Raw genomic sequence first — 72089 nt, forward strand, 5'->3', positions numbered from 1 at the left:
TCTGATTGTTTGAGCGTTCGAACAGCCAAAGAAACACTAAAACAGTCAAGAGTCAAACTGCCTAACTGAAGTAAGCGCTGACCTCGATCACGGTGACATCAAACCAAACTTATTTTCAACAAATCATCAACATCCAAACCTCTGGTAATTCTTAATAACAACTTTTGTAGATGAATGTCAGAAATAAAGTCAGTCTGGTTAGTAATAAGTGAAGCTGATAATGCTGTTTGTGGAGATGTTTAATCAGATCTTCAGAGATTTAATGTCTTTTATCTTCAGTTGATTTCATCGAAGGTTGTGGTTGAAGTAAGTCGTAGTTCTTGTTGTTTCTCTGTCCTTCAGTGATTCTGCTCATTATCACCTAATTATCTCATTAACTCCAGCATGTTTCTGTGTTTCATTTAACAGCCTGTAGTGTGCACACTGAGCAGTGTTCAGTTCATCTGGGCTAACCCATGTGGGGCCTCCATGGAAACTGTGGACAAAAATGTCTGGGCCCCAGTTAGGCTGCCCAGGTGACACCCATCTGGGCCACACCATGCTATATTGGCTGGGAATCTAGCTTATATCAGGGACGTGCAGCCCATATAAGCTGTGAATACTCTGCACACCCAAACCATTTGAGAGAATTGCTAATTAATTAACACTATCTCTCTCATTAACCATTCCAGTCATAACCGACTCTTGGTGATTCTACGGCCATCTCTGTTCATTATTATTATTTATTTTTTTTTGGCAGTGTTTTTTCAGGGTAGGTTGCCAGGTCTTTCCCCAAACCTATCCATTACATGGCTTGGAACTAACACACCTATAGCCAAATTGGTATGTCCAATCCACCTAACCAGCATGTCTTTGCACTGTGTGGGGGACACTGGAGTACCAAGAGGAAACCCGCCCAATTAACAGTGACATGCAGAGGTGTTCTGAAATGAGGAGGTCTTCACTATTTTCTATGATTATTTTTAAATTTACTGTAGATTCATGTTCCAGTTACACTTAATGCTGAAAAATTTCCAGGTTAAACATGTTCTATTCATTAAAACCAAGAACATCTCTTCATTTGAGTCTCTTTTACTTTGACCATTGTCTGTTTCCAGTTGGCCAACCCCGACCACTGTCGTGGATCACATCTTCCGCACCCATAGTCTTTGAGTGGATGTGGTTTCCAACAGGGGTCAGTGGTTTGTGTGGCATTTTTGTAGAGAGTTAGTTCTCTTGACATTTAAGTACTTCCCTTAGTCTGTCCTTGGGTTTTCACTAAAGGCCAGATGAGCGGCCTTGAGTCAGTGCTTTGTTTCACCTGCAAGAATGCTGTCTTTTGGAGTCAGCACCTCTCCTGGTTTGCTAATAACTCTTCTTCAATTGTAGGGCTATCAACATTACAGTCTTATAACCATCTCTCTTGTTTCCTTCCCAGAAGATGTCATATGGTACTGTTACCTCTGTCATGTTGTTCATTAGATGCTGCTTTTAGGCTCGGGCTGCTGAGAAACTGAACCAAGGCCTGGGCTGATTTATGCCACTCTGTTCCTCTGGTTTGTGTCCAGTCAAGACCGAATCTGACCGGTCATGCTCATTTAAATAATTAGGCTTTAAATTATGAGTATAAACCTCAAATTGTGCTACATTACCTTTGCACAGGAATCCTTAAAACACACTGTGGCAACTTAGGACTGGTGTGCTTCACAGGAGTCACTCATTACCACTCATTCCTCCGGCCTCGCTCTGTTCTTATGGCACTCGGTCCCACCCTGATAGTCCTCTTATTGTTGTTGTTAGTGGCCATTTATTTATTATAATTCCTGTAAGGACTCTTATTTTTAAGCACATTTTCTCAAGGTGATGGGCACAGAAAAAACTCTATGGGGACAAAAAAAGCAAATGAAGCACATCTACAGCAGTAGACATTACTTCTACTACAGTAATTTAATGAGTTCATAGCATAAAAACTTTGCATAACTGGCCAGTGCATATTCAGTCAGACTCCTTTAGTAAGAGTGACTGAAATGACAGACTGCAGCAGAATTTAACCTAAAGAGTGGCCTGTCTTCAGCTTCAATTAGACAGCCAAGCAATTCCATATCATCATCTTCAACTCCTCGTGCAGATGTGTCCTGCCATTCTCAATTTTTTCTAGACAGTACACTGAAAAGATTTCCTGCAATGGACTGGCCATTGGTCCAGGGTGTTTCTCTGCCTATGAGACAAGACAAGCAGTTTGGAAAATGGATGAACAGACTTCTTATGCCAGAGCAAGAAGTCTTCATTGGAAACCCCATTCATTTCATCGAATGGAAGGCTGAAGGCAAATTTTACAGAAATTATGAGGACTCACATCCCCACTTGTGAAATACCCAGGCATTAGAAACATATTGTTAGTGATGTGCAATGAGAGATATAAATGAAGTGACAAGGGACAAATATGCACAGTTAGGGTCTTTGCCAAAGTGCAAAAAAAGTGGTTCTCCAGTGGTATGCAAATATCTATATACAGTGCCAAGAATCCAACAAGTAAACTGTTTTAAGCAGAGGTACTGGCCTGAGAATGCATGTCACCATTTCAGGCACTGCAGTAATTTCACACATGATGCTTGACTCAGGAATATATTCTGACCCCATATCAAAACTGACATGACCACTACCAGCTCTTCATTTTAGTAGCAAAAGAGGATCCTTTGCTATGCATCCAAGGTCATGGGTTCAAGTCTCAGTACCAGCCGGAAATGTAGGTGGGGGTGTGAATGAACAGTGCTCTCTTGCACTCTTATTATCCACAACTGAGGTGCCCTTGAGCAAGGCACCGAACTCCCAATCGCTCCCCTGTAGCCACGGTAAAAATGACTGTCCGCTGCTCCGGGTGTGTGTTTGTGTGTTCAATAATCACTGCTGTGTGTGTGCACTTTGATGGGTGAAATGCAGCGCACAAATTCGGAGTATGGGACACCATACTAGGCTACACGTTACTTTCACTTTCAATGGATTATTTGGTGTTTGCACCTGTTGGGAAGCTGTCAAAATGCTGTACTCTGGTGAAAGGGTTGCTCTAGGTGGGAGTGTTGAAATATTAACCCATGCCGACAAACCCATAGAAAAAGGCTCAGCTTCAGCAGGTCAGATTCAGCAGCACAACAAATCTCTGTGACATGAACAAGGTGGGGCTGCTAAATGCAAGATGTTAGCTGCTGGTGCCCTTGGTCCTGGGATGGAACTAGCCTAGCTAAGATCTCTTAATTGGGCTGGAGACAATTACTACACGATGAAGCCTACAAAATAAACAACTGCCTGTACAGGTTCTTGAGTTGGAAAATCACAAGGGATCATCTCGGATAGTTGCATCATTCTTCACTCTAATAATTAAAGATCCCCTCCAGACCTTGATGATTATCCTTGTAACACCCATTCAACACAGACGACATCTATAACAAGAACCTTTGAAAACAAATAAGGCCCATGAATGTACAATTGGCAGTCAGTGGAAACTGACTGATGGAAGTCTGGCAATTGGAGTTTTACAGATTGAAATGATTTCTAAGCTCCACAATACACTCACATGAGGAAAAAAGATCAAGGAACCCTTACTTTCACCTATAATTTGATAAAAGACCACAAGGACAAGGTGAGACTTAATAACAATTTATTGCTCCCAGGGGGAATTCTGCTGGCTACAGCAATAATTAAAAGGAGAAATGACATATAGTGGTGCCAGACATAAATGATGTCATTTCCAACCACATGTGATTTTTTTTTTTCTTTTCTTTGGAACAAGTACTAAGAAGCCTGTGAAACCTCTTCTTGTCAAGAGACTATTAATGTGCATATAATTCTCTAAGACATGTTTCCATGTCTAGGGCTGAGAGTGTCTAGGGCAGACAAAAATGGGGTAGTGTTGAGAAAGAAAGTGAACAAGGATGTTTCATCTTCCCTTCCCTATAACTGTACTCGAGCTCTGTAGTTTACATCACAGTGAGACCTTTGTGATATGTTCCAAAGATGCAATCATCAGTTCATGCTGTTGTTGAGGTAGTAAATTAAATGATCCAGCAAACAACCCAAGAGAATGGTTGCATTTTCATTAGAAGTATTCTATGGAAAAAAAAAAAAAAAAAAATGAGTATAATGTCAGTCACTGCAATCTCTTACCCAGTGAATAAGGATGACAGATGGAAAATGAAACATGTATGAATACACTCCACATTACAGGTGCTGGTCATATAATTAGAATATTGTGAAAAAGTTCATTTTTTTTATTGTAAATTATTTTTAGAAATGAAACTTTCATATATTCTAGATTCCCTACTGTTACGGTGTGATGCAGTAGAGACAAAGCGTAAGCAGAAATCCACAATGATGGGTAGTTTAATGACTAGACACAAAGCAGAAGCATACGCATACACACTATACAACAATCAGAAGAGACAAGGAGTGAAGGGAGTGAGTCCAATATAAAGGGAGTGCAAACGAGGAAGTCCAGGTGATGATGATCAGTGATGATGGGGAGATGACGAGGGAAGTGAGTGCAGGTGTGGAGAACAAGAGGATCCTGGGAAATGGAGTCCGGGAGACAAGGGATATGTAACACCTACATGTAAAGTAAAACATTTCAAAAGTTTTTTTTTTTTTTTTTTTTTTTTTTTTTAATTTTGATGATTAGAGCGTACAGCTCATGAAAGTCCAAAATCCAGTATCTCAAAATATTAGAATATTTCCTAAGATCAATCAAAAAATGGATTTTCAAAACAGAAAAGTTCAAGTTCTTTAAAGTATGTTCATTTGTGCACTCAATACTTGGTCGGCAGCACATATTACAGCAAATGACTTGCTCTAGCACAAATTACAGCATCAGTGAAGTGTGGCATGGAAGTGATCAGCCTGTGGCACTGCTGAGGCACTATTGAGCCTACAGATCATCTGTATATTGTTGGATCGACTGTTTCTCATCTTTCTCTTGAAAATATCCCATAGATTCAGGGGTCAGGCATGTTGGCTGGCCAATAAAACACAGTAATATCATGGTCAGCAAACCACTTGGAAGTGGTTTTTGCACTGTGGGCAGGTGCTAAAGTCCTGCTGGAAAAGGAAATCAGCATCTCCATAAAGCTTGTCAGCAGATGGAAGCATAAAGTGCTCCAAAATCTCCTGGAAGATGGCTGCATTGACTTTGCACTTGATAAAACACAATGGACCAACACCAGCAGACGTCACAGCCCCCCAAATCATTACTAACTTCAGAAACTTCCCACTAGACTCTGTGCCTCTCCAGTCTTCCTTCAGACTCTGGGACCATGATTTCAACATGAAATGCAAAATTTACTTTTATCTGAAAAGAGGACTTTCGACCACTGTTCACTGTCCAGTTCTTTTTCTCCTTAGCCCAGGTAAGATGCTTCTGACGTTGTTTCTGTTTCAGAAGTGGCTTGGTAGTCCTTTTCCTGAAGATGTCTGAGTGTGGTGGCTCTTGATGCACTGACTCCGGCTTCATTCGACTCATTGTGAAGCTCTCCCAAGTGTTTGAATCGGCTTTATTTGACAGTATTCTCAAGCTTGTGGTCATCCCTGTTGCTTGTGCACCTTTGCCTACCCGATTTCTTCCTTCTAGTCAACTTTGCATTTAATATACTTCGATACATCACTCTGTAAAGAGCCACCACATTCAGTAATGACCATCTGTGACTTACTCTCTTTGTGGAGGGTGTCAATGATTGTCTCCTGGACCATTGCCAAGTCAGCAGTCTTCCCCATTAGTGTGGTTTCAAAGAACAAGAGATACCCGAAATTTATACTGTAGGGATGGTCATTTAATGAAACTCAAATGTAAATATTCTAATATTTTGAGATATTGGAATTTGGACTTTCATGAGCTGTACGCTCTAATCATCAAAATTTATAAAAAAAAAAAAAAAAAAAAAAAAAAAAAAACCTTTTGAAATGTTTTACTTTACATGTAGGGAATCTAGAATATATGAAAGTTTCATTTTTAAAAATAATTTACAATAAAAAAAAATGAACTTTTTCACGATATTCTAATTATATGACCAGCACCTGTATGTTGTTATAGCTGAAATTGATGTGACTTCATGCAAGCAAATAAACTTTCGGTTTCTTCAGACAAGTAGCTTTATATGATGACTTTGAGCTGTACCATCTAGTTCTATTGATCTCTTAATCACATGTAATAATATTTGCTGATGTTACTAAACATTAGTAAGGTAGTGTTATTGAAAAAAAAAATCACGATTTGATTCATAAGCTTGCGATTCAATTTCAGTCTCAGTCTCGATTCAGTATCGATTCTTTTGGATATATACATGGAATTTTCTCAGGGAAAAATAATCTTTCTCAACTAATGTACATTATACTGGGAACCCTGTCAGCTGGTACATTATTATTAAAGGTTAATTAACCACTTATTTGTAAATAATTGCACAAAAGGCATTTTAATAATAATAACATAATAATAATAACTTTTTAGTTGTATGAGAATAAAAATATAATGAATATATAATATAGTGCATATATTTTACCTGCACAGTTTATTGAATGCCTTTTCTGAGGTAAAAAATTACTGCGGTTGAAATACTGATTGAGCAATTACATAAATCATGACACATTTCATTAAGTTTTACTTGTTCTTTCAACATACCCTCTGATGTTCATTCATGTTTATTTGGCGCTGTAACTAGTAGTCAAGAGGAAGAGATGATTGGTTCACGGGCAGGGTTAGTTCATCAAAAAATGAAATTTCTGTCATTAATTACCCTTATGTCGTTTCAAACCCATAAGACCTTTGTTCATCTTTGGAACACAAATTAAGATATTTTTGATGAAATCCGAGGGTTTCTGAACCACACACAGGCAGCAACGACATTGCACCTTTTAAGGCCCAGAAAGGTTGAAAGGACATCGTTAAAATAGTCCACATGACTACAGTGGTTCGACCTTAATGTTATGAAGCGACGAGAATACTTTTTGTGCGCAAAAATGAAAATAACGACATTGGACCAAGGTATTCGGTGGGCCAACAAACTCTGGCCGTTGGCCCTGTGGAGGCATGAAGCAAAACTTGATTCCACAAGTTTACTTATTACTACATTCAAAGATGCATTTTATTAGTGTTGCATTATTTTTACTTTACATACGCAGTCCACACCGTAACCGAGACCTGGGTCCTGTTCGTTTTTCAATGGTTTTGTATTTGACCATATATCTGTTACCTTGGTTGTTTTTTGTAAGTTAAAAACATCGGTGTGCAGCTTCAGGGTTTGTGTGATGCCTCAGAGAAATGCAAATCTACCGGAACCACCTGCAGGTTAATCAGATCTTATTAGAGCAGGAGCAATCACAAATTGTGTCAAATCCTGAGTGTGTTCTGATCCACAGATAATGATGGTCTAAAGATGTCCAAATCTCCAACCCCACACAACACTTGTTAGTTTTCAGCTAAATTCGATTGAAGTGCTAATACAAATCTCGTTTTTAATGTGCCTAAGGAAAATGGAAGTCACCACAAATCATTTGTAAACAGCAATTCCACGTAATATATGATATATATGGCAGGATGATTCAGCAGTTGATTACTGTACAATCACATGAGAATCTGAAAGCTGGAAGGATGAAGGTGTCTCAGTGTGGAGCGAAACCTCCCCATTCTTTCCAATTTCATGGACTGGAACTTCAGTTGAGCTGGAACAGATTGTATTGGAATGGGATGCAAGAGTCATACATGTCACACAAAAGGGTGTGAACCACCAAAACTTTCCGGAAAAGCACAATAGCATGAAAAGTACAATCTGTACTTGTTCCATCTGTCCATTGATGACACCACAAATCGCAGACATGTAATACGTACTTATGTATGTTCAATTCTATTCGAGCTTATTCTAGTTCCCCCTGCTTCTCTGACTCTTTCAAACTTGTTTTTGCTTGGCTGTCATGGTGACATATGTTTAGTTTGCATCTGTCCCAGCTCCGGGCGAGCCCTCATGCTGAGTCGCTCTTGCTCTGGATGCTGCGTTGCCATGGAGAGCAGCTTGCAATTACAATAGCACTACCGTAGTGAGCAGGTGACATCAAAACAGCGCTTTCGCCAACTGCCAAGGGCCTCATACACACTATGGCACACTACTAGGCAGAAATCGATGCGTACCACACTGTTTGGTCGTGTTCAAGATGCTGAGCTTCTGCAAAATAAAATGAAAGCTGGAATTATGGAGGTTTTTGTGTCAACTGTAGTTTTTTAAAGAAAGCTGTATTATTAGTGCTGTTGATTATTCATCACTGCTATTTAGTAGCTTGCTTGGAATGACATATTTTTGTAGGCCAAAACCCAGACAGTTTGCATTTTAGCTCCATCGGCACAAAGTCAGTGGGTTTTTTGAATGTTTTTTTGCCTGAAAGGTCAAGATATTTTCATGTTTTATTGTCATGAAAAAGGCGGTTGCTAACAAGTGGCTAAATGGGACTACAGATGTAAACATTAACAACAGTTTAATGTCAGAGTTTAAGAACAACTCCTACTAGGTCACGTGTTGACAGTTTGTAATTACGGTAATTACGACATGATGGAACAGCTTATTATCATTTCAGGGATTTGTTTTTAAATAAAGACTGAAAGAGGTAACTTAAAGCTGCAGTCCGTAAGTTTAGCCTTTTTGTCACCATCTCTGTTTGAAACCTGCAATTGCAGTTATTTGTGGAATGATAAGTTACTCCATCTGCTGTGAGAAAAGGCTATAAATGATCCGCCACCTGCAGCATCTTCACATGCCATAGCCTACTAGCTGGGATTCCTCCTTTCTGTTTAGAGACGTGACATAATGACACAAACGAACGGCTGCATGCTCGAATTTCCCGCGGAAATCCACCAGGATCGATTTATTATAAAACATTATTACAAGAGTACCGTTGTGAATTGGGCTAAGGTAAGGAGATAGTTTTGAACACTGGCTGATTATGTACTTGCTCAAAAATTTATTTTGGATCATTTTTAACCAAAAAAAGTTACGGACTTCTGCTTTAATGATGGTGATGTTGGTGTGACCATGGTGTAGTTCGTTCATAGCATACGTTTAACTTTTTACTTCTGCCGATTGTGTATATAGTCTTCAAAAACATTTGAGTTTAGTTTCTGCTATAACCCAAAAGCATATTAAAAATCCAGAAACACTTTACTTTAGGGTCTTTTAACTAGTTGCTTATTAGCATGCATATTACTAGAATTTTGGCTGTTTATTATTACTTATAAAGCACACATCAATGTCTTATTCTGCATGATCATATTCTACATCCTATAATCCTACCCAATACCTAAACTTAACAACTACCTTACTAACTATTAATAAGCAGTAAATTAGGAGTTTATTGAGGGAAAAGTCGTTTATATGTGTTCCCTATACTAAAGTGTTTCCAAAAATCCTTTTGGTTTGTTGTCGAGGGAACCGAGGTGATGCAAACTTGTTGGTTGGCCAACAAAAATACATCATTGCTGCAGCTCTCTATAGCTCGTACTCTAGCCTGGGGATTTGCTCAAATAATGCACTTTAATGTGGAATTCATCCTATGATTTATGGATATGAATTATGCTTGATGAAACCCGTTAAAATGGTTAAACACAAATAAATTATAACTCTAGTTAGCTTCATTTGTAATAAAATCCATACTTTAATATTTTTGATGCCCACCTGTAATATCCAAAAGATTGTGCAGTATATTCTGTTATTACAAGTATAAAAACAAATTTGAATCCCAAATCATATTGATAAATTAGAATAAATAGATTTATATATCTACAGTTTCACTTTAATTCACAACCAATAGTAAAGATATTGTACATTCCTAAAATGACTTGACTTCCCTTTTTCAAAACCATTTCTTGACTTGTCCTTGTTTTACAAGATGATAACTATATGATTTGTTGGTGAGAATATTTGGCACACCTAACACATTATTTGATACTTTCATATAATAACTTAAATGCACAGAAACTATTCAGACATTAATATAAAATTAAGAATTTTTGGACTATGCTGACAACCCCATATATAACCAAATACATTTGAGTACATAAAAATATATATATGGCACAATAATCATGAGAGAGTAAAAAACTGTCTAGAACACTAACTGAAAGTGTGCCACAAGAGACCAATACAACAATGCAACAGAGAGGAAAAAAAACTGTTATTCTCAAAATCACAATTTTCAATAATGTGTTGACTTTATCAGCTATAAATATCTAACTGTCACATGCATCCACACACACACGCACACACATGCAACTGAAGCATGGTGCGAGTCGAACAGCATCAAATAACTGAAATAATACAGCCTGGGATACAGTTATAAATGTAAAAGAAAACTGACATTTGCATGTGAAGTAAGAGTGAATCTCATGAAACCTGTCAAGAACATCTCTGGGTCATATTTCACCAACAACATAAAAAAAAAAAAATAATAATAATAATAATAATAATAAAAATGCATAGCCTATTTTTATGACAAATTAGATTCTGTGGAAAACAAAAAGTCAAGTATTTATGTATCTTGGTAATTTATGCAGATTTTAATAATAATAAAAAAGTATAATGGTAATGATGTTTGATGTAATACAGAAAAATGACTATTACAGCAATGGGAATATATATATTAAAAAAAACCTTAAAGGCCCTAAAAAGGCTTAGTTTTCTTTATGCAAAATATAGTTTCTTATTTTGAATTTATGGTGAAATGTGACCTGGACATCCGTTTCATACATGCAAAACAGCCTCAGTGCCTGGAGTGTCATTGATTCCTGTCATTATCCACTGATGTCCTTGTCATAGATTTTAAATTTAAAGGCTTTTGAATTGTAGTGTTGAAGAATCCCTGAACTCAGTCGTGTGTGCGTTGCGTGTCCATAGAGCAGAAGTCTCAGCAAACACAACAGCCTGCGTCACGCCATGGTGTATCCGTAACTCCCACAATGCAGTGCAACCAGCAAACGATCACGCAGGACATCCTTGCTGGGGTATTCTGGGAGTTTCAGCATGTTAATGCTGGGAGAACAGAGAGATGGGTAAGTGATGCTACACTGTGAGAGTCATACTGGTTTCATTACATGCACTTTTTTCTATTTGTTATTCTTTGTCACTCTCCAGCTCTTCATCATTATGTTATAAAGCAGCTCTGCGTTTACAGCTCAGAAATCTCAGAAGAGCCACATTGCCCTCTAGTGCTCCTATCTGAACAACACCATCCACGTGTCTCTCACCATGTACTTGAGGTAGGCAGTAGGTTTGATGTGTAGGGCACAGCGGCAATAGTAAACTTCTGCAGACCACTGCCGCCCATAAGGAAAGCAAATCCTCCGTGAGGGACTCTTGAACTGTTAGACAAAAGAAAAAAGGTATTATGTTGCTGTTTGTGCATGAAAAATCTCAGTAAAGCACAAAACAGTGTGTTCTTCTCTAAATCAGTGTCACTGTTTCTGAACTCCCTGAAACGCCTCCATTGCAGTCTTGAGTTTTCCTCTGGGAACGAACACGTCACAATATTCCTCATTTAAATAATCAATGCGCAGAATAAAGGGGCGGGGCCTGTTTGAGTTAGTTAGTAGTGTGTTGAAACTGGTGGTTATGGTAAGGGGCGGGACATTTCCCAAACATGCTCTAAGCACTTGACCAATCACAACACACTGCTCCAGCCAACCAATCAGAGCACATTGCTCTTTTCAGAAGGAGGGGCTACTGACAGTAGCGTTACTGACAGACTGGGAAGAGAGGAGCTGCAACAATGGAGAATATGAGGAAAATAATCAACATTCAAGCAGGAAAACCTGTTCTAGTAGAGCCCAAAAACAACATCAAGACTCTGTAAAAGGGCATAGTAGTTCCCCTTTTATATATATATATATATATATATATATATATATAAAAACACTATTTTAAATATATTACCAAAACATTTTGCATGGAATGGATTTTCCTCCATTACAAAACATGTAACTTTCCTTAAAATTGTGACACTAAAGAATTCTCCTTCTCTAATTTTTTTCTCCCCAATTTGTTTTCTCAGTCTTTTTTCTCAGTCTCTCCATTTTTTTTCTTTTAAGGGGGAAAATTTAGAGAGAGAGAGAGAGAAAACTTCTTAGAGCTCAGTACCATGAAGGAACTTATGATAGCTTGTTTCCGCCATGAAATAAAAAGTCGCAATTACCTTTTCTTATTTTTTATCTCACAATTCTGACTTTTTTCTCGCAATTTCGAGTTTATATTTCACAACTCTTTTTTCTCAGAATTGCGAGATATAAACACAATTGCGAGTTATAAAGTCAGAATTGCGACATATAATCTCACAATTGCGTGTTACAATGTTAATTTGTGAGGGAAAAAAGACTGATGTTTTTTTCTCAGAATTGTGAGTTTATATCTCACAATTCTGACTTTATAAGATGCAATTGTGATTATATCTCGCAATTCTGAGAAAAAAAAGGCAGTATTTCAACTTATAAATTCAGAATTGCGTGAGAAAAATTTGCAAATACCTTTTTTATTTTTTTATTTAGTGGCGGACACAAGCTTCCATAGGAGCTAATTCACTATTGTACCCTGTAAGTGTCACAAGCTTATACATGGTCAATAGTTACTTTCTGACAATAGTAATACAGCATTCCCATTTAAAGTGCCTGAATACAGCATGAGGAAATAACTACACGTACCTTCCTGTAACAAACTGTAAGAGAAGGACTCTTTCTTCTTGAGTGAGATTTTCAACCACTTCCCAAAACCACTGCAACAAAAACACATGTAAGTCTCTAATCAGAGTCTGGTTTCAACCAGACTGGGCTATAAAATGACTGAAACAACAAACCAGTAGATATTTGTGAACTGATACATTTCCATGTATTGTTTTTAATCACTGCATCATTGCAAAGAATGAGTGTTACAATAACCATAAGGCAATTTACCCTCTACTACTGTTGCTGTCTCTGACAAGCACTTGTGCTCTCACTATTAATAAATGTGTATATTGTGATATGTAAAAATTGTTACAATTATTTGCTTCCATCATCCACCCCTCTGAGGCAGAATGATTGTTTTGTATGTGCTGGTGCTGATGGGATACCTGTATGACAGGCTCCTGCAGGTCATAGCCACTAGTGTACTCTGTGTTCCTCTTCCAGTCCATCACATCAATTTCAGGCATGCCTGACAACAGCAGCTCCTACACAAACACAAACACACACAAACACAGAAACAAACAATCCCATCAAGCATCCACAGCAGCTAAACAGACACCCAGGTTCTGATTCAGGGGAACTGAATCATTCCTAACATGGCCTAGGACTTTTAAAGAAACAGCTCTCTCAAAGTATTAATAATGTGTCAATTTATGCTCATCATGTTATTTCAGATCTGTCATGACTGTCAAACCCGGTGCGGCACATTAAAAAGTGTTTGAATGTGTACAAATGAGATTTGTTACAGCAAATGGGTTTTTGATCGATTTGGTTGCGAGTACAGTGCGCTTGCAGAGAGACTCCGCCCACACACTCTTCTGATTGGCTGTGGCTTGTGATTGATTTGGTTGCGAGTGCAGTGTGCTTGCAGAGACTCCGCCCACACACTCTTCTGATTGGCTGTGATTTTTGCTTTAGTTGCGAGTGCAGTGCGCTTGCAGAGAGACTCAGCCCACACTCTTCTAATTGGCTGTGATTTGTAATTGATTTAGTTGCAAGTGTAGAGCGCTTGCAGAGACTCCGCCCGCACACACTTCTGATTGGCTGTGATTTTTGATTGATTTGGTTGCGAGTGCAGTGCGCTTGCAGAGACTCCGCCCACACACTCTTCTGATTGGCTGTGATTTGTAATTGATTTAGTTGCAAGTGTAGAGCACTTGCAGAGACTCCGCCCACACACACTTCTGATTGGCTGTTATTTTGGATTGATTTGGTTGCGAGTGCAGTGCGCTTGCAGAGACTCCGCCCACACACTCTTCTAATTGGCTGTGATTTTTGATTGATTTGGTTGCGAGTGCAGTGTGCTTGCAGAGACTCCGCCCACACACACTTCTGTTTGGCTGTGATTTTTGAGTGATTTTGGTTGCGAGTGCAGTGCGCTTGCAGAGACTCCGCCCACACACTCTTCTGATTGGCTGTGATTTTTGATTGATTTAGTTGCAAGTGTAGAGCACTTGCAGAGACTCCGCCCACACACACTTCTGATTGGCTGTTATTTTGGATTGATTTGGTTGCGAGTGCAGTGCGCTTGCAGAGACTCCGCCCACACACTCTTCTAATTGGCTGTGATTTTTGATTGATTTGGTTGCGAGTGCAGTGTGCTTGCAGAGACTCCGCCCACACACACTTCTGTTTGGCTGTGATTTTTGAGTGATTTTGGTTGCGAGTGCAGTGCGCTTGCAGAGACTCCGCCCACACACTCTTCTAATTGGCTGTGATTTTTGATTGATTTGGTTGCGAGTGCAGTGTGCTTGCAGAGACTCCGCCCACACACACTTCTGTTTGGCTGTGATTTTTGAGTGATTTTGGTTGCGAGTGCAGTGCGCTTGCAGAGACTCCGCCCACACACTCTTCTGATTGGCTGTGATTTTTGATTGATTTGGTTGTGAGTGCAGTGCTCTTGCAGAGAGACTCCACCCACACACTCTTCTGATTGGCTGTGATTTTTGATTTAGTTGCAAGTGCAGTGCACTTGCAGAGACTCCGCCCCCACGCTCTTCTGATTGGCTGTGATTTTGGATTGATTTCGTTGCGAGTACAGTACGCTTGCAGAGACTCCGCCCACAGGCTCTTCTGATTGGCTGTGATTTTGGATTGATTTCGTTGCGAGTGCAGTACGCTTGCAGAGACTCCGCCCACACGCTCTTCTGATTGGCTGTGATTTTGGATTGATTTCGTTGTGAGTGCAGTACGCTTGCAGAGACTCCGCCCACACGCTCTTCTGATTGGCTGTGATTTTGGATTGACTGTTTGCGAGTGCAGTGCGCTTACAGAGAGACTCCGCCCACACGCTCTTCTGATTGGCTGTGATTTTGGATTGATTGTTTGCGATTGCAGTGCACTTGCAGAGAGACTCCACCCACACACTCTTCTGATTGGCTGTAGATTGTAATTGATTTGGTTGCGAGTGCAGTGCACTTACAGAGACTCCGCCCACACGCTCTTCTGATTGGCTGTGATTTTGGATTGATTTAGTTGCGAGTGCAGTGCACTTACAGAGACTCCGCCCACACGCTCTTCTGATTGGCTTTGATTTTTGATTTGTTTGCGAGTACAGTGCGCTTGCAGAGACTCCACCCACACGCTCTTCTGATTGGCTGTGATTTTGGATTGATGATTTTGGATTGATTTGGTTGCGAGTGCAGTGCACTTGCAGAGACTCCGCCCACACACTCTTCTGATTGGCTGTGGCTTGTGATTGATATGGTTGCGAGTGCAGTGCACTTGCAGAGACTCCGCCCACACGCTCTTCTGATTGGCTGTGGCTTGTGATTGATATGGTTGCGAGTGCAGTGCACTTGCAGAGACTCCGCCCACACACTCTTCTAAATGGCTATGATTTTTGATTTGGTTGCGAGTGCAGTTTGATTACAGGGAGACTCCGCCCACAAGCCCTTCTCATTGCCTGTTATTTAAGATTGATGTTGTCACGTCTCATAGTTGTGTTGCATCTGGTGTGGACAGACGAATTGTTTGTTGATGGAATCACAGTGTAACTTGATTCCAGTTTACTTGTGTATTCAATGCAAGTGCTAATATTACGTTTACGTTGTGGATTAATCTTGTATATACAGGATGTATTTGAATGAACTAATTAACCTGCTCATTTCACTGGTGCTCAGCTCTTTCATCTTAATCCATACTTCATACTTTCATCTCATTCCATACTTTTGTTGTTGTTGTTGTTTCTTTTTTTTTATTTTTACAATTTAAATTTTTTTTCAGTGAGCACAGGAGAGAAAACCAGCAGAGAGAAACTCCAAATGAAAAATGCAACATGAAAATATAAAGAGATAGAAGCAGGAGTCTCATGCAGAGATGAGAGGAGGAATCTACTGACCAGCTCATATTCATCAAAGAGCTGGATGAGTGAGGGGAGGATGAAAGTGTGAAAGCCCTGCAGGAAGGCATTGATCTGCGGCTGAATCGCTCGGGTCATCCTGAGCTCCGTCACCAGCTGCACATACTCCGCCTGACAAACACAGAAACATGACAAATCAAACCATCATTCACTTCTTCACAATCATGCTTTGTACTCAGTAGTCTTGGGTGACTAAAATGAGGGCAAATGTCCCTAACAAAAAACTAACGTGTAAATGATTTAAACTGATTTGAAAAAGTACAATACATCTTTTTCAAAAGTACCTTTGATTTCATATGTAAAAGTTTTAATGAGGAAAATTATTTAAAACAAATGGTATGAATATTACCCTTTTAACTAGCCTGGTAACTGGCTCATCTTACCCCACTGTTCCCTACAGTTGATTCCAAAGGTTAATAAAAGAGAACAGAGGCACTTCTAATTGAAAACAATGACAGAACGCCTATATATATTACCTTGTTGTCTTGGGTGACCTGAATGGTAATTCCTCCTGGTTTGAGAGGGACCTCTTCCATGGTCCCGAACACATCCGTCTCCACGGAAAAGGTGAGCTCAAGGCCAAGGTCACTGATGTCATTGTCCAGGATCCACTGAAGATTTTTAGCATACTCTGGATCAATGGACGACACATCCTGATAGCTCACCGGGATGCCTGCAGAAGATCACACACAAATCACATTATAACACTTTATGCATGTGTCAGACACTCCTGTTTACATGCACGTTATTTTCCCACAGCAGCCTGGGTAATAAATATGCCAGCTGTCTTCCGCTCAGGATTTCTACAAACTGGAATACTGGCTTAATCAGATTGTGGCTTATTGGGTTAACACGTGAACATGAGGCATATGACAATTTCTGATTGGCATATGATTATTCTTGTGCTTGTAATCATGGTCAGTGACGATGAACAAGTATTGAGTTCACTTGATTAAAGCATATCAATTGTGCATCTATACAAGTTCTGATCTGTACATATATGCATGCAAATAGTATATCAAACAGATTAAAAGATGTGCAGATACAGAATTGCTCTGAGAGTGGAGTGTGTTACCCAGAATGTGCTTGTAAAAGGAGCGCGTGAAGTAGATGTTCACCAGCTGCCGATGATAGAGGGCCAGACCCAGGATTTGACCAGCAAACCGGAAGTAGTTCAGATGGTCTGGATTTACAGAGGAGTTGCTGTTGGGTTGAAATGTGGTACCTGTAAAATAAAAAAATAAAAAACACAACACAGTGCATCTGAGAAGAGAAGGGAATTGTATCTATTTCTGCACAAATCGCAGAGGAAATGATTTCCCACTAGCCAATATTTCTTTGCTGATTTGAAGTCATTCATTCATAGAGTCTAGAGTCACTGTGTGTGGCCGCATCTCTCAGCGGGTGGACGTTAATGGCCCCAGTGACTCCCAGCCGAGTTCACGGCCCTGCAGACCCTCAGACAACTTCAAGCTGCCCCTTGGCAGTGACCAATAAGCTTTTTCCCACACTGAAAGAAGCTCAGCTCAGATCTGATCCAATCTTTTCCCTCTGCAAGTGCAACATGGTAAAAGCAGACTCTTCCATGGCGATTGCTCAACTGAGTGGTATTTTTTGCACTTGTATTTTTTTTAACGTAAGAGCGGACACGCCGATTTGTGTCGAGGTCTTCCGGTCTCATCCGCTTCCAGTTATTTTATCTGTCATGCTGCTTGATATAATAACAAATTGAACAGTTTGAAAGATATATTATCAGAATCATAAACACACTGGTTTGTAGCGTAAATTATTTTACCATTAACAGCATTTTGTTATTCTTCCAGTTATTGAATAATAAAGGTTAATGAATCAGAAGTCTCTGCACATTCACAGAAATAAATCTCTTATTTTTGTACCATGTTTTACCATGCCTAATATCGATCTAGTTTACTGCAGTGTGTAACAAGTGTCTCATAGCAGCCGCCGAGCGAGGATTTTTTCCAGCGGCTGTAGACACGAAGACAACACCTCCCATGACTCCACGAAAAACAAGACGTCAAGCTACGCCTTTGTTTTGAATAAGCGACCTCTAGTGGCATAAAATTACATATTGTGCCTTTAACATATAATTCCACATCACACCCATTCATATGCCACTCCATGAACTGCATTCTTATTTTTTCTTTACACTTTTTTTGTCACTATATTTCCATATGAATTGATGAGTGTGACAGACAGAAGAGGGCGATAGTTCAGTTAGAACAGCTGATAGGTGCAACACCTGACCCGACCAATATCAAGTTGGCTGGTGGGATGCTGACATGGGGGACAAACATTCTAATTACACTGTATTTTAGAGATGTCATTTACCATCGGCAGACTGTGTAAACAGCGCATAGTCCGGGTTGATGATCTCATTGGACAGAATGTCAAACCACTCTCTGACCACTCCCTGACCCTGAGGAAACAGACAGAATAAAGTTATTCAAAACCCCAGTGATAAAACACTATAAAATCTTGTAAAATGTGCAATAATATGCAGCTACATAAATTGTTTTAAGCATCATCAGTAGACTCTTGACACAAAGCAAGCTTATGCTGCCTTCACTGATCATGTTCAGACTTGGCAGGTTTGGCTGGATTAAAATAAACTCTGTAGATGTGTATACAAACTGTGTATACATAAATAATATGCATATACAGTACAGTCCAAAAGTTTGGAACCACTAAGAAGTTTCGTCTGCTCACCAAGGCTACATTTATTTAATTAAAAATACAGTAAAAAACAGTAATATTGTGAAATATTATTACAATTTAAAATAACTGTTTTCTATTTAAATATATTTGACAAAGTAATTTATTCCTGTGATGGCAAAGCTGAATTTTCAGCATCATTACTCCAGTCTTCAGTGTCACATGATCCTTCAGAAATCATTCTAATATGCTGATCTGCTGCTCAAGAAACATTTAATGTGTACAATTGTACAAAATATTTGTGTACAATATTTTTTTTTCAGGATTATTTGATGAATAGAAAGTTCAAAAGAACAGTGTTTATCTGAAATCTAATCTTTTGTAACATTATAAATGTCTTTACTGCCACTTTTGATTGATTTAATGCATCCTTGCTGAATAAAAGTATTCATTTCTTTAATTTCTTTTCAAAAAATAAAAATAAAAATTCTTACTGACCCCAAACTTTTGAACGGTAGTGTATAATGCTACAGAAGCTTTGTATTTCAGATAAATGCTGTTCTTTTGAACTTTCTATTCATCAAGGAATCCTGAAAAAAAAAGTACACAACTGTTTTCAACATTGATAATAATCATAAATGTTTATTGAGCAGCAAATCAGCATATTAGAATGATTTCTGAAGGATCATGTGACACTGAAGACTGGAGTAATGATGCTGAAAATTCAGCTTTGCCATCACAGGAATAAATTACTTTGTCAAATATATTTAAATAGAAAACAGTTATTTTAAATTGTAATAATATTTCACAATATTACTGTTTTTTACTGTATTTTTAATTAAATAAATGTAGCCTTGGTGAGCAGACGAAACTTCTTTTAAAAACATTTAAAATCTTAGTGGTTCCAAACTTTTGGACTGTACTGTATATGCATATTATTATGCATAATAATATGCATTATGCATATATATATAATTTTTTTTTTTTTTTTTTTTAGTAAGAGGTGGAAAATCATTTGGCAAAAGAACTTTGGCACGGTTCTAGGTTTGGGAACTGAAAATCGATTCCAATTCTGAATCTTCCGGCAAAAAAGTCTTTGACATGACTTTTTAGTGGAGTAAAATCTAACAATACTATAATTGGGTCATAATGCCGGACTGAAAAGTCTTAATGTAAAGGCCTCAATCGATCTGATGTGCATGATCCAAATGAAATTTTGATGAGACTGAAAGGGCGGTGTAGACCTGGAATAATCCGTTCAATAGGAGAAAAATTAAGCATGCAAACACTTGACTCCGACTATCTTATCAAACACATACCTTTTTACATACATTTACAAACAGTTTACATCTTATGGTCAGTGGAGTAAAAAAAAGCTCTTATATGTCAGCTTTCTTTTTAGATGTGTCATTAAGGCAAAAATGGCAATTATGCTCTCAGTAGCTCCAGTGACATTATTGCAGTTTTGTTCATGTAATGCATATATAAATTAATATGTAAATCAGACTGTACAATATAGGTTCATATAAACAGAACTTTCTAAATCTGAAATTAATGTAAACATCGATTGTATTTTTGTTGTTGCCATTATGACACTTTTACCACTTGTGCCTAACTGTGGTAGAATCAGTGTAATGAATGAGCTCATTTGGCTTGTGGTGCTACTCTCTTTTGACAGGGCTAAATGTCTGGAAGTGCCAAAAGATTTGAGATGAAGAGATTCCTGGATGACATGTTCAAGCTTACCATTCCCTCTTCTCCGTGGAACCGCACGGCAATGCCTTGTTTGAGTTTCTCATTGGACGACTTGGATACGACCTCACAGCTGCTTCGGAATATTGAGTCTGAAAGAAGATGATAAAAAAATGAAGGAAGGAAGAAATGGAGGCTGAAATATGAAATAACCTTTGAACAGATAATGCAGAAATTTGTCTACCTCTGTGAACAAGAAGAATATCATTTTCATTAACCGGCCGGTGAACCATGTCTGAGTCTGGCTGTCCGGCCAGAAGATGTTCATAAAACCACTCGCACCTGTCTTTAAATGGCTAAGGAAGAGAGGTAAACAAAGACCCATTAAACATGAAGACAATCATTCAGTCCTGCTGCACTGCTCTTGTCTCACAGATGAATTCCAGAAACATATTTTACACAAAGATGCAAATGAAGACCTGAGTGCTTGACCAATGCAATGCAAGCAGGTCAAACTAGTGCTGCACGATATATATCGCTTTAGCATCAATATCAAGACGTGCGTACTATCCGTGATAGTCACATCACAGGATGTGCAATGTCAAGTATAGGGATCGTAGTTGACACGACAAGGCACTTCTTCGATTAAATGCAAAGTTTAACCATCATAGAGTGAAAGTTTATCATCTGCACGTGTTGTAGGTCCTGTCTGTAAACATTCAAGTGATTTTAAACCATTTAAGCGCAAGAAGACGTGAACAAGAATTTGATTTGAAATTTGCACGCCATTTTCTCTGCACAAACACACAGAACAGCCGAAACATAACGCAGACACTGAATTATTTTTCGTCTTTTTGTGCTTGAACGGACACATGCACGCAAAATTATGTCAAAATGTCCATCTCTACGAGTGTCCTTGTAAACAAAGCCGCTTATGGCTTATGTGAAAGAAAACAATTGAGAAAGAAAACAGATGTGTATCATTATATTTGATTCGTGCATTTGCTCTTAAAGTGACAGCAGCCTAATAAACCTGCTGCTGTCTGTGTCATTAATGTTAATCAAACAACAAAACACAAAGAGAAAATCACTTTTGTAGCTTTAACAAAGATTAATTATATTTAATTCATACAGTGAAGACTATGCAGATAGATTTGATATTCAATGTCTGTATCTGAATACTGTTAGACTTACCTGAAAAATAAAGCACTGTTTATTTCATGTGTATCTTTGTTCTACTGTGTTTATCTCTGCTTTTAATTTGTTTATTATTTTCTACACAGATTCACTCCCCCACAAAATCACACCAATCTTTCTAGAATGATTCAGTCTTTCCAAAGAGATATTCATCTGGTGGAACCGATTTCATAAATTGCAGAAAAATAAAATATTGCATTGTCTGTTTTTTTCCGTGATATTGTGCAGCCCTAGGTCAAACTAAATATTATATGAGCCATTTTCTTTTATTTTATGGAGTTTGCAATTTATGCAATCCTATTAGCATGTTAATAACAATTAATAACATAATTTGTGTGATTTTGTGAATTATATTAAGTGAAATTTTAATTTTAATTAACAAATAAATGAAAACTGTAGTAATGTAGTAAATGTGATAATTAATTGTCACTCACTTGATCCAAGTTAGTCTGTTCAATAATGTCACTTATTGGGTGATACAATTATTATTATTATTATTATTATTATTATTACTACTACTACTATAGGTGGAAAATCATCTGGCAACAGAGACGTGCAAATATTATATTTTTGACAATAAAGCTTAATTAAATCATTAAAATATTTTTACTACAATTGTACATTCAAGTGTATCCAGCAATTAAAATCATATTTCAGTGTCATAATTTGAACTGATAATAAGTTGAGAAGGTAAGAGATGGACAGCACCAGCATCATCATCTTAAGGAGAGGGATACAGATATTCGTTTTATTAATAGTAATTGAAAAATGTATTTTCATGTGATGTTTATCTTAAGTTAGATAATAGTTCATCAAATATACAGTATGTATACTTCCAATGCATTTAGATGAAATATTATGAAGACATAGTTATTCTTTGGAATAACATGAAATAAACAGAGTATCAAATCAAGTAAATAGGCTCATTTCTTCATGACTCCTAAAGTTTTCCAGGCCCTATGGGAGTCGAGGACCCTGCTAAAGTCCAGATCAGAGACATGATCTGATCAGGAACTCCAGGATCTGTTTCAGGACCCATCAAGCTTACCTGGCCTTTGATGATATGCATGAAGCGAGACATGAGTTCAGGACATTCCAGCAGGAAGTGGAAGTGGTTGAAGATGATTTTGGGATTCCTGGGAACAATGAAAGAGCAACTGTGAGAAAGTATAGGGCTACACATACATATGCATATGCACACCGCTAGCCATAAACTAAAGTTTAAAGGAATAGTTGACTGAAAATGAAAAACTCTGCCATATTTACTCATATATTTTAAAAAGTAATTTATTCCTGTGATCAAAGCTGAATTTTCAGCATCATTACTCCAGTCTTCAGTGTCACATGATCCTTCAGAAATCATTCTAATATGATGATTTTCAGCTCAAGGAACATTTCTGATTATTATCAATGTTGAAAACAGTTGTACTGCTTCACATTTTTGTGAAAACTGTGATAAATTGAACGTTCATTGTATGGAAAAGAGATGCATGTTCTTTTTTTTTTCTCATTAAACTATTCCTTTAATAAGCAATGCATCAGATTTATAAATGCATTAGATGCTCTTGACGTACCTTGTCACGAAACACTTGAGCACTTCATCATGTTTACAGACAAACTCGATGAATCGAGGCGAGGTCATGCTAGATATCAGAGAAGGAAAAGGAAAATGAAGGAAGAGCATGCAGGGTCTCAGACTTGGCAATGACAGTACATAAATTATGCATTAATTAAAGAGTGATTTAACAATCTAATAACATTATCATTAGATAAGCAGCCTGTGGTGTCGGGTGACGATTAAACCATATTATTAAACACTCATCTAACAACTCATAATGCAATAAGTATTACTAGTATTAAAGTAATAAAATGTTCATAATGTAATTTTCTCATAACGTAATGAAATTTTGAGTTTCTGAATATAATGATTTTTCACATTATGTAATAAGCTACTGTATGAGACATTTATTACATTATGAACACACTGTAGCAGCTTATAATGTAACCACAATTCAGTTGTTTACAATATAATAATAATAATAATCTATCAATATAATACATTTGATCACAAAACGTAATGACAGTTTTATATAAAACAAGCTATTACATTAAAAGAAAACTACATATTAGGCTATATTGTGAATGCAACATTTCGATTTTCTATTTTTTTTAATTTTTTATTTTATTTTGTGATTATGATGTGCTCCATTATTTTAAGTCAGTTTTAGGGCTGCACAACGATTAATCGCGATTAATCGTTTGCAAAATAAAAGTCTGTGTTACGTAATATATATGTGTGTTCTGTGTATATTAATTATGTATATATAAATACATGCACATACATGTATATATTTAAGAAAAAAATTACATTTATATATAAAATATTTATATTTATATGTAATATAAAAAATTTATAAATATGTATATTTATTTATACATGTATAAATTTAAGAAATATATACATGTATGTGCATGTATTTATATATACATAATTATTATACACAAAACACACATATATATTACGTAACACAGACTTTTATTTTGTAAACAATTAATCGCGATTAATTGTTGTGCAGCCCTAGTCAGTTTGACCTAGAAACACATTTTCAGTCAATAAAAAAATAAATAAATAAATAAATAGAATTATGGACATTATGGACACTTTTGAGATATAGTCACATAAATGGTTGTCATAAAAACTTGATTATATTCTACAAAAATGTATAATACATTTATAATTATAGTGATGTGATTCTCTATTAAGACTTACTAAATTTTTCTAAGTGACTAATGAACTAAAGACATTATTGGTAAACTTTATACTGATGATTTGGGTTATGAACATATAAGTAATGCACAGTAATAATAATAATAATGATGTACTATTTAAAAAAATATAGTGCATAATGTTTAAAAAATCTAATACAATAACAACAAATATGACAATGTTTATAATGTAATACATTTCTCAATTTAAAAATTGATTTTACATTATGAGCTCAAGATTTATTAAAAATTATTACATTAATATTGTAATATTTATTACATTATAAGTTGGTACACACTTGACCTTTACATATTCCACACTTTTGAAGCATTTAGGTCCACTTATACGGTTCACGTGTAAATGTGAGATGTTGACCGTTCTTTTAATCAAAGCAGCCTATAGTTTGTTCAAGATATACATTTTGTCAGTATGTGTGTTTCCTACTGGGTATTGAATGCATGAACTTGTCATTATCCCTTTTTAACTGTGTCCTGCAGTTGTATTTGAATAAACAGTCTGTGCGGACTGGGAAGAAACGTCTGAGTTTGAGGTCAGTCTTACCCATGTGGCATCTGACAGGAACAACACATGTAGAAGGCCTGGATCACGGCGCTCAGGCGATTGGCTATCATAGAGATGACATCCTGACCGTCGGCACAGCCCTCTGGCGTCTTCATCACTGACTTGGCGTCCAGCAACAGAGGGGCATTTTCGCTGGATACAGAGGGGTCGCCCTCCTGCTTTTTCAGGAAAAGTGACGCAATGTCATTTCCTGAGGAAGAGGTTGTTGCGTCTGTGCACTCCTTCTCCAGTTCAGTGGAGATGAGAACCAGCCATTCATCAAGAGAGTGCCATAAGAGCTCCAGAGGCTAAACAGCAACACAAGAGAACGTCACGTCAACACAGCTGTGCTTCACAAGACCAGAGCAGCTTTCTGAGAGGAATCATTCCATTCTACAGCAGACTGCATGTTCATCTATGATCTATACACTAGATCAGGTGATACATTATGTTGTTCTCAATGCATGTTTTTTCCTGTCAGCTTTTTTTTTTTTTTTTATCTATGCATTTTTATTTTATTTTTGGCATAGTAAAATAAAACCCGTAGCTGTAGTTTGCCTTTTTTCAAAATAATTTTGTCAGATAAATACCTTAACCAAGCTTAGTTGTTTTGTTCTTCCCTCATTTTTAGAATTTTTTTTATGTTTGGGGTCGGTAAGATTTTTAATGTTTTTAAAAGAATCGTCTGCTCACCAAGGGTGCATTTATTTAATTAAAAATACAGTAAAAACAGTAATATTGTGAAATATTATTACAATTTAAAATGACTGTTCTCTATTTGAAAATATTTGAAAATGTAATTTATTCTTGTCTTGGCAAAGCTGAATTTTCAGCATCATTACTCCAGTCTTCAGTGTCACATGATCCTTCAGAAATCATTCTAATATGATGATTTGATGATCAAGAAACATTTATTGTGTAAAATTGTACAAAATATTTGTGTACAATATTTTTTTTTCAGGATTATTTGATGAATAGAAAGTTCAAAAGAACAGTGTTTATCTGAAATCTAATCTTTTGTAACATTATAAATGTCTTTACTGCCACTTTTGATTAATTTAATGCATCCTTGCTGAATAAAAGTATTCATTTCTTTAATTTCTTTTCAAAAAAATAAAAATAAAAATTCGTACTGACCCCAAACTTTTGAACGGTAGTGTATAATGCTACAGAAGCTTTGTATTTCAGATAAATGCTGTTCTTTTGAACTTTCTATTCATCAAGGAATCCTGAAAAAAAAAGTACACAACTGTTTTCAACATTGAAAATAATAACAAATATTTCTTGAGGAACTAATCATCATATCAGAATGATTTCTGAAGGATCATGTGACACAGAAGACTGGAGTAATGATGCTGAAAATTCAGCTTTGCCAACACAAGAATAAATTACTTTGTAAATATATATTCAAATAGAAAACAGTTATTTTAAATTGTAATAATTTTTCACAATATTTCTGTTTTTACTGTATTTTTAATTAAATAAATTAAGCCTTGGTGAGCAGACAAAACTTTTAAAAACATTATTGATTTTGATTGATTATACATATTTTGATGGTTTAATCAAACTTACAGGGTCATTAAAAACAAATATTCCCTCCAAACATCACTTTTGGCCACTACTGTATATGATCTTTTATATAAAATGAAGTTACATTGTAAATATCTTATTTAGATATTTTAATATTATCTCTGATTGAAACCTCAAGATAGAGAAGGCAAGTTTGATTCATTACTGACAATAAATTATTTCAAAAATGTCCTGTCAAAGCACAGATTCAAAGGATCAGCAGTCAAAAATGTTCACTGAAGTCCCCAGTAAAATATGGGCCTTCCTTCAACTTTGCACATTTATCCATGGTGGAAATCATATTTAAACAGTTTTGAAAATAAAATTGTCTGAGGCCAATTTCAAACAGTGTTGAGTACTGGCAATAAATCCAAAATAAATGCAAAGAAATAATATTAACGTATCCTATTTATTCATGGAGTCTGTTAGGACTGATCATAAAACGAAGTGCTTAGAACTGTTTTATATTTAAAAATCTGTAAATTTGTGTGTACATTTATGTGTACTGTGACTGATTTGAAAAGTTAGTAATAAAATGAAAAGCAAAATAACACATTACATAGAACAAGCTGCAGGTCCATTACTTTGCATTTACACTCCAAGACTTAATGTACAGATCATTTTACACACAGTATCAGATTATTTCGTTCCATCCATTGCTATGGTTATCACTGTCAATTGTGCATTTAAATACAGTTGTCAATCCAGAAACTTTGCAATGTGTAGTTGGCAGCATGAAAAATATATTTTATATACAGAAAGCGAGAAAAGATTGCTGCCACTATAATCACTGTAGCTGTCAATCACAACGCGAGGTACACAAAGCTGCACTCTTGCGAAAACTCCCGTTATAATCACTGAAGCTGTCTCCGCTGTGCAGTGAATCACCTATTGACATCGTATTTATACTTTGTTGGTTATAATGAACGGATTAACGAGCGTACAGAACACAAACGGAACAAAACCTCACGTTTTAAAGTAGCGTTATCATCACATTAAATGATCAAATAAATCTTTGGTGGGACAAAGATTCATTTTGGGGTCTGGCAAAATATTTTCAACACAGGAAAAACCCTGCATGAATCATCATAATGTTAAACATGTAAAAATATATATATATATTTTTATGATGAATTTTTAGAGTTTAATATTGAAAGTAAAGTCTAGGTGTGGGACAATGTTAAAACAATTAAATAATACATAAAATACATTTGAAAAGTAAATAAATAAATAATGGAAGTCAAGAATGTTTTTAATGTCAGTTAGTTTTAATACAAATCAGATTATTATGATGCATTGTTATAAAAAAACACAATTAAATATTGTTCACTGAGTTAATTTAGTGAAAACATTCCTTGACTGTTTTTAATGTTATTTACTTGCATTAAACATTTTAACCCAGTCCTAATATCCATTAGTAGAAAAAAAAAAAAAAAATCCTAAAAAGTTTCTACATATTCATCATAATTTTCTGCATATCTGGGTTAGCGTTATCTTTTATGCTAGAAGAATCAAACACTTTGGTGAAACAGAACATCACTTTCTTTAAGCATCTGAACATTTATGATCAGGATTCAAGTAAGATCGGTTTGCAGTGGAATTCGCACTGACCTTGAACACCTGGCTACGGGGCGTCTTGTTTCCATTGTAGCACATGTCAGTCCCGTTGTTTGGGGAGGACGGTCCAAGGCAGAACACATGACAGAAGATCCGGATAATCCGGAGTAAACTCTTTGTTTGGACCTCAAAATTACTGGACAAACTGAATGGAAACAGAGTGAGAAACAGATTTGAGTAAAGGAAGTTCTAAATAAGAAGAGGAATTTCTTAAAAATTGTGGATCACGTAGACGGACCTCAGCAGTTTGTGTCCATTTGTGGTGGCCACCTCCGCCAAGCTGGTCAGGATCCTCTGGTAGTTGGAGTCACTCTGCTGTGAAACATGCTCTAGAACCTGCCTTAGCTTAGAAATAATATTCAACATGTAAAAAGACAGTTATGTACATAAACATATGAAGAAAGATAGATGAAGAAAATAGAGGTGTACCATGTTTTCTTTAATGTCATCATTCTGGGTCATCTGTATCAATGTCTGGAACAATCTGCCGTGGTGCTGGATGAGGATTTCACACGTTTCGCCATAACCACCCTGAAATTAGTTACAGACGAGCTTCAGGTCCAGCATATGAGCACCAGAGTTATTACCGTTAACTTTCTGTTCACTGAAATAAAACTAAATGAAAATTAAAAATGTTGCCTTGGCAATAAACTGAAATTTTAAGATTAAGGTGAAACAAAAGATTAAGATTAAGATTGAAAGTTTAAGATGAAACACTAAAACTATTAACTGGAAATTAAAACTAAAACTGAAATGAAACTAAATGAATCTTAAATAGCAATTTAAAAATAAACTAATAAAATGACTAAAGCACATGGTGAAAATACTAAACATTGAACTAAAATGAACATGAAAACTAAACATAAAAGCTAATTCAAAATATTGGATGAACTATTAAAAACATTTCTGTTAACTGAAATAAAGCTGAAATAAAATAACATATAAATATTAGCTGAAAAACAAACTAAATGAAAATAAAAAATGTTTTCTTGGCAATGAACTGAAATAAGTTTAAGATGAAAAACTAAAACTTAACTAGAAATAAAAACTAAAAATGAAATGGAACTAAATGACACTTAAATAGCAATATTTAAAAAAAAAATATTTAAATAATAAAGCACATAATGAAAATACTAAACATAAAACTACAATGAACATGAAAATTAAAAATAATTCAAAATATTTAATGAACTATTAAAAGGATTTCTGTAAACTGAAATAAAGCTGAAATAAAATAAAATAAAATATGAACATTGGTTGAAAAACTTAAACTAAACGAAAATTAGAAATGCTGCCTTGGCAATAAACAGAAATAAGTTTAAGTTAAATAAAAACAAAAACTAAACTAAAACTGAAATAACAAATAATTAAACCTAAATAGCAAAAAAAAAAAAAAACAATGACAAAAGCACGTAACAAAATAACTAGGGGTGTGACGAGATCTTGTGAGATTAAAATGTGAGATTTCTCAACGACGGGAAAAGCTGTCTCGTGATATCGCCACGATGGAGTGTGAGGGTGAAATTAGGATAGAATACGCCACCGCTACGATTACATTACGCCTCCACTGACGTTTTGCTTTTTACAGAAATAAAAAACATTTAATTCAGTTGGCAAACGGTTGCTTCAAACCCATCCAGCTCATCAAACACGAGTTGCAGAGTCAGACATAGTGCAGCAGGAATCAGAGTTCACTGATCATGTGACGACAGTAAGTGTCGAGATGACTGACGAGACCATGGCGGAGGATTCATTGTACAACAGAGCTTAGTGTCTGACAAATGTCTGATCGTGTAGAATGTGCCGGAGTGAAATCATACAGGAGAGAAACCAGTCAGTTGAGTTTGTGGAAAAACCATTTACAGTGCTTGAGTCTTTTATTGCGTATGATAATTAAAGGTGCCCTAGATTCAAAATTTGAATTTACCTCGGCATAGTTGAATAACAAGAGTTCAGTACATGGAAATGACATACATTGAGTTTCAAACTCCATTGCTTTCTCTTTCTTATGTAAATCTCATTTGTTTAAAAGACTTCCGGAAAACACGCGGATCTCAACATAACACCGACTGTTACGTAACAGTCGGGGTGTACGCCCCAATATTTACATATGCCAGCACATGTTCCCAACATTATGAAAGGCATTAGACAAGGGCAGCCAGTATTAACGTCTGGATGTGCACATCTGAATCATCAGACTAGGTAAGCAAGCAAGAACAATAGTGAAAAATGGCAGATGGAGCAATAATAACTGACATGATTCATGATAACATGATATTTTTAGTGATATTTGTAAATTGTCTTTCTAAATGTTTCCTTAGCATGTTGCTAATGTACTGTTAAATGTGGTTAAAGTTACCATCGTTTATTACTGTATTCACAGAGACAAGAGCCGTCGCTATTTTCATTTTTAAACACTTGCAGTCTGTATAATTCATAAACAACTTCATTCTTTATAAATCTCTCCAACAGTGTAGCATTAGCCGTTAGCCACGGAGCACAGCCTCAAATTCACTCAGAATCAAATATAAACATCAAGATAAATACTTTACTCACATAATTCGAAGCATGCATGATGAACATCTTGTAAAGATCCATTTGAGGGTTATATTAGCTGTGTGAACTTTGTAAATGTGCTGTAATATAATCGAGAGCTCGTGTGGCAGGGAGCACGCGAATTAAAGGGGCGGCGCGCTGAAAAAATCAGTGCATAGTTAATGATGCCCCAAAATAGGCAGTTAAAAAAATTAATTTAAAAAAATCTATGGGGTATTTTGAGCTGAAACTTCACAGACACATTCAGGAGACACCTTAGACTTATATTACATCTTGTGAAAAAGTATTCTTTGGCACCTTTAATACTCAGAAATGATGATTAGTTAAAACATTTCATATGCACCTGCAGACCTTTTCTAGTCATGTATTTCATCATTGAGGATTTCTTAAAAATACTGTGTAAAAATCTTTGTTCTCGTGAGCTACCGGTCTTGTCACAGCCCTATAAATGACTAAAAATTAAACTAAAATTAACATGAAAACTAAAGATATAAATATGAAAGCTAATTCAAAACATTAAATCAAACTAAATTAAGAAGTAAACTGCACTGCGTTCACCTGCACACACAGGTCCAGCGGCGTGACCCCGTTCTTGTCTGGCAGATATTTGGCTCCCCTGAACAGCAGTATCTGAGCCGTGTCCCTCTGACCGTGACTGCAACACAGTGACAAACGCTTATGAACTGCACAATATCAATATCTTCCTTCAATGTGAACAAGTTTAGATTGAAAATCCACTCATTTTTCTAGGATGTTTAACGTGTTGCACTTTGTTCTCTGCAAGTTAACAAAGAAGTGTATAATGAAAATGGCACATTTGATCAACAATGAAAAACAACAATTTTAATGACAAATTCTGTTCTGAAGTTATTCATGATGAATAAGTAGTAATGTATTTTAATGGAAACTTATATTTACAAGTTAGTTATGGGAGGCAAAACAGTTAGAATCATTTCAACACAACTTCTGCTCACGTATTTGAAGTCTGCTATTGGATCACTGAAGGTAAACGTCAATATTATGCAACTACACATTACTTTATAGAGAACTAACGACCTACTAGCCACTTTTACCAATGAATCAGAAATCGTTAATTTATAAGGTGATGTGCCGGGCAAGCCAGTGAATATGTGTGCAGGAGATAAGGAGGACACCGATGAGGATGAGGAGAAAGAAAGCAACGTTTTTCCTCAAGTTTTACTTGTATAACAGCTCACCGTCCCTCCACTGACTAACATATGAGCAAAAAAAATCCAATTTGGGTCACTTTTGCCCGCAGTCTGAACGTAATCTTTGTATGCCACCCTCAGTTCAGGACTCAAGACAACATCCTGGTTGCACACCAGTAATGATGGCCCTGCCATTCCTGAACCCAGACAGATGCGTATGGTTCATTTACGATACGCAAGTATCACAAAAGTGAGTATGAAATTACAAGAGTCAGAGCAGACTTTTTTCAACCCCGTGTTTAATTACTCTCTTTAATTATCTGTTGTGAGGCATGTTAGTGTTGATCACATCATCATCAGCCTCGAGTGGACTGATATCAGTGGCAAAATGTAATCAAAACAAGAGACGGATGCAGTGCTGTTGCTCAGCAACCAAAGATGAACACTCAGAATACCAACAGCGGCGCATCCTCATCAGGACACATTCTTATTAGCCTGTCATTACAGCAAAGAAAGCTCAATTCTCTAGTTATGCTCATTAAACTCACAAGAAAGCCCTGTGTTAAAAGGTTATATCCAGGAGAAATATCCGTTCAAACCCCTAATTATGTTTTTTGTGTAGTCAGAAAGCTGTCCCGATTCAGTCACTGAATGGAAGTTAATTTTCTTAAGGGGCCACATTCTAATTCTTGACCAAATGTGTCACTTTCCCGTATCAGGCCGAAGCGAAACAAACAGTAATCATGGTAAACAGTCTATCTTTACATTGGCAGCTGGTAGTTCTGTGAATATGATCACCTGCAGGCGAAATAGAGTGGAGTCGCTCCAGACACATTGGGCCTGTTGATGTCCGCTCCGCTGTCCAGGAGACACTGCACTGTCTGTGGGAAACATCACCAGAACATAACTTAATACGATTAGTAAAAAGGACTTTTAGTTCTAGTGTGCAACTGCTGTAGTCTGACAGTTTTCGTACAGTCTTGTGTCCATTCTGGCAGGCCACGTGTAAGGCTGTCTGGCCCATGGCGTCCTCCACGTCCACATTAGACACATGCTGCACCAGGTCATGAAGAAGCTCAGTCCTTCCATTCACTGCCAGCCAATGAATCTAATGACATCAGAGGATGAGATACAGAACACGATATTAGTAAATAATATTATAGGGTCATTCCATGTCAATTCAACCACAGTTTGCACATTTCACATTTACAATATTGCACATGTATTTCCATTTAAATTTCCTTTTTTTTATGTAACTTTTGTTTTATTAATGCCACATATTACCATTAATTGCTGCAGACACTGTTAAAATACCAATAATAACTAACTAACTAAATAAATAAATAAATAAATAAATAATAATAATAATAATAATAATAATAATAAGAGTAATAATAATACCAACAACAATAAAACCACTCAAAGGTTTGGATATACTTGCAGGAATTCATGTTTCTAATGGTCTAGGCCAGTGGTTTTCAACCATTTACTTTTTGTAAAAATAATAATTTTGTTAACATACGTAACAATGTCTAAATAAATATAATAATTCAATATATAATGAAATAAGACAAAATATTCACTATTATTATATGTGTATTCACTAGTTAAGCTGTTTATCTGCCAATTTCAGTCATTTAGTCATTTAGCAGACGCTTTTCTCCAAAGCGACTTACAAATGAGAATAGTAGAAGCAATCAAATCCACATGAGTACAACAGTATGTAAGTGCTGTGTGACGTCACATTTTCGTCAGTAAAGTGCTCGTAGCAAGGTTTTTTTTTTTTTTTTTTTTTTATATATATAAATACACATATAGATACACAATTTATCTGCTATACTTTTGCTGCACACAGTTACTGTAGGTTACAGCTGATTTAAACGTGGATAAACGGTTATCAGCAGGGTTGCTGAAAAGGACAAATGCAGATGTTTCTTCATCTACAAGTAAGGATAAATCTTCAGCAATGCCTGACATCACAAAGACTAAAAATAAGGCTAAACGAAGAAAATACAGAAGTGACTACCTACATCATGTGTGGGAGCGGAGAACAAGCAACTACCACTGAAGTGAAGCTTTACATTATTTAGCTTATTTTAGCTTTACATATTTTTTATTTATTTTTAATAATAGGATATTGGTGATAAAGATTTAGTAAACGCTCCAGTGCGTATTTGTGTTTGTGCTCTGTAAAGCGTCAAAGGTTTTTTATTTACAACATGCTTTTGCAATGTTGAGCAGTGTAGCCAATCACAGACATATCTGTTGAATTCTTGAACGCAATGGCCAATCAGAGGTGTTGAAGCTAGTCAGAATCCACTCACCACTCAAAACGGTTGAGTTCACGCAGCATTTTATTTCTACCATCTTTTTTTTTTTTTTTTAAGTCTGTTGCGGTGGGTGCAGTAAGAGTTGTTTGCTATTCGAATCAACAATGGAGTTTAAAAATATGACCGATGGACTGACGGTGAGGTTCAGGCTTTATTAAGCTTATATGCGGAGGACAAAATCCAGCAGGACCTGGACTACTGGACTATCTTCACGATACTTTAGACCACTATGGAAACGCAGCTATAGGTTTGGGGGGAAAAAGTTCCTGGGACAAATTGTTCCGGGTAATTTTGGTGGGAACTCGGCTATAGTGCCCATAGCAATGGACGGGACAAAAGTCTGATATATGTGCATTGAGGCTAAAGCACCAGATTTGACTCTGGAACCGGGCCTGTGCTCGTTAACCCATCTGCATTCTCTGTTCATTGCCAATTTATTCAATTTATTCTATTTTCAATCTATATATATATTACAATTATATAGTAAATATATTGTCATAAAGTGGTAGAGGGATAATAATAATAATTTTCTTGTTGTTATTAATGTTGTTTTTGTTATTTCTGTCTTAAATGTGCAGTTTTATCATCATACTCACAGCAGTGAGACCTTCATTATTGCAGATATTAACATCAGCATTGAACTCTAACAGTCTGCCCATACACTTCTTCTGTCTGTGAAGACAACATGAGAAAAAAGGTCATGGCACTCAGTATAAATTAATTTCTCAGTCTGAAGAAAATTACTGATCAGATATCCTTTTTTGCATGCATGCAATAAAGTCAAATGCTCAGGCTTGAATGGATAAAGACTAATGAATGTAAATTGTTCTGCTTCCAGCAGGTGGCAGTGCTGTGCCGAGTTTATAAAACCCTATGTTTACCCGTTTCTTGCAGCCAGATGCAGAGGTGTGCAGCCGGAGATATCCTGATAGTTTGGATTCGCTCCACGCTTTAACAGCAGGACAAGACACTCTACCGATCCACAACTGAAACAACAACAAATAAAAATCAGAAGAACATATTCAATTTGGGTCATAATGTATTTATATTATATATATATATATATATATATATATATATATATATATATATATATATATATATATATATATATATATATATATATATATATATAAAATGCTGTTTATTTAGGAAACACTAAGAAAACAGGAAACCCCTTAATGAAGAGTTTCAAAAATATATATTCAAATAGTGGTGGCAGAATAAAGTATACATTTAAAAAATGTGTTTTGTCAATTCTGTAATTTTGTGAGAATGTGAAAATAAATAAAATGATACAGCAACAACTTACTTGGCAGCAATGTGTAGAAGGCTTCTTTTAACACGTCCGAAGGCGTAGTTGACATCAAACTTTGAGTTTAAAAGCAATTCAGAAACTGACCTGTAAGCATAAATAAGGACATTTTAAATAGCAATGGCAATAATCATTCACAGTTGTTACATTCAGAAGTGTGGCCCAACAGATAAGAGTTTATAGAAGTTTAATTGTGTTCCAGGCTGTTGCATTCTCACCATAGTCAGGGAAAACTAACAATGTCGGACTAACAATGTGTTCCTCATGGGAAGAGTGACACTCACCTGTGCTGGTCAGCCATGACCATGGGCATGAGGGTGTACACAGCTGTTTCACTGTCTACAAGAACAAAAATACACATATTTCAAATATATTTTCTGTCAAACAAAGACTGTCCCAAAACAGTGCACTTGGAGACAGCTTTGGAAGATGGAATATCTTATGTTAAATGTAAAATACATAAGGGTAGTTTGCTGAACTACCTTTGATTTATGCTGGATTAAATAAGTTACTGCATTACAATAATGAGAGTATATTGAGAATCGACATCAAGAACAAAGAGAAAAGTACAATGTCCAGATGCATTACAGACCATTATGAGAGCCATTTAGGGCACATTTCATGTCCATTGATGATACTGATACTTTTATAACTTTCTCTCTCTCTCTCTCTCTCTCTCTCTCTCTCTCAAAAATATTTATCAATTAAGGGAAAGCATTTTATAAATTTCAAACAAATATTTTGTGCACCCCGTTTTGTTTCAGTTTGTTTGAAGCTGCCTTGATGTCCCTTAAATTGAGTGGGTCAAAATGATCTATATTCCTTTTATCTCAAACATCTAAATACTTATACAAATGTGTTGATGTTAAATTTAATTTAAGAAAATATTTTATTTTGTTCATGTCCACAAAAGTTCTGTCAACTATGTTACTGACCAAACAACGTCCTGCGATTAAAAAATAGTTTATAACAACACCATGATGCAATCAACATCATATAATGTTATTTTCTTCTGTAGTGGACATTATGAACAACAACATTACTGGAAGTCTCCCACTCTCTCTCTCTTTTTCTCTCTCTCTTTTAAAATATTTAATCTACAATACCAAATTGCCAAGGAATATATTAACGTGATAGTTCACCCAAAAATGAAAATTCTATCATTCATTTTCTTTCATCTTCAGAACACAAATGAAGAACTTTTAGATGAAATCTGAGAGCTTTCTGTCCCTCCATAGACAGCTTCGCAACTACCACTCTGACGCTTAAAGAAGTTCATAAATTGAATTGAGTGGTTTAGTCCAAATTTTCTGAAGAGACATGAACATTTTTTATGATGAACCGATTGAATTTAGGCTTTTATTCACAAATAAACATCGATCAACAAACATAAACAGAAGCTCAACCGAACCCGCTTGACGTGTGAGAACTAGTGTTGTCAAAAGTACCGATACCAAGTCAGTACTGAAATTTTAAAATGTGATGCTTTGAGTGCTGTTGAGCGGATTCGTAAACACCTCTGATTGGCCTTTGCGTTCACACACTCAACAGATATGTCTGTGATTGGCTTCAACAATCAGCGCTTCAAAAACATGTTGTAAATAGACATCAATGACGCTCTTCACCGAGCTCTGATCAGCGGTCCAATGATAGACAGACACCTGTTTTTTAAAAGCTCCCGTGCATTGATCATTGAAGCCAATCACAGACATATCTGTTGAGTGTGAACACAATGGCCAATCAGAGGTGTTTACAGATCAGCTCAACAGTGCTCAAAGCTTCACATTTTTAAAATTTCAGGAACGACTTGGTATCGGTACTTTTGACAACACTAGTGAGAACAAACCTCACTGGCTCTCGCGGACGCTCAAACATGCTGCGTAACACACGAGAACGAACCTCATTGGTTCCTGCACGTCAAACGAAGCTTGAGCCTCCGTTTACCACAACTGACGTGTGAGTTGATGAATGTTTATATGTGAGTAAAAGCTTAAATCTGTTTATCATATAAAGTGATCACGTCTCTTCAGAAAATTTGGACTAAACCGCTCAATTCATATGGATTAGTTTTACAATCTCTTTTTGAACTTTTTGAAGTGTCACAGTGGTAGTTGTAGCTGTCTATGGAGGAACAGAGAGCTCTCAGATTTCATAAAAAATATCTAAATTTGTGTTCTGAAGATGAACGAAGGTCTTACGGGTTTGAAAGAACATGAGGGAGAGTAATTAATGACAGAAATTTCATTTTTGGGTGAACTATGCCTTTAATTGATCGTCAAATATGTTGGGTACATTGTTAAAGGGATAGTTCACCCAGAAATGAAAATGTGATGTTTATCTGCTTACCCCCAGCGCATCCAAGATGAAGGTGAGTTTGTTTCTTCAGTAGAACACAAATGATGATTTTTAACTCCAACCGTTGCGGTCTGTCAGCCGTATAATGGGTGTCAATGGGAACTTCGTCTATAAGAGTAAAAAAACATGCACAGACAAATCCAAATGAAACCCTGCGTCTCGTGACGACACATTGATGTCCTAAGACACGAAACGATCGGTTTGTGTGAGAAACCGAACAGTATTTATATCATTTTTTACCTCTAAAACACCACTATGTCCAACTGCATTCAGCATCCGGTTAGTGAGGTCAAAAAACACGTTCTGATGATGGAAGTGATCGCTCGTGCATATACGTCAATGAGTGCGAGAGATCACTTCTGTTGTCAGAGCACGATCAGACCTCACTAACCGGATGCTGAAAGCAGTTGGACATAGTGATGTATTAGAGGTAAAAAATGATATAAATACTGTTCGGTTTCTCACACAAACCGATCGTTTCGTGTCTTAGGACATCAATGTGTCGTCACGAACCGCAGGGTTTAATTTGGATTTGTCTGTGCATGTTTTTTTTTACTCTTATAGACGAAGTTCCCATTGACACGCATTATACGACTGACGGACGGCAACGGTTGGAGTTAAAAATCATCATTTGTGTTCTACTGAAGAAACAAAGTCACCTCCATCTTGGATGCGCTGGGGGTAAACAGATAAACATCTTTTTTTTTTTTTTTGCTGAACTAACCCTTTAAGGTTTACAATATTTCTTTGATTATGAGTTCAAATTTATATTCAAATTTGAGGTTAACCTGATAAAGAAAATAACATTGGTTGTCCAGACAAGGCCTGACATTGAAATAATGCTAAGTCAAAGCCAAAATGGTGAAATTGTCAAATATGTTACCGCTCAACTAAGTAACCCTGTAGAGCAAATCTTGGATAACACTGTGTGACTGTCAGATGACAATATGTATATTATATTGTGAATATCTTGGAATAATTAGACTAGTTCTTCTCCAAACCTTTCACAGTATATTTTATTATTTCATTATTGTGAAATGTATATGTCCTGCCCGTAGAATAATCCAAATACACTTTTGTGTATTTGTAGTTATTGACCATATATGGACAAACCCGAGAGAATGTGTATGGCCGCAGACAGGAATCCTTCCCGGAAGGATGACTACAATGTATCCAGGGTCGCCTTGACAACTTCAGAAGTCTTCAGAAAAAGGAATGTTTGTAAATAGAATGTACTGTGTGACGTCTCACCTTCGGGGAGTTCCACGGTCCTCGCGCGGCGCAGGGAGCGCGTCAGTCGATTCAGCTGTACATTAAAATGCTCCATCGCCCGTTCCATCATATGAGATGACCAACACAGAATTCAGCTCATGGAACACTCACTCTCTCTCTCTCTCTCTCTCTCTCTCTCTCTCTCTCTCTCTCGCTCTCTCTGAAAAGCCAACGCCTCGGTCTCTTCCATCGGCTGTTGGCTGATGCGCTGTGTTCGAGACTCATTCCACCGCACAATATCCCTCCATCTCTCTATGATTCATTTTGGGACAATATTTCCTCATGGTGTCTTTCTTCCTGTTTTTATTCCAATGCATTATGGGAAGTGTAGTCTCGGGACAATGCACATGTAGACGTAAGGGTCATTGACTTGACGCCTTTCCATCAATTGGTCTTATTTTAAAATCTTTCTTTCTTACTTAAATGTTATAAAACATTTCATATTCACAACTTAAACTTTAACACTTTTTATGCAGCACATTACAATGTTGTGTTAGTCGGATTTCACGGAAAATCTGAAAAGAAGTTTAAAAATTTAAGATGGAGATGACCCAATAAAAACAATGTGCAAATGAGCAAATTTATCTTAATCCTTTATTCACTTCATTCTCTCACTGTAACATTTTATATTATTGTTTTATATTAAAGCTATTTTACTTTGAAAGATAACACAGTAAACAAACATATTGATGAGTGCGTGTGAAGACGTTCATCCAGGACCGGCAGATGAGTGTCATTCTCAGAGAAAAGAGGACAGCAGCATGTCTCGCTCCTCCGTGAAGTTGCCCTATTGACCTGGAGATGGACAAATCACAACAAAGTGAATTTTAGTAGGATGTTCAATATAATATAACAGCATGACAGTCAAAGGACCAGTATCAGAAATACAGGGATTTTATGAGGTATTCAAATGAAACACAATCAGATTTTATTATGATAAAAATGTGGGTTACTGAACTTTAGTTACAGAGAAAATCCAAAGACAACAAAACTACTGTCATAAAAGCAGTAGAATGGAAAACATTTAAAGGTGCAGTATGTAATATTTTTTGTCCGCTAGAGGCCTATTCAAAACAAAGGATTGAGCTTTGAGCGCGGAATCTTGGGACATGTGGTCTTCACCTCACAGCTGGTGGAAACAATCGGGATAGGACTCGGGAAGAAATCATGTTCATGGATGTGATTATTACGTTACTGTAGTATGAAGCAGAGCAGGAGCGAGTGTTGTGGAGCTGAACGAGGAGCTGGAGCGATTGAGCAACACACGCCTCACGAGCAGCGGGACTTTTATTATGACACAGTCGCCGGCGCCGCTTCCGCTTTTCCGGTCATGAGTATGAGGTAACGCAGCTCTGTTTATCATATTAGATACATTTGAGAGTGTTGAAAATGATGTTATAACGTTACTCTGTGCGTTCGCTCGGCGGCTGCTGTGAGACACTGTTACACACTGCAGTAAGATAGATCGATTTTACAATATCATCTTAAATGCTGGATGGTTTGTGTTGATAAATGACATGCAATTAATTTTAAAAAGTACTGTATGATGGAGAAAATGCTGTATTACTGTTGCTAAAAATAAAGCTGCATCTGATTATGCTATGTTAGCTACTTCAATAGTGTTTTTCTCTGAGGCATGGTAAAGCATGGTACTCGCAAAACATCAAGAAAATTAGATTTAAACAATAAGACTAAAATGTGTTGAGCTATATAACAATAATTCGTTTTCTGTCTATAAATATATCAAAACAGTTGTTCCCTTGTCTATTAAAACATGTAAATATTAAAGCATCTTTGGTGTTTCCATGGTTTCTACAAAATAAAACCGAGGGTAACGCGGGTATGACGACATTGACAGGCGACTCCTCACACGTCCCGGAGCCTTGGTTAAAATTGCAATTTTCTCACGATTTATAAATAGTTGGAAACATTTGAGATGTTGTAAGTACTCAAGTGAACAAAATATATAACACTGACCTAGTGGATTTTGGATATTTTACTGCAAACATATTACATATTGCACCTTTAAATGAACATACAGTACATGTAACTGCAGCTCATGATGACATCTTATGTCCTTAGTGTGTTCAATACTAGTTCAATACGTTTCAGCACTCCAGTTAAGTGGTTACGGCTTGAGTTAAAGCAAACAGCAACAATAGGGTTACCTTATGTTTGACCTGTAATGTGACTCTTTTCAACATTCACCACAGCAGCTCAAACAGTGGCATGTATGGAAAGAGTCACACAATAAGCAACAGAAAAGATCAGTATTCGAGTTTGTTTATGTGTTTTTATTAGTGCTGTCAAAAGATTAATCACATCAAAAAAAAAGTGAGTGTTTACATAATGTATGTGTGTATAATGCATAATTATTATGTATATGTGAATACACACACATTCATGTATATATTTAAGAAAAATCGGTTATATTTATATATGAAATATTTATATATAATGTAAATTATATAAATATATATACAGTATATACATCCAAATATTTCTTAAATATATACATGAATGTGTGTGTATTTACATAATAATTATACACAGTACACACACATATATTATGTAAACACAAACTTTTATTTTGGATGCGATTAATCACAATTAATCTTTTGACAGCACAAGTTTTTATATATGTTTAATATGTTTTTGTGATTTAATTTCAACATACGGTTGACATTACATTATTTTATGTATTTCAAGAGATTGACCTTCATGAGAAGACAGCCTACTTTGTTCGTAGGCGCACACAAGAACTAAAGACTATAACAACACTACTGTGTTCCAGTGTATGTAATAACAGAACAAAACAACAACACATAACTGCAGCTCAGCGTTATGACGTCATTAGAATGTTACACGGCATGCTGTTCTACAGGAGCTCCAAAAAATACTACAAAGCACAAGCATGCCTCAACTGATCAAAGAATTTTTTTCAAAAAAGGTAAAATTTTGTGTAATGCAAAAGCTTTGTAAAATGTTCAACTCAGAGTTTATACTTCATCAAGAAAACCACTTCTGCATCTTTGCCAGTAAAGTGTGATTCTGAGTAACTTCATACAAAATATGAGTGTTTGACTGAAGGTGGAAGGACATAAGAGGATATTTGAGGTTTCTTACAAAACACAATGACGTTAGAACAAATTTATTTTAAACTTTGACACTTTATTTAGGACTGAGACTTTTATTTTGAAGACTTTGAAGTCCTGTGTCATTCAGTATAATCTCTACTAGTTCCTAAAAGTGGGATTAAACAGATTAGCCAATAATAAAAGTCATGTAAATTCAGCATGTAGCTCCTGGCAAAATATAAAGCCATGCGTTTGTTTGATCTGACTGATAATTAGATTTTTAAAACCACTGACTGTAAAATTTACCCCTGGAATGGTAAAGGAAGATGAAGAGGACTTTGAGGAAGAAGAGGAGGAAGATTATAGAATTGAAAACAGAGGGAACATTTCAGCTGTCTTTTCTGTCATCTCCAGTGTTTTGTCTGGTGAGTTTTTAGATACATAATAACTATCAGCTTTAAGAAACAGCCTGTATGTGTGGAGACAGCAGCAGTTGTGCACAACACTATCATACCTGTTGCATTAGACAAAGGATGTGGAAATGTGGTCCAAAGTAGGCTAATATTATATTATTCATCCATCATAACAGATTTTGGTTTCTAAACATTTATTTAGAAACCAAAATCATCATATTAGAATGATTTCTGAAGGATCATGTGACACTAAAGACTGGAGTAACGATGCTGAAAATTCAGCTTTGCATCACAGGAATAAATTACTTTGTCAAATATATTTAAATAGTACACAGTTATTTTAAATTGTAATAATATTTCACAATATTAGTGTTTTTTACTGTATTTTTAATTAAATAAATGTAGCCTTGGTGAGCAGAGGAAACTTCTTTTAAAAACATTAAAAATCTTAGTGGTTCCAAACTTTTGGACTGTACTGTGTATATATATATATATATATATATATATATATATATATATATATCAGAATTAATACATGTTAGATCAAATATACTATACATGCATTAAAATACACAACAACAACAGTAAAACTGTGATAAAAATGAAGCTAAACTAAACTAAGCTATTTTATTTCAGACCAAATTGCATTTTGCATTATGTATAAATGTATTTATTTCCACATACATTCGTTTTTATGTTTTATGAATTCAGAAAACCAGGCCTATTGCAAGTTGTCATTTCATTTATAGGGTTTAGACACAAAACGAAAGAGAGAAGAACAGTAAGTGAAGTAAAAATACATAAATACATGTAAAAACAAAACAAGAAAATATATGCACAGGCTCGAAAGAATAAATAATATTCTTCTAAACATAAGAACCATATGAATCAAGATCATCACGTGTGGTATTATAAAAAAAAAAGAAAAAACATATATATTTATCAAATAAGTCCAGCAAAATCCTAGATTTTTATTTATTTATTTATATTTATTTTTTATTTTTTTGACAGGGTTTTTAAATAGCCTATTGTACCAAATAAAGACTTTTAAAGACTGCAAACGATGGCGTATTAGTCTTTTATTATGAAATCTGCATTTCATAATAGAGGAAGACAGTGACGTCACATTCTCGCGACAGTTTCTGAGCAGTAGGAAAGAGCTGCTGTAGGAGCTGTTGTGACAGCAGTGTCATCGCTACTGTTTATTGCATATCTCTCATGTTTATGAGTGTTTCAGAGCAGCTGAACTGGGTCATGTTGTCATGCTGGATAGGTAAAAAAAAATGAAGCCACTTGCCAAAATGAGGAAGTCGCGTCTCGCAGCACTTCCTCACAAGTGAACTCCCACGATCAGCGGCATCAGTGTGTCTCTGCCAGTTTCTTATTTATTAGTGATATCCAGTGTGTTGGGACAGGTTTTGTCAGGAACTGGCGTTGTTTTAAAGCATCAGTGATGCTGAACGTGCCGTCGCAGTCTTTCCCGGCAGCTGGATCCCAGCAGAGAGTCGCTCCAGCCGGACAGTCCAGGAACAAGGTGAAACTTCATTGATATGCTGATTTAAGGGGTGGTTTCAATGCGTAGAGAGATATTTATTTCTATTTAACATTCGTGCATGTCTAAATCCAGCTGTGTGGATGTGTGTAACGCGCACAGGTGGCGCTGAAGCCCGGTCACAGTCTGCTGGACTGGATCCGACTGACCAAGAGTGGACGCGATCTGACTGGCCTGAGAGGAAGACTGATCGAGGTGACCGAAGAGGAGCTGAAGAAACACAACACCAGAAATGACTGCTGGACGTGCATTAGAGGTACAACCTCAAATCATTTAAAGGGATAGTTCACCCAGAAATGAAAATGTGATCTTTATCTGCTTACCCCCAGCGCATCCAAGATGTAGGTGACTTTGTTTCTTCAGTAGAACACAAATGATGATTTTTAACTGCAACCGTTGCCGTCTGTCAGTCTATAATGGGTGTCAATGGGAACTTCGTCTATAAGAGTAAAAAAAAAAACATGCACAGACAAATCCAAATTAAACCCTGCAGCTCGTGACGACACATTGATGTCCTAAGACACGAAACGATCGGTTTGTGTGAGAAACCGAACAGTATTTATATCATTTTTTACCTCTAAAACACCACTATGTCCAACTGCGTTCAGCACTCGGTTAGTGAGGTCTAAACGTGCTCTGACAACGGCAGTGATTGAAGTATAAGCGCGAGACATCACTTCCCTCATCAGAACGCGTTTTCTGACTTCACTAACCGGATTTGAGCAACAAATGATGATTTTTATCCCGTATAAAGTATATTAAACTTATAATGCATGTCAATTTCTCGCACAAACCAATCGTTTTCTTGTCTTAGGACATCAATGTGTCGTCACGAGCCACAGGGTTTCATTTGGATTTGTCTGTGCATGTTTTATTTTACTCCCTTTGACATGCATTATACGGCTGACAGATGGCAACGTCTGGAGTTAAAAATCATCATTTGTGTTCTAGTGAAGAAACAAAGTCACCTACATCTTGGATGCGCTGGGGGTAAGCAGATAAACATCACATTTTCAGTTTTGGGTGAACTATCCCTTTAAATGATAATAATCGTTTCTTGAGCATCAAATCATCATGATTTCTGAAGGATCATGTGACACTGAAGACTGGAGTAATCACTGAATGATCACAGGAATAAATTATATTATAATAAAACAGAAAACGGCACATGTATCTTTTGTTGTTTTTACAGTCTTACAGAAAAGTACTCTACTTTTGTAAATGTAATATTTTGATTTTATGTTAAAGTCACCATGTTTGTGTGTTTTTTGTAGGTATGGTCTATAACGTGAGTGCCTACATGGATTTCCATCCCGGTGGAGAGGCGGAGTTAATGAGGGCTGCTGGGATTGACAGCACGGACCTGTTTGACCAGGTGAAATGCTGCATAACCAGAACTTGAATGGTGTTTTCAGAAAATAGTCCATGTTGTTTTGATCTCAAACGCAGTAATAAAGCACTTTCAAATCATTTGTAAACTGTTTATAGTTAATTCATAGTTTATAAACTGTAGCCTCTACATTGTTAATATATTAATTGGCTATTTACGAATAGTGAGTTCTTCATTCATTCTCACTGTAATTTACTAAAGATCATTGTTTAATTAGCTCATATGTAAAGAGTCAGTATGTTTGTATTACATACCAATATCTACATAAGAGGTCAGTCTTATTTCATGAAAACTTTAAAAAGTTATTCAATGAATAGTAATGAGGTGAAAAGAAATGTTTATGTATAAAGCAAATTTATGCTTAATGTACTGGTTAACAATTTACGAAACTATTAATATCTAAGGTTTTCTTTTAACACTTTAGTATAGGGAACACGTATAAACTATTAAAGGAATAGTCCACTTTCAAATTAAAATTTCCAGATAATTACCCTCATGTCATCCAAGATGTTCATGTCCTTCTTTCTTCAGTTGAAAAGAAATGAAGGTTTTTGATGAAAACATTCCAGGATTATTCTCCATATAGTGGACTTCACTGGCCTCCAAACGGTTGAAGGTCAAAATTACAGTTTCAGTGCAGCTTCAAAGAGCTTTAAACGATACCAGACGAGGAATAAGAGTCTTATCTAGAGAATTGTATATGCTTTATATAAACACAAATGATCGCCTTCCAAGTGCTTCCGCCAAAACCGCCTTACAGCTTACGCTGAATGTCCTACACCTTCCCTATTTTATTTAGGGAAAAAATGGAACTGGGGCTGCGTTCATCCCGTAAGTAGAATAGGGAAGGTGTAGGACATTCAGCGTAAGCTTTTTGAAGAATACGGAAGGCGGTTTTGGCGGAAGCACTTGGAAGGCTATCATTTGTGTTTATATAAAGCATATACATTTCTCTAGATAAGACTCTTATTCCTCATCTGGTATCGTTTAAAGCCCTTTGAAGCTGCACTGAATCTGACATTTGGACCTTCAACCGTTTTCTGTTAAAAAAAAATTTTAAGTGCAAAAAGACACGAAAGAGAGCTCAATGCAGTACTTGTCAGGGATTGACACACCCTTCATTGAGGTACTATTATAGTTTTTGTTTAAAATTTTGATTAGATTAGATTTTAAGTTTTTCTTCTTTCATTTGCTTTCATCTTTCAGTTTTTACTTTTAAACGTCTATATAGTTTTTTTTTTTAGTTATTTTAGTACATCAGGTTAAGCTAAAGCTTGGAAACTATTATTTCAGTTAACGTTCATTTCAAGTAATGAAGATTTTTATTGTTTTAGGTTTAGTTAACTATAATAACCCTTATACTTGTAAAATATATTGAATCATTTGTCAAATAATGTTCTTAGATACAGTAGGTTACTATGAATTAGACAGAAATTAAATTAAATACAGTTTATTGTGTAAACGAAACAATAATGAACTGGAAAATGTCTGCAGTCAGCACTGTAGCAGTAGCAGGCTGCTCATTTAAGTTCAGATGAGGGAGATAAAATATGCATTCTTACAACTGTCTAAAACATATTACCATATAAACATCGTGTAGTAAACATTGTCATAATTCATCAACATTAGCTTATAAGCAATTGCTTGGCATAAATGTGCACTATTTATTAATTGTGAAGCAGTCTGAAGTGCTGTAGAGGGCGCAACAGCGCCGCGTTTCCCGCGGTTAGATCAGCACGTTACACTTCAAATGTGCCCATCTTCCACACAGGACAGCAGTCCTGACTGGATATCTTCCCAAATCATCCCTCTCTATCATTTAGTCTCGTTTTTATTCATTGACGAAAATTAGAGTAGATTTTAGTCATAGTTTTAGTCATTCAAAGCGCATTTTTATTTAGTCATCGTCTCGTTTTCGTCCATGAAAAAATGTTGACGACAAATTATTCATCAATTAAATTAACACTGCATTGCACCTTTAATGTATTAACAAGACTGCAATTTATAAACTACGAATCGAATTAAAACTAATAGTTGGTGAATGATTTACAAGTGCTTTATACTTCTTCTAAAGTGTCACCATTTTTGTCCACCCCAGGTCCACCGGTGGGTGAATTATGAGTCCATGCTGAAGGAGTGTCTGGTGGGACGGATGGCAGTGAAGCCCAGTCCTGCTCTTCAAGGTTCTGTCAGCACTTTTGACAGTATATTTTTGTGGAAACATAATTATTTTCATACTAACATGTTGTCTCGTGAGCTGGAAATGAAAAAAAATCAGTACTTTCTGGGCTGAAATATTTTTTTCTGCACTAATTAAAAGATGTTATTTGATTTAACCTGAAATATTCCTTTAAATTCAGAACATCAAATAAGCTTTTTATGGTTGTTCTTTGGTTATTACAGCTCAGACAGAGAAGACGGAGAGCACTCATTTGAACGGTATGACAGCAAAGCCATAGTTCAACTATGTGGATTTCTAGTTATAATATTTCTAGTAATTGTGTGTATGTTACTCTTCACACCAGGATTGTCTGCTCCTCCACCCTTAAGACTGGAGCCTTTATCTGCTCCTCCCCCTGCCAAAGATCATCGCCCACGGTGTGTTTGACTTTTGTGATATCACTATTATAAGAACAATAATCCTGAGTGACTCATTCATTGATGCATTAACAGCTGGTCTGTGTGTGTTTTATTCCAACTTCTTCTCATGTTATTCAGCATTCAGTTGTGGTTGTGGTCTAATGAGTAATGTTGAGGATATGTGTTTGAGTTTATTGTGCTGTCAGTCTTACAGCACTCTAAAAATATTAGTATTTTATTAAAATAAAATTATGTTAAAAAATATTAAAGCTGAAACTACTGTGCATTTTGTTTTTCATCTTTAGGTATGACTGGTTCCAGACAGATGGCACTGTCAATATTGTTGTTTACACCAAGCGAAAGGTTGGTGCCAACAGATTTTCTAAAGTGCAGTGATAATGTGGCTGTCTTCCCTCATATGTAAAAGAAGAAAGTCAAAGACTTTGTTGTTTTCCCCTCGCCAGATTCCCAGCTCCGGCTGTGCAGTGGTGGATCTACAGGGCGATGCTCTTCGGGTGGAGATGTTCTTGGGGAAGATGTCGTACCTTCTCTACTGGCGTGAGTCTTTCACCTGCAGCCACACAGACATGAGTTGATTATCGAGTCGATAACACTGTTTCTTTTTCAGGCCTGTCCGGTGAAGTTCAAGGACGTGTTGATGGTGAGTAGTGTGTTAAATTACAGTAGACATGCTTTTTTGTGTTGAATCTAGAACTATATTGAAAATTATCTGTACAAAAAACTCCACTATGGCGGTATTAGCATTGTCAAAAGTACAAACTTTTCAGTACCAAGTCGATATTGAAATTTAAAAAATGTGACGATTCCAGCATTTCCTCACTAGCATTTTGAGCGCTGTTGATATGTGTCTGTGATTGGCTACAATGATCAACGCTTCAAAAACATGTTGTAAATAGACATCAGACGTATCCGCTTTCTCTGTGAAGAGCATCTATTTACAACATGTTTTTGAAGCGGTGATCATTGTAGCCAATCACAGACATATCTGCTGAGTGCGTTGGTACTTTTGACAACACTATTGATGGAATCAGATTATATAATGTATATACTTCAGATATATCACATAGTACTTTACTATTGACATAGCCCCAAAGGTAAGCAAAGGAAAAAATAACATTTTAATGCTTATTTTGAATGATCAATATTTTTTCTCATTCTAAATAAGTGTCTCTATATCTCTCTCTGCTTATAGTCCAGACGGCCCACTCTGTAGGAAAAGTTCAGGTGTGTCTGCGCAAATCTGCTAAAGACAAGTGGACACAAGTGGGGCAACCACTAGAACTCCATGACACGTTTACTCAGTGTAAAGATCGTGGTGAGTAACAAACCTGTGAACTTAATTGTCAGACAAAGGTCTAAATCAAGTTTGTAAAGATAAAGGTGTAGAGGAACACATTCGAGATATTACATTGTTTTGTGACATAACATGAACTAAAGGGGTACCACAAGGCTCGGTGTTGGGCCCCTTATTATTTGTTTTTTATATTATTAATTTATGAGATGGTGTTAATGCAAATCCTCATTTTTATGTTGATTGTATTACTGCTGTGCTTCTACATAAACAGTTTTCTTGTAGCTTTTAAAATAATACAAATTTAAATGAGTTCTAAATACAAAGAAATAATGATTTTTACCATTTAAGGTGCACTGGAAAAAGTAATACGCTCTATCTACTCCATACAATTTTGGCCAACAGATTACAAGCAATATTATTAATTAAATTCAACAAATAGAATTGAGTTAGAATTAATCAAATTTGTTCCTAAAATGTCAACCATTTAAAACGAGTAAAATTTAAGTAAAATTCAAACAAAAATATCTGAATAACAGACAGACGTCAAAGATGAATTAAGAACTCTTCCTTTTTTATTGCCAACATTGAAGACACCTGATGATAACAAGCAGAATTTCATTTAGTTGGGCAGTTTGACGCTTTGTTTTTTATGTCAGTTTGTGTTTTTTGTAATGTTGTTTGCTAATTTAAATGGTTGACTTTTAAGGAATTAATTGGATTAATTCTAACTCAATTCGTATATGTTGAATTTAATTAATAATATTGCTTGTAATCTGTTGCCACAGTTTAATTGAGTAGATAGAGCATATTATTTTTTACAGTGTGTTCATATTCAAACAAATATTCCTGACTACTTTAAATATGAACGTTTATTATGTGCATCAGTGCTTAAAGTAAGGACTAAGTTTGGTAAGAAATTGTTTGTCTCTGCTCATTCTGCTGCCCGTTAACCCGTTAAACAGTTCTAAGACAGAGTAAAAGACTATTTAAACAGATATTTTGGCTGATGTCAATATTTTAATATAAAGTTAAATAGTATATTTGCCTGTTTACCCAATTTCCTCCTCATTTCACATTTCTTTCTGTTTTATGTGAAATTTCGGTAACACTTTCTATGAAGACCATGCTTATAATGAATTATAGCTCCATTTATACTTATTTATAAGCAAGTATTACTATTTTATAAACATATTTATAAAGACTTATCAAGACCTATATCGCATTATAAGAACAGTTATAGTTATGTTATATTATTTATCTAATTAAATTATAAGTCACGCATTTGCTTTTTCAATGCTCATGCTCATAGTCCATTATACACTGATTTATAAGTACTAATAATCAGTCGTATGGTTCCATGAATGTAGATGCAACCTGCATTGCTACAATGTTAATTTATTATAGTTACAATGACTTTTTATTCACATTCATTTTGTCAAATTAGTGAATATATTGTTATATTATATACAATATAACATGTTGTGTTCTTATAAATACTTAATGTGAGTAATAATAGTTACTAATGCATCATTGATGGCTTTAAGTGAAGTGAAAACACAGGATGCAATTTTCCTAAATCAAATGTTAACAAAACATGAAGATGTGCTCATTATACATTTTAAGTTGTTTACTTGTAAATGCAACTAATGAACAATAATTCCAATAATAAAATAAAATAAAAATGCATAAATCATTACAACAAAAAAAGTCTTTTTTAATGTTACATACTTGCAAAACACTGCAACAATATTTTTAAAGTATAATTCCAAAGAGCTATAATCAATACCATGCATATGGCTGAGGAGATAAAGATTTTAACAAATTAAAATTAAAACATTCATGACCTCTAATGCAAACATTAGCCATTAAAGACATAATAACTAATTGGTATAGCAGACAAATGTCTCTGGCACTACTTTATATATGATCATTTATAAATCAGTGTATAATGGATTATGAATATGCACACTGAAAAAGGAAATGCATGGCTTATAAAGTAATTATAAAAATAATATAAATGTATCTGTAACTGTTCTTATAATGCAGTATAGGTCTTAATGAATCTTTATAAATATATTTATAGAGTAGTAATACTTACTTATTAATAAGTATAAACGGGCCTATAAATCATTATAAGCATGGTCCTCATATAAGTGTTACCGAAATTTCTTTATTGTCATAATATACTGCAAGGTCTCTCTCTCTCTCTCTCTCTCTCAAAAAATAAAAAAATCAAAGAAATAACTTGGTAAAACATAAAAAGATTAATAATAACTGTAATGTTTAATAACATTTGTTTCATCACAGGGCTCTTCTACAGGGAATGCGTGTTGGTTTCAAAAACAGAAGTCACACATGACACGCAGGTCTTGCGTTTACAGCTTCCTCCAGGGTCACGTATGCAAGTTCCTGTGGGGAGACACGTCTACCTCAAAACGTCTGTCCAGGGTAACATGTCTCTTTGTCGCACATCACATGCTCTTCTAATCTACAGTAATGGAATGGAAGGTGACCTGTTTATGGAGTGTTCAGCAGGCTGGATTTGTGTGTTGGTCGAGCAGGTACGGATGTTGTGAAACCCTACACACCAGTGGATCAGACGCTGATACCTCCTGCACAATCCAGTGCTGAAATGGGTTTGCACATTCATCTCATGATAAAGATCTATCCTGATGGAGTGTTGACCTCACACCTCGCCAACCTTCCTATTGGTTAGTAACTTCTCGTATCTTCTCATAACCTTTTTTATTTATTTATTTGAACAGTATTATGTGCTTTTGTATCAGGGCTTTTAACAAGATATTTAACAAGTGTTTAGGGAAATTACACTGTTGTCCATAAATCTGAGAGACCTATAAAATCTCAACAAAAAAAAATTACACATAGGAGTTGTATGATTTTTTTTTCCAAATTTCAGTTCACTTTAATTCTTTACTTCCTACCCAAAGAATTGAATTTGAATTAAAAACTCTCTCAATTCAGTTCTAAACCGTGAACAACCCTGTTTTTCACATACGGAAAAATAAATAGTGCATTAGTTTTATTTTAACATATACTGACAATTTCACTTCCGGTGACTTTTTTTGTGATATACAATGATATTGAATGTATATTGTAATATCATAGAAATTGATTTGTCACAGGTTTAATAAGTAAATTGAATTTGATTATTCTGTCCATTAGAAGAAATCACTTCTAATAATTGTATGTACCAGATCATTTGCACCTGATATCGAACTTCCCTACAATTTCTCTGAAACATATATTTATTGGACTGTGGTGGTTGAAATCTATTGAAGAGATGGTTTGATTCAGCTCACACTTTTATTACATTTTATTTTATTACATTTTAACCTGTTTGAATATAGCCATAAAAGCTGGAATCAAATCACAAACAAACCTTTCTAACTCATGTCATATTTTGGTCTGTTCCAGGAGCCAGTCTGTCAGTAGGCGGTCCTGAGGGCTCCTTCACTATGCGTGTCCTGCGTGATGTCACTCATCTGTACATGTTAGCAGCCGGCACCGGATTCACACCCATGGCTCGTCTCATACGGCTGGCCCTGCAGGACCTCACATTACTCAGGTCTGCCCCATACAAATCTAGAAAAACACTATAAAGAGAGTATTTGGTTACTTAAGTCAGTTGCAATCTGCAGTTTCTGCAATGACTTTAGCGTGTATCAAGGTGATTTTTAGTAGATGTATGTATAAAGTCAGTTAGTTCACAGAGTTGTCCTAGCAAAGCCACCATAGGCGTAGTTCATCACATTAAAGGGTTAGTTCACCCAAAAATGAAAATGATGTCATTAATGACTCACCCTCATGTCGTTCCAAACCCGTAAGACCTCCGTTCATCTTCAGAACACAGTTTAAGATATTTTAGATTTAGTCCGAGAGCTTTCTGTCCCTGCATTGAAAATGTATGTACGGTAGACTGTCCATGTCCAGAAAGGTAATAAAAACATCATCAAAGTAGTCCATGTGACATCAGAGGGTTAGTTAGAAGTTTTTGAAGCATCGAAAATACATTTTGGTCCAAAAATAACAAAAACTTTATTCAGCATTGTCTACTCTCCCGGAATCCTTTCCATTGATTTGATTCCATTGAACTGATTCCATTGAGTTGATTCCATTGAGTTGATTCCATTGATTTGATTCCATTGAACTGATTCCATTGAGTTGATTCCATTGAGTTGATTCCATTGAGTTGATTCCATTGAGTTGATTCCATTGAGTTGATTCCATTGAATTGATTCCATTGAACTGATTCCATTGAATCCTTTCATCTGTCGGTGTTGGTAATGCACTTTTACGTCGCTGTGGTTGTTTTTGGCGATTAGGACATCCGCGACATGCACACTTACGCACCATTTTAAAAAATATAGCAATACCAAAATACGAACAATGTAGAACAGCTTGAATACAGCGTGCGTCTCCCTCAGACTGTAAACGAAGCTCTGGCGCACCAGATAACACGTCTTCTTACATCAGCAGCATCACTGCGGAGTCGTGAACCACACTTCAGAGCAGAAGGGGGCGGTAATGCACCAATAAGCTGGATGCCAACCGCCATAAAACAGGAAAGAAGAAGATGTGGAGTCGTGAACGCGGATTGACAACAGACCCGGAAGAGAATACAATGCTGAATAAAGTCGTAGTTTTTGTTATTTTTGGACCAAAATGTATTTTTGATGCTTCAAAAACTTGTAACTAACCCACTGATGTCACATGGACTACTTTGATGATGTTTTTATTACCTTTCTGGACATGGACAGTATACCGTACAAACACTTTCAATGGAGGGACAGAAAGCTCTCGCACTAAATCTAAAATATCTTAAACTGTGTTCGGAAGATGAACGGAGGTCTTACGGGTTTGGAACGACATGAGGGTGAGTCATTAATGACATCATTTTCATTTTTGGGTGAACTAACCCTTTAAAGGGTTAGTTTAGACGGCCCACTTGGTAGAAAAAGTTCAGGTGTGTCTGCACATCTGACAAGTGGATGCAAGTGGGGCAACCACTAAAACTCCATGACACGTTAACTTGGTGTAAAGATCGTGGTGATCGTGGTAACAAACCTGTGAACTCCATTGTCAGAAAAAGATCTAAATTATGTTTGTAAAGATAAAGTTATAGAGGAACACGTTTGAGATATTACATTGTTTTGTGACATAACATGAACTAAAGGGGTACCACAAGGCTCAGTGCTGGGCCCCTTATTATTTTAATTTTTATATGATTAATTTATGACAGTGTTAATGCGAATCCTCATTTTTATGTTGATGCGTTGCTGCTGTGTTCACAAATAGCTTTTGGAATTTTTACAAACCTTTAATTTAAATTACTTCTAAATACAAAGAAATAATGATTTTTACCATTTAAGGTGTTCATAATTGCCTGAAGTAACACACAATTTTAACTGATCCTACAGTTTAAATGTTTCCCTTAATTTAATCATCAACACTACACTTAACAAGTTTGTGTGTATTCAAGCAGGCATAATTTTTTTATGTTGGCATGTCTTTTCAGAAAAGCCAAGCTGATGTTCTTTAACCGTCAGGAGAGGGACATTCTGTGGTGCTCTCAGCTGGATGAACTTTGTACGAAAGAGGAAAGGTATAATTTATCATATTGCATAAAATATGACTGTTCTATCTGGAAAATCACATTTTTAACTACTCTGTGGGCTTATGAAGTGGCTCTAAATCAGTTAATTGCCTTTGTCAAGTCAAGCCACCTTTATTTATATAGCGCTTTATACATTACAGATTGTTTCGAAGCAGCTTCACATAAAAAAAGAGTTTTAATGTTGCAAAATTCCTCAGTTTTGAAATGACTATGGTTTCAGCTGTAAAGCAGCTCTGCAGAAGAAAATAATGTCATTATTCAGCTCAATTCAGATTCACTGTTGATTCAGACAGGCAGCGTCCTAACTGTCATGTATGTTTGTCAGGTTTGAGGTGGAGTATGTTCTGTCAGAGCCTGCAGACTCATGGAAAGGCAGAAGAGGGCGGATAGATGCTTGTATGCTGCAGAACTTCCTGGAGAGACCAGAAAACTCCAAGTGTTTAGTGTGTGTGTGCGGCCCAACTGGATTCACAGAGTTAGCAGTGCAGTGAGTCATTTGTTTAATGGTTTACACACACACAAACACACTTTTGATATATTAGAAGCTGTTTGAGTGAGTGCTTTATTTCATTTAACACACGTGCATTCATTTAAAAAAAAAGTTGTACAGGTCCTAGAGGACAAAAATGCCTGTCAAAAAAAAGGTCATAAAATATTATATATATATATTAATATTTTTGTCCACTTTTTGGTAGTCCTGATCATACGGAAGAGGATTAGGGCCAAGCAATAATAAAAAATAAATAAAACCATCTCGAGATTAAAGTTGTTAAATTTTGAGAAAAAAGTCGAAATAAAATGTTGAGAATAAACTCATTGAATTACGAGAAAAAACTTGTTAAATTTCAAGAAAAAATTCAAGATTAAATGTTGAGAATAAAGTCATTAAATTACGAGACAAAAGTCGTTAAATTACGAGAACAAATTTGTTAAATTATGAGAAAAATGTCGTTAAATTTCGAGAAAAAAGTCGAGATAAAATGTTGAGAATAAACTCATTAAATTATGAGAAAAAAGTTGTTAAATTATGAGAACAAATTCGTTAAATTATGAGAATAAACTCATTAAATTACGAGAAAAAACTCATTAAATTACGAGGAAAAAGTCGTTAAATTACGAGAAAAAAGTCGTTACATTTTGAGAAAAAAGTCGAGATAAAATGTTGAGAATAAACTCATTAAATATTGAGAATAAAGTCATTAAATTACGAGAAAAAAGTTGTTAAATTATGAGAACAAATTCGTTAAATTATGAGAAAAAAGTCAAGATAAAATGTTGAGAATAAACTCATTAAATATTGAGAATAAAGTCATTAAATTACGAGAAAAAAGTTGTTAAATTATGAGAACAAACTCATTAAATTACGAGAAAAATGCCGTTAAATTACGAGAAAAAAGTCGTTACATTTTGAGAAAAAAGTCGAGATAAAATGTTGAGAATAAACTCATTAAATATTGAGAATAAAGTCATTAAATTACAAGAAAAAAGTTGTTAAATTATGAGAACAAATTCGTTAAATTTTGAGAAAAAAGTCAAGATAAAATGTTGAGAATAAACTCATTAAATATTGAGAATAAAGTCATTAAATTACGAGAAAAAAAGTTGTTAAATTATGAGAATAAATTACGAGAAAAAAGTCGTTAAATTACGAATTTGTTCTCATAATTTAACAACTTTTTTTCTCGTAATTTAATGACTTTATTCTCAACATTTTATCTCAACCTTTTTCTCTAAATTTAACGAGTTTTTTCTTGTAATTTAACAAGTTTATTCTCAATTTTATTTCGACTTTTTTCTCGAAATTTAACAACTTTAATCTCGAGATGGTTTTATTTTTTTATTATTGCTTGGCCCTAATCCTCTTCCGTATGATCATAACTAGCAAAAAGTGTAATTAATTTTAAAGATTTTAACCCTTTAAATGCCACTTTGTTTACATAACGCTACAGTTGATGAAAAAAAAAAAAAATATTTTACATATACTATACGCTAAGCAGAATTTTTTGAGGTGATTCTTACAGTCTTGGACATGTCAATGATTAGCAGCAAGATTAACTTTGATGCATTATTAGTTTTTGTGCAGTGACGGTGTCAAAAAACACTACCACTACACTACTATAACTACAACTCACACACGCACACTTGTCAGTACATGCATACAAAACACACTCTGACATCCGTACCTACACATCCACACATTTATAGGTGCATCATTTATTCAATTGGCCTAAAATGCCCTATAATACAGCAGAAGCAGAAAACAAAAAAGTGAGTATTTGCTCCGTAGGCCAAACCTGAGAAATGGCGCCATCTGGTAGAAAATCATAAAAATTTCTGTTTTGAAGCCTTGCCAACAGAATGAAAGCCTATGAACAAAAAATGCATGCTATTTTGCCCTTTAAGGTCCTGAGTGTAAGTATTTGTGTGTGCCTAGTGTAAAATAGATTTATAAAAGGAAATGAAGATTAAATAAATAAAGTTCCAATACAAATACACACTTTTGGCAAAATCTACGCTGTTTGCATTAACATGAAAATCATTAAAAATACCAAAAATGAAAAAGACAAAAATGCCTCTAAGGACACATAAGGGTTCATTTATGCTTTATAAAGGTTTATTTACTGTTTGGTTAATGAAATGCTTGTTTTTCTCCTGGCATCCTCTCTCACAGATTGGTCAGACAGCTGGACTTCAGTGAAGAAGAAATTCACATTTTTCAGGGCTGATTGAGACATTGGAGTGTAACATGGATTTCTTACATACCGTACACACACTTGCAGACTACTTCTATGCATATAAAATGCACTTTCCAGTTATAATGAAACTGCAACAACCTTTCTACTACATTGTCTTTTCATTTATGGAAATCCAGTGTACAATCAAACACGTGCACTTCTAGATTCTCGTGTAACACAGAGAACACCACGGAAACACTTGCTTTCTAACATTTCTACTAGAAGATTTTCATACTGCCTTCTGTCACCAAACCGTTCAAATACCAGGCCGTTTAAGACAGCGGCCTTAAGCAGAATAATTCTTTTAGTTTTGTTCTTACACTGAAATAGAGGATCAATTGTGTTGTCTGAAGCTGGATGTTTTCAGACATATTTGACCATTCACAGGGACATGGGAGGTTTAGTTGACACGGTCAATGTGTACTTAATGAAAACTTAATGAAAGAAGCAATCCACGGAGCCAGTGTTGTTGCTGTGTCTCCATATAGCAAATTGAAATCAGTAAATCAAGATGCAATACATGGGTCATTTTACTCTTCTCATTTTACAATGAGAAGAGTAGTTAAAGCTGTTTGGCTGCCAAATGAATAAAGATTCTTCATAACACTGTACTTAAAGCCTTGATGTATAATGCATTATAAAGGTATTCATAATGTACATTATAATGCATTATATCTTTTCATAAATAATTGTAACCAAAGTTAAAATGCATTATAATATTTCCAGATTCCTTGTTACAGCTGAAATTGGTTGTTTGTCATGTTTTAATGCAATAACTTTCTAAAGGTGAATAGATAAGCGTTATAATAATGTATCATAACTGGTTACAATTATTCATGAGATCATACAATGCATTATAAGGTTCATATGTAATGCAATAAACATACTTTTATAATGCATTATATATAAAGGTTTCAATGTAAAGTGTTACCAGTTTCTTTTATCTCAGAGTATGTGCAGATAATGTTTTAATATGTTAAATAGAGTGCAATTTCCCTACACAAATGTAAACTCCTTAAATATGTTTTGTGCCTCTAGTGCTGTCGTGTCTCAGCTGAAATCTGGTGGTGTCCTATTTATTTGCACTGTAAACTCATATCACAGGTCTAATGTCATGAAAGTCAAATCATTTCATGCGATGAAAACTAATATAGCAAAGCACTTTCTGTCATATCTGCAGACCATGTTTTTTTTTTTTTTTTTTTTTTTAAGTATCTGATCATGCAATGTGTTTATTGTATGTTACTGAAGATAAGATGTGTTTGAATGCATTGCAGTCCAAATATTTATTTTTAGAAGAAAGCACTGAAATATGAAGGACTGTTTAAAACTGATAATAATTTGACTCATCAGTCATCTTTATACAAACAACTGATGGCTTCCAGCAGAAAGCTTTCACAGGATTTCCTCTTGATCAGTGCTCACATGCAAGGGGAGTATAGGATGTGGCATTAAACTGTCAGGAAGGTGAATACAGTGAATTAAATGGTTGAAAAAAAGTGTTTATTGTGTCTTGAGACTACTTGATTAAAATAAACACTCCATTAGAACGTTTTGTTGTTTAATGCTCATTCTGTATGTCTGCAGTCTTGTAGTCTGAAACAGATCTCCTCACCTGCAAGAAGACACTGACCATACAATACAGGGCAGTTTAATCAGTGAAATCATTAAAGAAAACTAAACACAACAGCTGGAGTTTTGGAACATTGACACATTTAAGGTAATTAATTAGCTAACAAAGATATGTTCTAAGAACATGTTTCTAATGTTCTAACATTCCGTTTTATCATTGTTCAAGCATTATGGGAACATTGCTTTTGAATTCTCTCTGAACATTCTGAAACAAGTAGTAAAATTGTTTGATGAACATCCAACTAAAACATTAAAAAACAAAACAAAAACAAAAAAACTCCATGAACGATGTATAAATATTGATTGTGCTAACGTTTTGAGAACATTATTAAAGACCACATAACTTAGAGCAAACATTCTATTAATGTTACTGAAAGAACCTTGCCAGAATGTTAGCTAAAGTTCTGAGAATGTCTTAATTTTTCTTGATGTCTTAAATCTTAATTTTATTCAGGCACATGCTTTGGCACAGATTGATTAATCCCCGACTCAGTACTGAGTAGGCCTAGTTTCTCTATGTGCAGAACAAATTGTCCTAAAAGAAAATCCTAATATTTAATTGGTAAATGACAATAAATGAAAACAACAACAAAATGTACTAATACAAGCTAACATTTTTCTATTTAACAAATGCAACAAAACTGTCATGTGTCTGTCTTTTTCACCTGAAAATAATCAAAATAATAATCTCTTTTCATAATTATGAAGTTATTTATGATAATTGTGACAGTATATCTCACAATGTTTTTTTTTTTTTTTTTTTTTTGTGCCTTCCATAGCTTGCAGTCTGAATTTAATGTAAAGAAAGAAAGAAAGAAAGAAGTGTACCACAAAATGATAGCGATAAGATAAGTATTTTTAAGGACCTAGTTCTTCTAATGAATCATTCAAGATGACTCACAAACTCACATCAGTCTGAGGAATTCTTCACTAAATGAACTTACTGAATCCGCCTGGGCTTTTTTACCAAAAGCTTGGTAAAAGGCAGTAGACCATAGAGACTATTGATGCCAATGGTTTCTACATGCTCTGTAGGCTTGTCATGATGCTTTTGGGAAATGCATCCCAGAGCGGTTTTAGAATCTGCATCTGACTCACTTAATGAACTGAATGTTAGGATGTCTCGAAATCAATGTTGTAAAGTTAAAGTTTAAAAAATGTAAGGGTAATTGCTGATTGTTTGTTCATGTGCATGTTTAAAACACACATTAACAATTGAATTTTTGCTTTATAAATTTAAATAAAAATTAACTTGAAACAACGGTTCCAGTCCTCAAATTCGATTGGTCGATATGTCTTTCAAGAGTGCTGATATAAAACGGTCCAACCCTCTAATCAGTGGTCAACCGGCCTCAGGTCCAACTGCATTGGGACGTCTCACTATTTGTGTCTTTGTTTGAGTGTTTCATACAAGACTGTCAGTGCATTAGTAGAGAGGAATTTTAAGATTTTTGACTATTTCTGTAATTTACAAAGTGACTGTCTTTATGAGCGAGTCATTGAATCATTCAATCAGCCCATTTGTTCAAACTGCTGATTTATTCGACTGTCTTTATGAATGTAAAATTGAATCAGTCACGCAACCAGTTTGTTCAAAACACTGAATCATTCAGGAATCAAAAACCATCTAAAATTCCCTATCGGTATATTCTGCATAAGCCATGAAGCTACACGCTTTGGTTTAGTAGGTGGCAGTATGTACATTTTAATGCTGGTTGTATCCTAGCCTGACGTGGTCATACTCAATTCTAGTTCGAATATGAGTCTGATACTGCTCCATTGGGCTTTGATTATGGGGGCGTATTTCAACCGATCCAGGAAAGACCTCAATTGGATAGACCTACAACCAATCAGAGCTACAGAGTAAGTGACGTATGTTGAGCGACGCATAGTTGTCAACAGAACTCTTCTTAGCGACCATCGGGGCCAGCTGATAAATCAAACTTTTGCCGAATCCCGTAGGAAGGACGGCAAAGACATCTTTCCCATCGACAAATGCCTTGATCGCGGTCCTCTGTTCCTTTTTTAAAATTAATGCGCTGTCGATATCTTCGGACGCGATGGCGGAATCTACACATCTCAGTTCTTCTACAGCCATCATTGTTGTAAACTAATTGACCTTTCGCAAAGACTCGCCCCCCTTAGTTACTGTTGCTTTGTCCGACAAGCCGTGGCGCTGTCACGCCACAGAGTGGAAAATACATCGCGGAGCAAAGAGGAAACTGACAACACGTCGACAGACGAGACAGAGCAGGTTACTTATGATATTAAACAAAGTCCCAGCTTTCAAACTGTGTAGTTATTTAAAAAATTCAAACAATAAAAACCGTTTTGTGGCTCATTAATGTGTTGTGACCATGATCGTGACAGATTGCTGTAGTGCCTCAGCTCAAGAGGCTCGTGAACCGATCATCTCTTCCTACTAGTCCATTTATAGCATCAAATAAACATGAATGAACATGAGAATGAATGTTGTTTCAAACGCGGAAAGACGTCAATATGCACAATTTTTCAAGTTTAACTCCACCGAGGTTAATCTTCTAACTCCTGACTGCTTTGTCGGACAAAATGGCGGATGCGGCGTTCTGATTGGTTAGATCGCTTGTCAATCAAACTCCCCAAGCGCTCTTTGATGACGTGGCTGATTACGTTTCTGGTGATAATCTGTCAATCATCGCCCTGACAATGTAATTGGTCCGAACAGTTTCTGTTCGGGCATAATTACTCCTCTACGGATCGAGTCCAGACCATAGACTGTAAAAAGGTCCAGACCGAACTCCCCGACCTCAAAATGTTGTGGGCGGGGCTAAGTTCGGCTGGCATCCAGGCTAGTTGTATCCCAGCAGCACTTTTAAAAAGAGTCTGTAAACAGTTTCAGCAGAGCTGTTTATTTTTCAAATAAACTTTACATACTGAAAAATGGACCAACATACATTTCAGTATAAAATTAGGAATGGCCAAATCATGCAAGTCTTTTATTTTGTCCTTCCAGAGGAAGTGCTGTTACATTGCCAGATGCAACCACAATTTGTACTCTTTTAAAATGTTGAAATGCATATAAAATACTGAACTCAAAGCACCATACAGACAAGAGGTGAATGTATACAAAACGTGTCAAACATCAGGTAACATTAATTATGACGTAAATGAACATAGCATTCATCACTTTCTTTTTTGCCTTTCTTTTCTTTCTTAGATTGTCTCTTTAAAAAAACAAAAAAAAACAAAAACATACAAATCAGACATATTTGTGGTCCTTTTCTAATAGTACATCAATTCAAAATTCAAATATATATTCAATACAAAATATACAGCCACAAAAGTAAAAAAAAAAAAAGATTTTTTTTGTTTTTTTGTCTTATTTACTCTGACAGTGACTCAAGCATCTCTCCATCAACACTGTAAAAATACTGGATATTATAGCATTACTCTTAATATTAGTAAAAAAAAAAAAAAAAAAAAAAAAGCTGCTGAAATTTACTGCATTTTCTCAAAGTTAAGAACACAAGAATAGACAGTTTTGTTTATGTAAATTCATAAAAAAGTAGGCAAAAAGTACCCGGATGACCTATTTCCTCTGGCGAGATTCTGAAGTGTTCATTTGATGGACACTTTACTATCCCATGAGGCCACGGGAGAGGATTTGTGAATGGCAGTGAAGTGATGCAACTGATGCTAGTAGGTCACATGATAGGCGAATGTACAGTATATGTCCAGATTACACTCATACTACAAACACTCATACTATATAGAACATTCATTTTTAGTGGTCGTGAAGTAATTACTTCTTCAAAATAAGTACCTACTCAAGAGAGTATGTGATTTCGGACGCAGCCTATGTGATTTCTCTTACAAGTTTCACATATAGACCAGGCAGTGACTGCTGATTGGCTCTTGTATTTGGAAGGCGGGGCTTACTTAATTAGAGCTGCCATATTGAAGGTTCTTCTTTCTCCTTTTTGTTGAAGCGTTCTGTTTAATCAATATACAGTCCCTGGCAATATTAAAGACAGTTCATATAATGAACTGAGTGGTCCTATTAGTCTCAGATATTCTACAAATACTTCATGTATTAGAATGAGTTCAACGTTTCCTCAGTCTGAACCGATCAGAGTGGAACATTGCATATCAAAGTTGATTAAATATTTTAGTCAACTGGTGGCATTAATATACATTATTATACCATACTGTTCAAAAGTTTGGTGTCAGTGAGATTTTTTTAAAAGAAATTCATAAAAATTATATATATATTTTTTGCTTTAAATTGATCAGAAGTGACAGTAAAAACATTGATCACATTGATCGGTTTCCACAAAAATATTGATGATAATAATAATAATCAGAAATGTTTTCTGGAGCAGCTAATCATCATATCAGGATGATTTCTGAAGGATCATGTGACACTGAAGACTGGAGTAATGATGCTGAAAATACAGCAAAATATATTCAAATTGAAAACGGTTACATTTTTCACAATATTACTGTTTTTACTGTATTTTTGATCAAATAAATGCAGCTTTGGTGAGCAGAAGAGAAATCTTACCAACCCCAAACTTTTGAACGGTAATGTATACTGTGCATATGTGTATACAGGGAAAATTAATTGTGCAGTTATGATGAATGTTGAGTTATTCTGACATATGACATGACATAATATCACTGCTCGTGGCAGGATCACATTGCAAAAATATCTAATACTGTACATATCTGATTTTTTTTCCATACTTGACAGTGGTCCAGTTATTTGAGGGAAAACAATCAGGTTTGGACCACATACAGCCTCGGTGTGAACGTAGCCTTTTTGGCAACTCAAGCTCATTGGGAAAACGTACCTGTGGCGACATTTCTACACAATATTTCTTGCACTTTTCGCAACACTTTGAAAGTGAAATGTCCAGTAAGTGGCACTAATAGCATGTTTAGTTTTATCCAGAAAAGAATAACGTGAATCTGAAAACGTTTTATTGTTTTGGTTGTTGCACGTATCGCTGCAGTTTTGAATTGAAATGTCAGGTAAGTGGTGCTAAAAGGTAATGCAAAGGAAAATTAAAATAATGCACCACCTACACTAAAAACATTTGACATAAACATAAAAACATGACATAAAACATTTTAGCTGCTTTTGTGCTCTTTTATCATGACTCTTCCCTTCACGAGTGTATGAGGTGAGCAAGTTTACTGCAGCAGAAAACACACACATATGGAGCTGCTTATGTGATGCAAACATCAAAATGTATTCGTTTACAAATCATGCACTACTGTAAAAGTGTTTTGGGGTCATAACATAGTATTGTGCAAGAAACTGCACAAAAATAAATCTTTATTATCCGATAATCTACCCCTGTAATAATTTTGTGTCAAAAGGAATAAAAGCTGTTGCTGTTTTACTGTCTCTTTTCAACTGGAAACTGCAGTGATTTCTATCTATGAGTTTTGCAAAAATGTTGAAAGAGACGCATTTTTCCAATGAGCCTGTGTTGCTTTTTGGCGCCCCTGCATGATGTTTCTATATATACTCAAATTCAGATTAGTTATGATCGGTATCCCTCGTCTCTAACAATCTGAGCATAGGGAATTCTTCCCAAAGTTCTTCACTCTCCTCACTTTCAGTGGAATTCCGAGGGAATGCAGTGAAGTGTTTCACTTTAGTAACACCCCTGACTAGTGGCACATTCTCGTATGGCGGGGGGCTGCCAGGCTCGTCCCCCCCTAACAGCGGCTGTGTGGAATCGGAGCGTACGTAGGCTGGCAGAGGGGCCGAATGGCTTTGATACGGACCACCGAAAACAACAGTGGCGTAAGGGATGGAGTCCCTGTCACTCTCCGAGTTGTAACTGCTGCAGGCCTGGAAAGAGTTGTGACTCTCATCATGGCTGTAGATATCATGTGACCACTGGCTCTCCTTGACGTAGTCACTCTTGAACAGCTCTTTCTCAGACTGATCAAGAAGACTGAAGTGGGACAGATACACCAACACAGGGTCCTTGTCTTCTTCATAGGGAGGCATGCCCTTGGACAAAAAACAAAAATTTATTTGAACAGTTTGATTAACTATTTCTAATTGACATTTTTTTTTTTTCTTCATATATTCAGTACTGGGACTTCAGTACAGTACTTTTTTTCTACTGGATAACATATTTTAGTAATCATCATAAATTAGGTATCATTGGAAAGCGTAAACGCTCAAAATTCATCCTTTGAAAACCATTTTGAAATTGGACATCGCATTACCATGGAATCGGTACTTTACATCCTTTTCATGGACTCCTCCCCCTAGTAGGAGGTCTCGTTTCAAATTTTACAAAAAGTGCTGCATTATTCTAGAATCAAATCTTTTTCTAATCTTGACAAACACATATCCTTGAAAGATCTGAGACTCAAGGTTCCATATTTGGCTGGCTTTTTTGTACAGGAAAACGCATAAAAACAATTCAGCAGAATGTGGGTGTTACTTGTTGGCCATTTTTGTTAAAGCGGCAAAACAAAATCTCACAGGAACCTCAATTTTTATGACATCAGCTACTCCAAATCTGGAACACAACCTGGCTAGACATATTAGATTGATTTGATTTTATAGCAACTTTAGTATCAAATAAGTACGTTTGTTTTACAGTAAACTTAAAGGGTTAGTTTACCCTAAAATGAAAATGATCCCATGATTTACTCACCCTCTAGCCATTCTAAATGTATATGACTATCTTCTTTCAGACGAACACAATATAAGTTATATTAAAAAAATATCCTGACTCTTCTCAAACGGCGCTCTTGATTTTGAAGCCCAAAAAAGTGTATCCATCCATCATAAAAGTAATCCATACGACTCCAGGGGGGTAATAAAGGCCTTCTGAAGTGAAGCGATGCATTTTTGTAAAAAAAATAAATAAATAAAATCCATATTTATACCTTTATAAACTACAAACCCGATTCCAAAAAAGTTGGGACAAGGCCTTGTTTACCACTGTGTGGCATCCCCTCTTCTTTTTATAACAGTCTGCAAACGTCTGGGGACTGAGGAGACAAGTTGCTCAAGTTTAGGAATAGGAATGTTGTCCCATTCTTGTCTAATACAAGCTTCTAGTTGCTCAACTGTCTTAGGTCTTCTTTGTCGCATCTTCCTCTTTATGATGCGCCAAATGTTTTCTATGGGTGAAAGATCTGGACTGCAGGCTGGCCATTTCAGTACCCGGATCCTTCTTCTACGCAGCCATGATGTTGTAATTGATGCAGTATGTGGTCTGGCATTGTCATGTTGGAAAATGCAAGGTCTTCCCTGAAAGAGACGACGTCTGGATGGGAGCATATGTTGTTCTAGAGCTTGGATATACCTTTCAGCATTGATGGTGCCTTTCCAGATGTGTAAGCTGCCCATGCCACACGCACTCATGCAACCCCATACCATCAGAGATGCAGGCTTCTGAACTGAGCGCTGATAACAACTTGGGTTGTCCTTGTCCTCTTTAGTCCGGATGACATGGCGTCCCAGTTTTCCAAAAAGAACTTCAAATTTTGATTCGTCTGTCCACAGAACAGTTTTACACTTTGCCACAGTCCATTTTAAATGAGTCTTGGCCCAGAGAAAACGCCTGCGCTTCTGGATCATGTTTAGATATGGCTTCTTTTTTGACCTATAGAGTTTTAGCCGGCAACGGCGAATGGCACGGTGGATTGTGTTCACCGACAATGTTTTCTGGAAGTATTCCTGAGCCCATGTTGTGATTTCCATTACAGTAGCATTCCTGTATGTGATGCAGTGCCGTCTAAGGGCAGGAAGATCACGGGCATCCAGTATGGTTTTCCGGCCTTGACCCTTACGCACAGAGATTGTTCCAGATTCTCTGAATCTTTGGATGATATTATGCACCGTAGATGATGATAACTTCAAACTCTTTGCAATTTTTCTCTGAGAAACTTCTTTCTGATATTGATCCACTATTTTTCACCGCAGCATTGGGGGAATTGGTGATCCTCTGCCCATCTTGACTTCTGAGAGACACTGCCACTCTGAGAGGCTCTTTTTATACCCAATCATGTTGCCAATTGACCTAATAAATTGCAAATTGGTCCTCCAGCTGTTCCTTATATGTTTGCTACCTGTCCCAACTTTTTTGGAATGTGTAGCTCTCCAAAATGAGCCAATATTTGGCATGACATTTCAAAATGTCTCACTTTCAACATTTGATATGTTATCTATATTCTATTGTGAATAAAATATAAGTTTATGAGATTTGTAAATTATTGCATTCCTTTTTTATTCACAATTTGTACAGTGTCCCAACTTTTTTGGAATCGGTTTGTATAATCACTGGCTTCTGGCAGACGGCCGTACGCAAAAGTCTAGTTCCGGGGGAGGAGTGACCTCTGACCCGACGCATGATATACTGACAAACACAGAAGCACAGAGCAAAACAAAACACCGGTCATGAATGAGAAAAGTCTAAAATGAGAATTTTTAAATAGAAATGTCAGAGGATTTCTATATATAAGAGAAGACTAGCTTTAGTTCGTTACCCAGCTCTATTAGTTTGGACCGTGAGAGGCGTCTAAGCTTACGCTACTCCTACATCATCCGTGGGGTCAGAGGTCACTCTTCCCCTGGAAGCCAGTTATGTCTTATATCTTACAAAACCCCATTGCTTCACTTCAGAAGGCCTTTATTAACCCTCTGGAGTCGTATGGATTATTTTTATAATGGATGGATGTGCTTTTTTGGGCTTCAAAATCTTGAGTCAAATTCACTCCCATTATAAAGCTTGGAAGAGCCAAGATTTTATTTTAATATAACTCTGATTGTGTTTGTCTGAAACAAGATAGGCATATACACCTAGGATGGCTTGAGGGTGAGTAAATCATGGGGTAATTTTCATTTTTAAGGGGAAATATCTCTTTAAACCTCTAGAACTTTTTTACCCTTTCATTTTTTTAAGTGCAATAATCTGCTGAGTGTCTTCTTTAAAAAGAAATCTTAGTTCTGTGTTCCAAAGCAATCATTAATTACAACCACATAAGTTCGGATTTTCATGTCAGTGCTCATGACAGTTAACAGGTTAATTAGTCAAATTATAAATTATACTCAGTCGATCAAACATACCTGCAGTGAGTCAGTGGTGGTCCACTTCTTAATACTGCTGTTGGCGGGATCGGGAATTATAGGCCACAAACACATCTTCACCCTATGACAACCAGACATTAGTAAGTTATATTACTAGAACACTGTAAAAATGATTTCTAGAAGTTGTAAATAAAGATTATAGGAGTATGTTTTACAAGAAAATACTCTTTCAGTCTTTCTACTTCAAAATGCCACATTTAGTTCAGTGTATTACTTGCAGTTACTTTGTAATTAATTGTAATATTTTTTTTTTTTTTTCCAGTGTACTGGCCTCGCACAATAATAATGAGGCTGCGTATGCTCACCGTTCATTTTTCCCCAAACAGGTAAACACAACAATGATGATGAGAAGTGATAACCCAATGCATGCTGGGATAACAAAGAGCACCATTCCAATGCCATCTGAAAAACATTTTCAATAATCAGTCAAATCAATCATTTTAAATCAATGCTTTAAAATCAACATGCCAGGTGTCGTATGTTAAGGAGAGCATTCATATTACGCTCATGCATGACTAAATGTACTTAGAGATTATCGTTTGTAAATATATATATATATATATATATATAATTGAACAGTATGGCCATAAATATTCACCAATACGTCCAGTTGTCAGGCTCTGAACTGATCCGTTTGAACTTCCACCCATTGTATGAACCGCTACAAAGGTATAATATTTGGTAAGTGGTTGAAGATCTTTCACCATATAGCTGGTTGTCTCAGTCCATATAACTTGAAAAAGGATAGAAACATTGTGGTTAATAAAATAACTATTCAAAAATCTGCTACCATCCAAAAATCTGCTATCAACTTCTCTAAATCCTTGAATACCTTGGACATTATCCGTATCATTCCAAAAGTAAATAGTATATCCTTCAATGATCCCATTTGTCTCATTAAGGGGAATTTCATCCCAGCGAAGTTTGACCTGTGAATAACGGATATCCACAACCTTCAACTCTGGTGCTGCAGAGGGTGCTGTGAGAAAATATGAAACATTTGTCAGCATGCTAAAATTATACATCTAGCAAAATCTGAGCCCACTAGATGGAAGCATTGTATCATTATCCAGAGTTTATAGAAAGCCCTCAGATATCCACTACTTTCATACACTACACACCTTTCTGACGGCTGTATGCCATTAAGGTAAGAGGACGTCCAAACCCGTCAACATATTTGGGATAAACGGAGATCTCATAGGGCTTGAAAGCCTTTAACCCTGAAATAAAACAGCCATGATTAGATTTGCATGCACTTTGTCTGCAACAAATAAGAATATATTAAGATTAAGTACCAAAAAGGTTATTTTATTGGGTTTTAAAGTATATTTTTAAGTGACTTAGCACCTTTAATCTTTTTTTCTGAACCACATTTAATTTGACACTACCATTCAAAAGATGTGATTTAGTAAGATAATACTTTTATTCAGCAAGATGTCACAATGCAGGCACAGGAGAAGCAGTAGAAACAACAACAACAATTAGGAAAGCAATCTAGAAGGTTATGTTCATTAACATAACCTTTTATTTACACTGCACACGTCTGCGGCACGCCACGGCTCCGGCGAGGTTTTGTTCCGTCCTCTACGCGGTGTCAACTCACACCAGAAGCATTTCTGCTGGATTCGGGAGACCACGAGATTTGCCTGTCCGACCTTGTTTTCCTTGATTTTTCATGTTTTTAAAAGCCAAATGGTCATATTTTGTCCAGTTCAATTGTGTTTATTGATATGCCCTACTTTATTTTGCTGTAGCTTACAGACAAAGTTAACACACTTAAAAGTCCAGTTATGGACGACAAGGATAAAAGATTTTCAAGTTTTTCAACTTTGAATCTCTTGTCGTCAATTTCTTGCCTCCAAGTGATGTGAAATATGTGCAGGCGTTTACACAGGGGGATTATTTTGACATTATTTTGTATTTGAGCTGCGTGGCTTGGATGCAGCGTCCGTCAAAAATAGACTTGCCGCCTATCTTTAGCAAAGCGGCACCGCAAACCGCTTCTGGGACGCTTCTGAAACACGCTGCAGCACGTCTGGTGTAAACACAAGCACTGACTAGAGTGGCCGCTGACTGACGCATGCAGTGTAAATAAGAGGTGAAGACACACAGGGGAAAGAGAAGAACCAAACAAGACTCAGGTAAACATAATCAATTAATCAATGAGTGACCATAGAAACCAAAGGAACACAGGAAAACCACGAAACGAAACAGAACAGAATCGTGACTTAAGGACACATTCATTTGATAAAAAATTACATGTATAATAATATTACAAAGATTTCTATTTCAAATAAATTCTGTTCTTTTGAACTTTCTATTCATCAAAAATTTGTAAACATTATTATTGATGCAATTTTTAACATTTATTAATAATTTAGCTCCATTGATAATTTATAGTAATTTTGCAGCAAATTAGCTTATTAGAATGATTTCTGAAGGATCATGTGATCCCAATGATGCTGAAAATTCAGCTTTGATCACAGGAATAAATATATATTCACATAGGAAACTGCTATTTTAAACTGTAATAAGATTTCAACACTTTTACTGTATTTTGATCAAATAAATGCAGCCTTTAAAAAAACATGATTAATCCAAACTTCTGACCAGTTGTTTATATATAATTATTGATTTTATGATTTATAATAATAATAAATACCTGTTAATATGGTACTGGAGCTGTTTTTGTCCACCAGAATGAAGGACAGAGGAGCTGCCGGCATCTCACACAGAGATCTCCACTCCAGCACGTATCCCGTGACACTGGAGGACACCGGGCTTTCCCACGTCAGGAGCACAGACGTCTCTGACTGGGGATGCACATCGAAATTAGACACAGAGTCCAGCCCTAAAACGAGACAAGAAGAAGTCATCAAACATCATCATTTCATTGGGAATACAGTCTGTCAGGAATAAGGGTCCCACTTTATATTAAGTGTATATTATTAAACCCGCTAATAATGCAGGTCCATGCAAATAAAAACAACATGTGCAGAATCTTTTTTACTGAAAATTTTCATCACAGGTTCCTCACTTTAAGTGGTCAGTTTTTGTGTATTTTCAGTGTGAGTAAACATTAGTTCCTGGGTATCAACACATGTTCCAGACCCTTTCTGATAACACTTTACAATAAGGTTTCATTTGTTAACTGCTTGGTATTTGCATGGTGTCTTTTAAAGTATGTGAGTTGCACAATAAAATAAAGTCAAACTTAGTGAATCCTGGGGAGCCATAATGTGCTAAATGAGATGATTGAATATACGTTCAGGTGTATTTTGCAAACATTTGTTCCATCCATAGCTTGAATATGAAATAGTTTGAATAATAAGTATCCACCCTCTTACTCATATTTAAGCACAATGCGGTAGGCATGAACAATAATGCTTTAAAATAATAATAATAGTCACAGAAACTGCAGAGTAGTTACAATTGTAGTTACAATATTGCAATTATGGTGTGTACTTACAAAAGTAGTACTGTAACTACAGATAGATCATGCAGT

The 72089-nt window shown here is 35.9% G+C and overlaps 3 protein-coding genes across 4 annotated transcripts in view; 1 reads left to right on the forward strand and 2 right to left on the reverse strand.

Moving 5' to 3' along the window:
* Positions 1–9628: 9628 nt before the first annotated feature.
* On the reverse strand, positions 9629–39469 carry hace1 (HECT domain and ankyrin repeat containing E3 ubiquitin protein ligase 1). Its single transcript, XM_048153004.1, has 24 exons — positions 39126–39469; positions 35804–35858; positions 35517–35606; positions 35086–35190; positions 34801–34876; positions 32851–32982; positions 32673–32755; positions 31264–31360; positions 28579–28680; positions 28388–28494; positions 28144–28294; positions 24964–25271; positions 23210–23278; positions 22684–22771; positions 20683–20794; positions 20493–20590; positions 18423–18510; positions 17149–17298; positions 16550–16746; positions 16053–16184; positions 13099–13197; positions 12692–12762; positions 11246–11359; positions 9629–11030 (listed from the first exon to the last, which is right to left on the reverse strand). Exons 1-24 carry the CDS (start codon positions 39214–39216, stop codon positions 10928–10930), a joined length of 2718 nt encoding a protein of 905 aa, XP_048008961.1. The 5' UTR covers positions 39217–39469; the 3' UTR covers positions 9629–10927.
* Positions 39470–43751: 4282 nt separating this feature from the next.
* Positions 43752–59393, forward strand: LOC125243507 (cytochrome b5 reductase 4). Of its 2 annotated transcripts, none has more exons than XM_048153226.1 (16): positions 43752–44170; positions 44264–44444; positions 45463–45563; positions 47677–47761; positions 47982–48017; positions 48104–48176; positions 48464–48521; positions 48623–48716; positions 48787–48819; positions 49372–49494; positions 51781–51921; positions 52035–52184; positions 52909–53059; positions 55010–55096; positions 55434–55595; positions 57780–59393. In XM_048153226.1, exons 3-16 carry the CDS (start codon positions 45465–45467, stop codon positions 57832–57834), a joined length of 1347 nt encoding a protein of 448 aa, XP_048009183.1. In that variant the 5' UTR covers positions 43752–44170; positions 44264–44444; positions 45463–45464; the 3' UTR covers positions 57835–59393. The 2 variants fall into 2 exon arrangements, with proteins under 2 accessions (XP_048009183.1, XP_048009182.1); XM_048153225.1 differs by having other exon boundaries at positions 43753–44170; positions 44291–44444.
* A 2954-nt stretch (positions 59394–62347) lies between these two features.
* The window catches only part of csf3r (colony stimulating factor 3 receptor (granulocyte)), a 21771-nt gene continuing 12029 nt past the window's right edge, over positions 62348–72089 (reverse strand). The window contains exons 10-16 of the mRNA XM_048152774.1: positions 71247–71435; positions 69706–69804; positions 69417–69563; positions 69183–69317; positions 68890–68986; positions 68564–68645; positions 62348–65485 (exon numbers count right to left, since the gene is read on the reverse strand). Coding sequence (XP_048008731.1) covers positions 65003–65485; positions 68564–68645; positions 68890–68986; positions 69183–69317; positions 69417–69563; positions 69706–69804; positions 71247–71435 — 1232 coding nt within the window. The 3' untranslated portion in view covers positions 62348–65002. The remainder of the gene's footprint in view (positions 65486–68563; positions 68646–68889; positions 68987–69182; positions 69318–69416; positions 69564–69705; positions 69805–71246; positions 71436–72089) is intronic.

Source organism: Megalobrama amblycephala, linkage group LG13 (assembly GCF_018812025.1).
Source record: "Megalobrama amblycephala isolate DHTTF-2021 linkage group LG13, ASM1881202v1, whole genome shotgun sequence".
Lineage (NCBI taxonomy): Eukaryota > Metazoa > Chordata > Actinopteri > Cypriniformes > Xenocyprididae > Megalobrama > Megalobrama amblycephala.

Excerpts from the sequence above, each read along its gene's own strand:
- hace1 (XM_048153004.1), bottom strand. The coding sequence starts at position 39,216 with ATGATGGAACGGGCGATGGAGCATTTTAATGTACAGCTGAATCGACTG. Across the intron at positions 28,295-28,387 it reads AATGGACACAAACTGCTGAG|TTTGTCCAGTAATTTTGAGG; the intron begins GTCCGTCTACGT and ends GTTTCCATTCAG. Across the intron at positions 17,299-18,422 it reads GTTTACACAGTCTGCCGATG|GTACCACATTTCAACCCAAC; the intron begins GTAAATGACATC and ends TTTATTTTACAG.
- LOC125243507 (XM_048153225.1), top strand. The coding sequence starts at position 44,090 with ATGCTGAACGTGCCGTCGCAGTCTTTCCCGGCAGCTGGATCCCAGCAG. Across the intron at positions 47,762-47,981 it reads GCCCAGTCCTGCTCTTCAAG|CTCAGACAGAGAAGACGGAG; the intron begins GTTCTGTCAGCA and ends TGGTTATTACAG. Across the intron at positions 48,522-48,622 it reads TTGTTTACACCAAGCGAAAG|ATTCCCAGCTCCGGCTGTGC; the intron begins GTTGGTGCCAAC and ends TCCCCTCGCCAG.